This window comes from Varanus komodoensis, unplaced genomic scaffold (assembly GCF_004798865.1).
Source record: "Varanus komodoensis strain SLA01 unplaced genomic scaffold, ASM479886v1 scaffold8, whole genome shotgun sequence".
Lineage (NCBI taxonomy): Eukaryota > Metazoa > Chordata > Lepidosauria > Squamata > Varanidae > Varanus > Varanus komodoensis.
Genome location: NW_025336481.1, coordinates 19,741,388 through 19,813,476, shown reverse-complemented (window position 1 = coordinate 19,813,476; position 72,089 = coordinate 19,741,388). Strand labels below are relative to the sequence as shown.

The 72,089-nt window shown below is 39.9% G+C and overlaps 2 protein-coding genes across 7 annotated transcripts in view; one reads left to right on the top strand and one right to left on the bottom strand.

The window, feature by feature from the left end:
* Positions 1-23,152, top strand: part of LOC123036218 (activating transcription factor 7 interacting protein) — a 97,679-nt gene extending 74,527 nt beyond the window's left edge. For all 6 annotated transcript variants that reach the window (XM_044455287.1, XM_044455289.1, XM_044455288.1 and 3 more), the window contains exons 8-15: positions 295-371; positions 2,411-3,061; positions 3,380-3,465; positions 12,308-12,386; positions 13,789-13,944; positions 14,578-14,763; positions 16,919-17,031; positions 17,470-23,152. In XM_044455287.1, the coding sequence (XP_044311222.1) occupies positions 295-371; positions 2,411-3,061; positions 3,380-3,465; positions 12,308-12,386; positions 13,789-13,944; positions 14,578-14,763; positions 16,919-17,031; positions 17,470-17,886 (1,765 nt within the window). In that variant the 3' untranslated portion in view covers positions 17,887-23,152. The remainder of the gene's footprint in view (positions 1-294; positions 372-2,410; positions 3,062-3,379; positions 3,466-12,307; positions 12,387-13,788; positions 13,945-14,577; positions 14,764-16,918; positions 17,032-17,469) is intronic.
* A 9,214-nt stretch (positions 23,153-32,366) lies between these two features.
* PLBD1 (phospholipase B domain containing 1) lies at positions 32,367-69,331 on the bottom strand. The gene is made up of 11 exons (XM_044455735.1): positions 68,915-69,331; positions 58,485-58,704; positions 53,692-53,775; positions 52,323-52,461; positions 48,059-48,214; positions 44,220-44,364; positions 38,651-38,851; positions 38,417-38,557; positions 37,580-37,765; positions 36,334-36,440; positions 32,367-34,954 (listed from the first exon to the last, which is right to left on the bottom strand). Exons 1-11 carry the CDS (start codon positions 69,027-69,029, stop codon positions 34,787-34,789), a joined length of 1,662 nt encoding a protein of 553 aa, XP_044311670.1. The 5' UTR covers positions 69,030-69,331; the 3' UTR covers positions 32,367-34,786.
* Positions 69,332-72,089: the final 2,758 nt, after the last annotated feature.

Here is a 72,089-nt window from a genome sequence, read left to right as displayed (position 1 = left end):
TTAACTATTGTGTCCTGCTCTCTCCTATTGTTGAAGAATTTTATCAGTTCCTATGCAATCAGCAAAAGAAAATCCTCCTTGGAAATAAGAGTTATTAGAGCCATTAATAGTTTTCTTTTGTATTTTTTCAGAAATTTAGCTTTTATCATATATAATTATGGAAAACCTATTGCTACTGTGAATGGGACACCCTAGAATAAGTGGATAATAATAAATAATTTAGATATAAAATAGTTTTTCTCTGGGATACACCTCATTTGATTGGTATAGCTAACACGAATCTTTATTTGATAGAAATGCTGGCACAGTAAGACAAATGCTGGAGTCCAAGAGAAATGTAGGAGACACTTTTCAGTCTCCTGTGACTACAGGTAAATTCCTTTTTCTGTCTTAGCTACATATTCAATTTTTGTCTTGTATACTCTGTTGAAAGAGAAAATGCTAAAGTGTTAGTATAATTCTACCAGATTCAAACCATATATCAAAGTGTACTGCTTTCCTCTTGAAGTCCAATGTTGGCACAAATGTCACATTTTACACCAGGGTGGGCACTTGTGGGACTAGGAATTCCCATCAATCCCAAGTTAGCATAGCCACTGTTAGGGATCATGGGAACTATAGGACAAAACATCTGGAGAGTTTCAAGTTACCCCTATTTTATGAAAATATCTTTCCATAGAAGCACTTGTAAGAGAACCAGAACACTTCCTGCCCTGCAGTGAAATGCTTCACTACAGGTTACCTTTGCTACTACCACTTCTCTCTTCAGGTGAGGAGGACTCTTAGATCAGTAGGTTTTATGTGGAAGAACGGCACTTGTGGTAAACTCACCCTATTACTTGTTGTTTCCTTATCTCCTCTAATCAAAGTTTGTAGCAATCGGGCAACCAGAGAGGATGAGTCTTGGGATATTAGAATATACGGTCAAAAACAGGTTCCAGAGAAGTTTGATTAAAACTTAGGGATAAGGAAAGAGGAAAAAGTGGGTAGTTTTTAAAAACAAAAAACTACTCTCCACATAACTTTTACACTAGTGTTACAGAGAGGTAGGTTCTAAATCAGGGATGAGCAGAATCAGGCTCATAGGATCTATTTGTTTAGTACCAGAATTCCAAGGTACCCCAACAAGACTTTAGTGCAAAATGCATACACATAGAATTAAAAGAATTTGAAGTCCAGGAATTGGGTTTGAATATCAGAATTGAACAGCACTCACAGTCTTTGTTACTCTAGGCTTTCTTCATTAAGTTGCTGAAAGAGAAAAAAGAGAACCCTAAGAAACCCTAAGTACCTCTTTATAGATTGTGGTATCAAGAAAAGAAGTAGAACTATACACTATTTGGTGTCTCTAGTCCCCAAACCCAAAAGGCAGTCCAGAAGGATAGGTCCAGATGAATGAACAGGTTACACTCCTCATCTCACTCTCAGCGTAGTCATAATTCAGGACCCAGATAACCAGCTTCAACCAAGCTTAAATTAAAGGAATACATTACTAGGATCTCTAGAAGTAGAATTCTATACAAACTGGGAGGGATGTTATTTTAGGGATACTATTTTATTTTATTTTATTTTATTTTATTTTATTTTATTAAATAAGCAACAGTTCACAAGTCTTTATCTTTGCAAAATAGATAGATAGATAGATAGATAGATAGATAAACTTGCAATAATATTTTATATGCTCCCTGTCTGCAAGATAAGTTGCTGTACAATTTATTTATTCATTACTATGTCTCAGTTCCCTACCAGAAAATAGCATTCAGTGCATATCCAGAAGCCTTGGTATTTCTGCATAGTTGATTCATCCATATTTTAAATGCCAAGCATTAATAGCTTCTGTTCCCTTCACCACCTATTCAAAATAATGCCTTAACAAATGAGTGTTTTCAAGAGTCAGTTCCAAAGAGTATGGTATTTTTGTTTTAAACACTGTCTCTAATCTATATTCTATAAAGTCTTGACATAGAAAACCATAGTGTGATTTATAAGGCTGGCCCTGTCATTAGGCATATTGAGATACCTGCCTCAAGCAACAAATTTTAACTACCCTGAAAAAACTATTAATGGTTCTTTTATTAGTGTATTTTCATTGCAAGGGAGGGGAGAGGTGCCTGTAGAGTTTTCTACATTCCATGCTAAAACAGCTAGGATGATGTTGGGTACTGTGTATGTTGATTGGGGAGCTGGAGATTAGTGCCGTAGCTGCTGCCATTCGCTTGGAATAAAACGTATTGAACTAGCCCTATTGATTGAAGCCTGATAGAGCTTATTTTATGAATAAAAGATTAATAAAAAGTGGTGTTGGTCTCCATGACAAATAATACCAGATGTTATTTTGTTGCCACTGCATTTACTGGAAAAATTGCTCATTCAGTGCAGATTTTAAAACATTTATTTTTTACATTTTTAGTGTCTGCTACTACTCTTACAACTCCTCAGACACCAGTCAGTGGACATCCCAAACCACAAACACCAGTCACGTCTGCACCATTGACTTCGGGCACCTTGACATCTGTTCTTCCTACAGCTAATACAGCAACAGTAGTTGGCACTAGCCAAGTGGCTGGTGGGAACACACAGCCAATGTCTGTTTCACTGCAGTCCTTGCCAGTAATACTGCATGTACCCGTTGCGATGTCTTCCCAGCCTCAGCTTCTACAAGGACATACTGGTACCTTGGTTACTAACCAGCAATCAGGAAGTGTTGAATTTATACCTGTACAAAGCCAGTCTAATGTTGGTAACCTAACTAAAACCCCACTGTCTTTGTCATCAGCTAATTCAGTGAAACCAAACAGCAGCCCTTCTGTACCCAGCTCTAGCATTCAGAGGAACTCTCCAGCCAGTGTTGGCTGTTCAATAGGGACAACTCTAGCTGTGCAGGCTGTCTCAACAGCACATCCTGTTGCACAAGCCACAAGGACTACTTTAGCTACTGTAAATACTTCAGGGGTATATACTCCTACTACCAATAGGAATTCTATACAGATGAAGATCCCTTTGTCAGCCTTCAGCAATACAGCTCCTTCCGAAGCAAACTCCACAGTTGTACCTAGAGTTGGTAAGTTATATATGTCACTGTACATAAATTGAATATATAAAGAATTACTCTCTACTACCAGAGGAACATGTTGACGGGAACAAGTTGTTTTTAACAGAACCGGAACGTGAGCATTTCATGCTACAGTTATCTTTATTATAAGTAGTTAACACTTACCAACTGATATTACTTGGAATATTCTAGCTCTAAAATACTGTATTTGAACTAGAAAACCTCCAGTTTGAAGCTCTGAAGAGGTTAGCACACATTTATCTTAAATGGGCTGGAAACCATTGTCTAATTAGACAATAGAATGATGCTGTTCCTTGCTTCTGTTAGAGAGTCAGACATCAAGATTGCTTCCACCTCCATTGCCACCAACAGATATTTCAGCAAACAAGAAAGCATCTGAGATTCCATCACAGGTAGGTTGGCTTTTAATTTTCTTTGTATAGATCCAAAGTCTTGTTCCAAAATTGTAGAAAGACAAATATGATTTAGTATGTCATTTTTCCTTGGTTTAGCCAGTCAGTGTGTCTGTTCTTATTATACTTGTAGTGAGTTCATAAAGTAACTTTTTAAAAATGCTAAACAGAAAATAAATAAGCAATCATTTCACACAGCTTTGGGGGTATTGCTAAAACAGCATCTGCCAAGTAGTAGCACAAAATCAGTTCTTTTCTTCATCACTTCTTGGGAGCAAGCAGAGGATTATCCTAGAAATTCAAAGGGGTGGATCTGGCCCCTGTTAAACTCATTTGTAAATGTGCACAGATCTTTATCTAAAGCTTGGGAAATACTAACTCCTCCCCTTCTAAGAAATTTTCCTATGTTATTCACATTTTATTCATCATAAGTTAGCCCTATGATTTTCAGTTACCATAGTGTTTTGAGAGTTAGTTATCTTAGAGTGTTGGGTGGTGGTCATGCATTGAAAAGCTATGGCCCGTTATGACTTCCATGTTTTACCATTTGTTTTCAAGTATCTTACAACAATAAGAATTTGGAAACAGTGTCTTGTCATCACACTTAAAGTGTCCAGAACAAAGACCAGTCATGCTTATGTACAACTATATACTTACTACAGAAAATGTGAATCAGCCTTTTATTAAGAAAAGCTTTCAGCTTTCACTGACAGCCAGTGTGATATAGTAGCGCAGGACTGGGACTCAGGCCGAGCTGGGTTCTAGTCACGCTTGGCCATGGAAGCCAACTGGGTGACTTCAGCCAATCACACACTCAGCCCAAACTACCTCACAAAGTTATGGGGATAATCTTGAGAGCAGCAGGAGGAGAATAATATAAGCCACTTTGAGTTCATTCCAAGAAAAAAGTAGACTATAAATCTAATAAATTCTGTTGCTAGCCTTATATCTAGAAACAATGCACCAGGAGAGTTTAATCTGCTGTTGATTAGATTCTTCCATTTCCCACATCTTGAGATGATGTTTTTAAGAAAATCACTGGCAGAGTGAGTTTGAAACATCCATGTGATGGGATCAAAGTTATATAGATGGTTTGAGAAACATAAGATTCACAGACATATTGGTACAATTTTGGTGAGAAATGTAAAAGCCTCTCAAAACAGCTTCATGAAAATTATGCAGGTTTTTTTAAGTACCATTGACTTCAGGAAACATTTAGTCATAATAACTCTCTAATTAAGATCAGTGCAATGTAAAGGTCCTTAATTTAATTGGATTGTGTTATTTCAAGTGTTGCAATTCAGCAGTGTTCCATTCAGAGTTAGAAATACCAAAGACTTCAGATCAAGAAAAGGAAATATAACTAAAGCTATCTAGGTCGATTTATTTCAAATTATCATGCAGTGTTTTGGAATATTCATCCTAAATAGTGGAAAGAGGCAATATGGTGCTTAATTTATAAAGAAGCACAACAGACTGTTGAAATTAAAATTGGACTGTCTTCATTATATTAATTGTTAAGTCATCAGTGGAAATTTTGTCAGAGAGATAAGTTAATTTAGCAGGAGAGATCCTGCTAAATTGTATCGAATGTTGTCAAGCCAGATTTGTTGAAAACAAAATTTTCTGCTATCATCATCTTCATCTTCATTTCTGTAGTTGAAGCTTTCTAAACTAAAACACAAACAAGCATTGCATATTGAAAGGAGAAATCTTGTTTCATCTTTCTAGGTGCAGAGAATGCTTTTAAGTAGATAGAATAGCCCTTCTTAAAACATAAAGGTTTAGTTTTACAATTATCAATATAAACTATATTTTACATGTTGCATTTAAAATACATTTATGGTAAAAATATTAATGGCAAATTTATAGGGAAAATAAGGAATTGGGTTGTCACTATATTAGTAATAGCATTATAAGCCTGCACTTAGATTATGTACAGATAAATTGTGTCTTTAGATATCAATGAATCACAAATCAATTGAAATTATTGAGTATTAAAATAGGAGAAATAATGAAACAGAAAAGTACAGTAAGATTCAAATTTTAATGTCATTAAAGTAGTGGAAATATAGTTTACATCTCCAGTGTCGTTTATGTACATGACTGTCCTTCCCCAAGCTCATAGGTATTGTAATCTGCATAATATTAAACAATATCCCAGAATTTCTGTTACCCGACATTAAGGTTTCCTTTTTACGTATCAAAACGTGCCTGGAACATAAAATACTCTGCATTCTGTTGCTTTTGCTATTGGGATTATTTTGGCACACCACATAATGTAATATATTGGGGCAGAGAATGTCCTGTGCACTATGACTTAACCATATATGATTTTGAGCACCAGGAAGAGGAACTAGTCCCTGTCTCGCCCCAGAACTAAAAAAATAGAAACCTAAAATCTATGGTATGTAATCTGATGAGCGGGGGCAGAATTCAGTCTCCATTGAAGAGATTCAGCGACTTCTATTTGTGACAGAAAGCACAAACAGCACAGAGAATTCTCCTGGGATGAACAGAGAGACTCTATGCTTTACCAATTTTGTGCCTGCACTGGATCAAAAAACAGTAAGTGGCGTATTCAGCTGTATCCATGAAAGTGCATGTTGTTCTTTGTGGTCCCTGTGCATCACACAAATGGGCTCTGTGTCTGCGTGGAGCCCATTGCTGGGGAGTGTGGCAGATGTTTTCTGTACCTGTGAAGATTCGGCAGGCTGTTCCAAAAAGAAAAATAGAAACATGTCTGGGCACAACTTGATAGAAGGGATGGACAACATGGAGATTTATTGGCATCTCGTTCACCTGTTACCATGCAAGAAGAATAACAGCGATGAAGGAACATTGAAAGGCAGGAATGGGAGAACAGGGCACACAACTCAACAGCCAGTGTAGCAAAGTTCAGCAAGAGACACGCATGCATACAGATCCAGGACCAATGAGGGGTGCCAGAAATGACACTTCCAGAATCTTTTGAGCTGCTTCTCACAGAACCCATTCCTTGCCTCTTAATCTGTGACACAAGCAAAATGTCATAGTGTGAAATCAAAGAATAGAATGAGAACAACCCTACCAAAATACTTTATCGACACCACCTTGGTATTGCTGGGTTGAAGATGTACATTGAACTGTTACTTTGGGTAGTGGTATCCTCTGCATCATACAACCTTCACTTTTTGAATACACCTTCAGAAGAACTACAAGCCTTAAAAAATCAGAATATTACATGGTTTATGAAGGGAACAAAAGAAACTTGTAGCACTGTTGACAAGCTTGCTGCCTTTTCGGATGTTTATGGAACAGAGCACCAAATAGTATATAACGGGCATAACTGACTGTTGATAAGCAACTGGTGGAGATCGGCAGCACTGTCCATTCAGATAATATGTATCAAGCAAGTTATACAGAGGTGGTAATAATGTGATCCTGGACAGCAAATCCTTCCAAGGCAGACACCCTGGAACACCACGGGAAATCCAGCTTGAGTTCAACAAGGTGGCAAAAGCTGTGAGATCTTATTTCCACATAGCAGAAAATGTGGTGGGATGCAAGTTCTTGAGAAGTATTGAACTGGCTGAAACATTAATAAGGAAAGGCTTAACAATACATCTGCCCTGAGATAAAGCTGCACCCATGCGCATTTTTGGTAACTATACTTGGATATAATATATTTCCAAAAAAGGGGAAAGCTGTCATTACCTAGTCTATGCATCATTATGTGGTTGTCCATGGAGAATCCAAGTCCAAAAAGCTTAATATAATGTAGGAGCACTACATTGCTTAAGTTATTTGCTGTTTGTGCCCAGCAGGCTGGCAGAAATAATGGCCTTTCATAGGAGACATTTTTCCTCACCAAAGACAGTTTTATGAATAGGGCAAAAAAAAAAAAAAAAAAGGACAAACGGTGCTAGTTTTCAGAAATTACATGTTTGTTCCCATTTCATGACAGTTAGCATTGATGTTCTGCCATCTTTGTTTCAGAAACATTTTTTATTGTTTGTAATTGAAAATAACTATCATTGATGTTTTTAAGATTCAGAGTAGTCAATTCAAAAATGTGTTGAAGTGTATTCTGAATAACAGTTCATCTAATGTAATTGTGTTTTCTGGATTTGTATGTTTTGGTATTATTTTTTTAAAATAAATTTTATTTTCGCTACAATCTAACATTAAAAATATCAATTATTTAAGACATTGGATATACTGGGTTGACATCTTACTCTTTTTAACAGTCAATAACCATATTCAAATCTACGCATAGTCCCGTTTCTCTAACCAATAATAGAAAGAGTTCCAAGTTTGGTAGAAATATGCATCCTCTTTCTCCTTCAGAGACAAAGTCAATCTGTCCATTTCCGCGCAGTCCAAATCTTTTTTAAGATCCACTCTTCAGTAAGTGGCTCTTCATTCCTCCAATGTTGAGCAAATACAATCCTTGCCACAGTAATTATATGTAATATATATATAGCTTGTTTATCAAAGTCATCAAGAATAATGCCTAATTTTAAAAAAACTTCAGATTTTAGTATTATTAATGACACACCTTTAGGGTCATTAGCAAGCATGGTGGTGTTGCAGGACATTTTATACTCCCAAATATATTGGATTTTGGGTTGGGGTCCAAAAAGACCCCAAATATGATATTTGATAGATTTTTCTAGATACAGTAAGGAAAGTCAAGATAAAGTTGCGCCTATCTTGATTAATGAAAATATTGACTACTAAGATGACAATACTCCCAAAGATTATTTTCCCTGTTAAATGAGTAAACCTAGTATTTTAAATATCAACATGGTATGAAGTATTCAGCAGAGACTGCTAAAAAAAGTGTAATTGTTTTACATGCCAGGTCATGGTGATCCTGTGACTGAAAGCCCTGTGGAACATCCTGTCCATGACATCCCTGTTTAGCCATGCTAAATTCAAGTCTGTGGCCTCCTTTATGGAGTCAATTCTTTGATCATTCTTTTCTTCTTTGCCTTCAATATTTCTTTGCATGATTGTCTTCTCTAATGAATCTTGCCTTTACATGATGTGTTCACAGTATGACAAACTAAGTTTTGTCCATTTTGCTTCTAGGGAAATCTTGACTTGATTTGATCTAGGACCTGCTTGTTCACACTTTTTCAATCCAGGATATTCGCAAAGCTCTCCTCCAGCACCACATTTCAAATGCATCAATTTTAATCAATTTTCTTCCTATCAGTTTTCTTCACTGTTTCGCTTGCGCTCCCATATATAGTGATTGGAAATGCAAAAGTGTGGATGGTCATGGCCACATTCTTATGCATGATTATCTTTTCCATTTCTTTAATTCCTGCTCTTCCAGGTCTGTCCTGTTCTAATTTTGGCTGCAGTCTCTTTTAAAATTGATGACTGAGCCAAAATACAGTGGTACCTTGGCTCACAAACTTAATCCATTCCAGGACTCTGGTCATGACCCAAATTGGTCTTGAGCCAAGTCAAATTTCCCCATAAGGTTCAATGCAAATAAGGTTAATTGGTTCTGTAACTTTTTTTTTTTTAACCACAAAAATTTGACACAACATGACAAAGATCAACAAAGATCATGGCCATCTCCCCCCCACCACCACCACCACCCTGAGCATGAGCACAGCTATCCCCCCACACACACAACCACGATTGCGCCGTCATCCATGCACAAGCACGACCATGAAGAGTGTGAGTGTGTTTGTCTGACTGAAATGTGAGTGTTTGTCTGACTGAAAATGTCCCATTCCTGACACTGTAGTTCACTCATTCCATGTACCGTCACTTAACCATTAATTTCCTGCTTTAAAGTGTCCAGTTTGCCTTTATCCATATTCTCATGTTCCATGTTCCAGTTGTATGTAGTGTGCAGCATTAAGAGTTTCCTTTCACCTCTGCGGATCTCAGATTTGATCTAGTCGTGTCAGCAGCAGCAGCAGCAGCAGCAGCAGCAGTATTTGTACTTGTCCTTTGTTCTTCCCAATAGCTCATTGAGTTCTTTCCAACCTGGGGGTTTCATTTTCTGGCACTGTTTCTTGTTTCAGTTTAGTTCATATCATCATCAGTTTTTCAAGGTAAGAAGATCCAGATATAGTTTAACAGTGCCTTCTTCTGATGCACTAATCAGAGTTAGCTTCAACGTCACTGCTGCTGTCTGTGAAAGATCCTTTGCCAGTTTTACCTTCAGCTTCAGCTGCTGCTCTTCAGAAGTTTTCGTGCCTCCATCATCTTTAGAAGGATCCAATCTTTTCTGCTGATGTGACCATCACTCCTGATGAGTGCGGATAGTGTCTTCAGTTTGACCATTCTGCCCTTGGGTGACCCTGCTAGGAGACCAGCCTAGTGAGAGAGGCTGGCCTCCTGGGGGCATTGCTCTCAGATTTTCAAACCCCCTTACTATTTTAAGGTGTTCATCCAAGAGGGCGTAGTTTAAATTACAAGTTTTCTAATCCATCAGTTTGCTTGGCTAATTGAGCAATTAGCCAGCTCAGTGCAAGAAAATGAGTATAGGGAAGTAATAATTGCACACTAGATATACAGAATTTTCTTGTATGCAACTGTACTGTACTTGTTAGTCTTCAGTATACTATAACTTATAAGGTAAGGGTGCAGTCTTGTGGGTGTGCCCATAACCCTCCAAATTAAGAGGATTATGTGCATCCTATGCAGAATGTGAGAACTACATAAAGAGATAAAGGGTCTTCCTCCTGGTCTATGGAACAGGTAGTTGGCCAATTTCCAGCAATCTGGTCACACTTTGGTTGTGCAGGGGCGGGGGGTGAGGTGAGGGGCTGGCAAGATATGTCATCTCTTCTGACACACACATCCAAAACACCCCATGAACCCTTACAAGGGAAGGGAAAGGATCCCCTCTGAGCAAGGAAGGGTCCACTGCAATATGAAACACACACACACACAAATAAAAATGCATTGTGTGTTGCCTTTAGCAAAACATGGAAGAACAAAGTAATTCAAGAAAAGAAGTGGCATATGAACTCAATTCTCACTACAAAAAGTTGCAGTTGTGTCCTCTGCCACTGCTTGTATGGAATCCTGAAGATAACCATTTTAGCTTGAAGAATGGAGATGAAGAAAATAGCACCCAAAATCTACCTAAGCAGACAGGGTCATGGTGGTTGTGACCCAGGCCATCTGGTGCCTAATCAATGACATGTCCCCTGTTCCCATCCCAGCCCTTTATGCTTCCCAGTCATATATTCCAGAACTTAAAGGATTATTATGAGAATATGACAGTACGGATTGTCCATAGAACAAGTCCCAGGTTCAATCTATGTTTTTGTTCTTGGTTCTCTCCCAAGAGAAGTTGCTCTTTCATTGACCATAGTAATTATTTAGATTAGTACAACATTGAACAATCTAGAACCATTGAAAACAGGAGAAGATTTCTACTGTATGTGGTGCCTTGTTATGGAATTAAAAGATTTGGAAGTTGACACATGTGGAAATACAAAAAACCTTTAAATTCAGCTTTGCTATGAGTCCTAAGAATATGCCTCTGAACATAATGCCAGAGACTTTCTCAATGAGCATGTCAAAGTTATTCAAATATATGACAACTCCAGCAAGAATTACAATTGTTTCTGAATGGAAAACAGCAGAATATCCAACAATTGAAGACTGGAAAAATAAGTTGACTGAGTATGCAGTAATGGCAAAACTAATTATGTAAACAGAAGACCAACTGAAGAATTTAATGATAAATGGAAATTTTATTGTACACAGTTTAATATAGAACAAAAGGAAGCGTGTTAAAATACTGCTAATAATTTATAATTTATTTAAAGTGATTGGATTTTTTATTTTGGTTTAGAGAACTATAATTTTTTTTCTGTGAGCTTCAACAATACTAATTGACAAAAATAAATTTTTAGCTTTTTGGGAATCTGCAGGTTATGAATATATATGTTACATTTGTGTAAGATCCCTTGGCATTCTTATTTTTCTTTTACATTTTTCTTCCTTTCTGTACTTATATCTTTTAAGAAAACAATAAAAAAGAAAACAGGAGAAGAGAACCTAATGCAGCCTAAGGAACAGATTCAGTGTTTGAGATGCTGTTAGCAGGGCCCAAAGCAAAAAAAAAAAAGTTAGCATATTGCAGCTTAAAGCTCTTACTGTAAGTAACTAAACCTTAAGAAAATCATTTTAACCTTTTAGAATGAAGAAAAACTGCCCAGAAGTAAGGACACCCCCCAATGAAATGGTGGTGGGGGAAAGGAGGTTACGTTATTGAAAGTAGAATGCCTATCTGGAGAACTCAGGAAGACTAAATAATGAATAGGAGCTATTCTTAATTGTGAGACTAAATCAGCTGATTCTGCAGTTATTGAACATGTACTACATGACCAATACTTTTAGACTGCTACTGAAATGTTCAATAAATAATCATATTTGGAGAAAACAAATAGCTTTCTCCAAATATGAACTCATTTCATTACTATAAGCATGATTTCAGAATGATTAGTGCTTTCCTCTGTTGTTTTTTGTTCCCACCTACCCAATGACCAGAGTCTCAGGCACCAACCAGGCACTAAACAAACTTGTTCGTGCTCGAACCTTTCTCTGTACACCCTTAAAATATGTTTCAGCCATTTGGGGACTCACTGGAGCAGATTTGGGAGGGATCAAGGCAGGAGTGGAGGAACTGGCTCAGTGCTTATAGCAATATCTGACTTAACCTTAAGTTCATTAAAACTAATGTGATTGAAGGATGACTGACCTAGTTTGTATCCCGACCGCAGCATATCATAGTTAGCACTCTGTTAGGAAGGAGACAGAAAAATGTGATGAATAAAAGAAAAAAAATATAAGGGTGTGTTTTTTGGTCTTCCAGAGTGGAAAGGTTGCAGGCAGTGCTGCCGGAGGAGTAATTGATCTCACATTAGATGATGAAGATGATGGCACTTCTCAAGGTGAGAATATATGCTTGAGCCACAATGGCTAGTTGGAGCTGCTGAACAGATTATATTGGAAAGAGTCAACTGCCAAAGTTGATAAAAATTTGCTAAGTAAAATAATTCCACCAGAAAATACTATTAAAGTAAGTTAATTTTTAACTGTCAAATATCTACCGAGGATAACAATTCATCTGACGAAGGGGAATCTAGTTTATAAAACTATATATATGTCATAATATTTTCTGAGCATTGAAGGTACTACATGACCCTTTGTTGTATTTGTGGTATGAGTAGCCCTCTAAAATACTTAGGTAAGAGAAATCTATAAATAGAACTAGTAGTTTACACAGATCCTGATTTTTAGACTTGTGTTTTGGGAGCTGAGCAAAATGGGATAAAGACATAGTACTGTCAAAAACATAGATATTATTTAGAAATGGGCGAGAACAATAATCAGTCAAACACTTCATGTTTTTCTCTTTCTGGTGTAATGTTTTAAAGCAGGAATTGGTGTATCTGCTTGTGGACAGAAGTGTTTTCTTGCAGCCCAGTATGTGTTTCTGCTTCATTCTTGCTTAGGCGTTACATTGGAAGTGGAAAATGATTACTTAAGTCACTTAGTCACTGACCAGTTACAGCTTGCTCTCTGGATCAAAAACCAGTTGGCATATTCAAGAGTTCTGCTGTGTCTGATAACCTCTTTGTCCTTCCCCCTGCTATTCTTTCCTCTTCTGGTTGATAATGATGGTATCCTATGTTGGCAATCATAGTTTTCGCATATGTCCCTGGAGTTCCCCATCAATCATAACCTTTGTTAAAATTGGCTTTGTTAAAAAAAATTTGGTGGTATTCAATGAAAGATAAAGGTAGATACTAATAATATACTAAACCCACTATACAGCATAATGACAATCCTATAATTATTTAGAAGATCAAAAGTTCAAAAAGCAAACAAACAGATGCGAGAAACTTGTACCTGTACCCAAGAAGATAGGAATTGTTTAATACTTACAGTCTTTAAACAATGTACATTTCGGTCCCACTGAAATCAGATAGCTTAAGTATGTGTAATTAGATGTGGAACTGTAGCCAAAAATATCTTGCATTATCAAATATCTTGTATTATTATTCTAGTTTGGGTATATTCTTGGACTGTGCTCATAACTCTTAGTCCATAATAGATCGTCTCTACAATGAAACTGGTAAACTGGTGAGGACATGGTTGTTTTTTCATTTAAGCATAGACACCCCCCCCCCCCAAAAAAAAAAGACAAGAGCTTGCATCACAGTAGACTGTTATTTCATTGAGTCATTTGGAGCGGAAAGGCAGAAGAGTGTGATGAAATTACTTGTTTACCTGATTCTCATTTCTCTCATTCAGAACTTCTTACTGATTTTTGGTTGTTGTTGTAAGCAGATGGCAAGAAACAGAACCAGTCTAACATGTCTGGAATGGGCCTGTCAACTCAGTCTGTAGCTCGTCCCCTGCAGCCAGTACAGACAAACCCGCTCCAACAAGCAGGTGTGCCGACAAGTGGCCTTTCACAGACCACCATACACGTTCTCCCCACAGGTAATATCAGTTTGAGCTGGTAAAACATTTTTGAATTTTGCTTTTGAGCACCATTGCTGTAGAAAAGGGGTGATTCAAGAGAACATTCCAATCTCGGGCCAGATAGACCTAGAAATCTAGGATTTTTCATGGTATAATACAGGACTATAACTTGAACTTGGATGTTGTCCAGAAAAAATAATAGCAAAATTATTTGGTGAGCAACTCTAGAAATGTATGCTTATATCTGAAGAGTTTCTATACATTCCTTATAAAAGTGACAGGTTAGTTGCAAGTCAAGTTTCCAAAGCCTCTCTCTGTGTGTGTGTGTGTGTGTGTGTGTGTGTGTGTTCACTCAGAATTATAGCTAGAATCTATATTCTACTCCTGATGGAAGTTGATAGGACACTAGGTTTTCTTTACTGAGAATATTTCTATATCAAATTGACCTATATGGTATAAATTCAATACTGAATTTCCTGTAGATACAGAATAATTTGAATGCCACGTGTTATGTGTGTTTGTTTTTCTCAGTAAATTCTAAAAGATAAATTATATAAAACACTTGAATTATATATCAGTTTTCTTCACTGTATGCTCTCTGGACTGAGAGCAACAATTATCCTGGTTATTCTAACTTTATGTTTCTTCTAGCCCAGACAACTGTGAATGTAACCCATCGTCCGATGACTCAGGCTTCAGCCAGACTCCCAGTACCAAGAGCACCCGCTAACCATCAAGTGGTTTATACTACTCTTCCTGCACCATCAGGACAGAATCCTGTGCGGACCACTGTCATGCAGAGCCCTAATTTAAGACAGGTCACCCCACAGAGTTCAGGTAAGCAGCCTTTCTCATTAACAGTTTTGTACTTTGTGGGCTGAATCTAGTAGGGGTTTTATTTTATATACTCTTGAATATTGGAGAACCTTGAGACAAATACCAGGACTTTGTTAAGATAATAGGTATTTTAAAACCATTGTTAATAGTGATCTAAAACTTAGTGGGGAGAGCTGTTGTTTTGCAAGATATATATATTTCTGGATGTTCTGTGGTGACACAAATACCAGATCATGGGTGAAATTTAACATGCATGTGACTGTAGAAAAAATGATCTGCCTAGAATGTGGTCACAGTGCAGCCATAACTCTATATGTTCCTCTGTATGTTTGTAGTTAAATAATTTCATTATGTCTTTGCACTGTTGAACATTCTTTCTGGTTTCATTCTTGTCTGACTCCTTAAAGGGTATTTCAACTGGAGTTCAGTGTATTGGTCTGTTTGACTTGGATGTGTTGCTTAAGCTCTCTGCTAAGGGTTTCTGGTCCTCTGTTCTTGTTTTTACAAGGTACACATCTTATTTAAATATTAATTCCTTAAGCAGTTGACACATCAGAGACTACACCTTATTGACCTAGTGTCTTTATTTTCTTTGTTTAAATGGCTGTTCTATGTCCCCATCAACTTGGGACACCACAAATCACCTGCAGAAGTATACCTGCCTGTTGGAAGTAATGGGTGACCTTGCACATCCTCAGATATGGCTGATAGTTTACGGCAGTGATTCACAAGCACAGAAGCTAAGATTTTCTATCAGCACCTGGAGTGTTAGCTGTATCTGTTGATGTGTTGGGTCACATACTTCCTCCATGTGATAGTGTCCTTGGTGATACTTTTGTGTAGAGCAATTAGAAATGTATGAGCAAACTCAAGAACTTCAGTAACAAATATGAATTAGTTTTGTATCATTTTATTGAAACTTTTTGTAATACAAAACCACACAATTCATTATGAACATACAATAACCAAATACAAGTTAGTTCAGTGATCTGAATGCTTTCATCTCATCTGTGAAATCTGTAAAGTAGATTCACAAGACCATTGGCAACACTGTTCACTAGCCACATAGCCACATCATGCACCAGTAGATCCACTGCAGTTTGATTATGTTTTGCATATAACTTTCATTATTACGGGATTTTGGGAATCTATACCTTGTAGAATAAAACGTGTAACACAGTGGCTAGTAATGTCTAAAACTGAACACATGGGAGTCGTTAATTGTTCTTTGAATGCTAAATCCCCAGTTGTATTCATGTACCAGGAGGAATAGTGCGTGAATGATAATGAGAGAATTTACAAGGATGCATGTTGCCATCCATGTTGAATTAGAGATAGAAATACAACCCAGCTGACCATGTGCAGTATATATCCCTTGTGCATCTAAATATTACTCATATTGTAATACAGATGGAAACCTGATACATAAATAGCTATGTACCTATGCATATGTATATTTTCCTGGAATGGGGCATAAAGAGCAAATGCTACTGTGTATGTGCATGTGTATGGTGCACCATCACACTGAAGCCAGTGGTACATAGCATTATGGCCACTGATTCCTGGCACTTGAAATAGAGCCATATCTCCACTCCAGACATTATGATGATGTGCATCCTGTGTGCCTGTGGTATATATTCTTAACCTGTTGTGTTTGGAATGACCCTACTAAGCACTAAAGATCACAAATGTGAAAAGAACAAAGTGGTGACCCTGTTATGATACTAATATGTGTGTCGGAAATCCTGTGCCATCCTTGTTCTAAAGTTCTGTTTAGTGTCCACAGTCTGGTCATCTAGAGTGCTTTATTCCCTCATGACAAAAGTGTTCATATTCAGGCAACATGAGAGTTGGCATCAAAGGATTATCTCTCCTTGGAGAGAAAGTGAGTCCAAGAAAACTTCACATGCTGTTCATAGTGGGGAGCTGGTTAGTTTCTGTTCAAAATTCAGTCTTTTCATGGAGAGGAAAGTCAAGTAGATCTGTCTTGTTCTTTTGTCTTTTTAAAAGTGTGCTATCATATTTTGTTAGTAAAGCAGTGACAACCCTTTTCAGGATTAGGCTAGTATGCTCCTTACAACAACATAATTTGCAACAACTACTGCTTAGAAAACAAAGTGCAAACATAAAGATAGATGTTTTTCCCTTCATACAGGTGTGACAGTGCGAATGCCTCAAACAACAGCATATGTTGTGAACAATGGACTAACTTTGGGATCTGGAGGGCCTCAGCTCACAGTGCATCATCGGCCACCTCAAGTGCATTCAGTAAGTACCTTTGTCTGGTTGTTGGGGTTGAGCATTAAGAGAAGGATATATCTGACCACACTTTGACATATATCCTATCATATACCAGTGATATCATTTAGCAATTTAGGACTGACCAGACTGGACACTCTCCACTAATGTGCATTTTATATATATAGTATTCAAGGTGGACAAGTTATATAACACAGCATTATCAAAAAGACCATTAAAAGCAATCAAAGCAGCACAGAGTTGCTTCCCTAATTTGAAACATAGAAGTACATTACTGTCTCACTGGGCCTGCTAGGTTTCAACAATTTAATATTTGTTTAAATCTGGGAATTGTTCTTAGGCTTAGGAATGCACAAATTGTTCAGCTGTTAGAGTACACATTTTGAAAAGATGGTGATAAGACAGCCTTTTCTGCGAGCTTCATTGTGCTGCCTCTTTGTTTCTCAGGAGCCATTGCGGCCTGTGCACCCAGCCCCACTGCCAGAGGCCCCACAGCCATCACGTTTGCCTCCTGAAGCTGCCAACACCTCTTTGCCTCAGAAGCCACACCTGAAGTTAGCACGTGTACAAAGTCAAAATGGTATAGTGCTATCCTGGAGCGTTTTGGAAGTGGACCGAAGCTGTGCCAGCGTTGATAGCTATCATCTGTATGCATACCACGAGGACCCCAGTGCCACTGTGCCCTCTCAATGGAAAAAGATTGGAGAAGTAAAGGCCCTCCCCCTGCCTATGGCATGCACACTTACTCAGTTTGTATCTGGAAGCAAATACTATTTTGCAGTTCGTGCTAAGGACATCTATGGACGGTTTGGACCTTTTTGTGACCCCCAGTCAACAGATGTGATTGCTTCCCAAGGCAGTTAAACATGAGACTTAGAAGACTTCCATTTTTGCCTCACAGTTGTGGCTTACTCTGGTTTTGGGTTTATTCTCTTGCATGAAATTCACTGTAAAATCTCCTCTGCAGGATTATTTTGGACAGCTATGTCATACACTACAGAACTTAAAACCAAAACCAAAATAAATTCCTAGCCTGCAGTAAGAGAGCCTGAATTTCTGATGAAGTCCTGAAGTATGAATCCTCTCTTGTCCCCTCTGAAGCTGCTCCACCTATTAAGTGAGACTCCATGACTTAGGAATTTGGCATCATGTTGATGTGTCTCAGTGGGCTGAACAAGAATTATTAATCACTGACACAAGGGTAGATGAGGAGTGTAAAACGGTCAGGTTAGGAGGGAAGCTAAGATTCAGGGTCTGTCAGTCTTCCTTCCATCCTTCCTTCCTTCTTTCTTTCGGAACAGTGTCCAACCAGTCTTACCTTACAAGTGCTCACCTGCTTTCTAGAGACGAAGGACTGTTTGCATGTCCTTGAGGAATGTATGGGAGTCTACTTATACAAGTGGTAAGGAGGGGGATGAGCAGTCCTCTGGCTAGTTTACGGAGTACTTGCCACCAAAACCAGGTGGCAGTTCTGAAGCCAGACAGAACAGGTTTGTAGAACAACGTCATTTGCATTTCCAGTTGCTTCCTGATCGTCCTCTTAAGAGCCTCCTCTTTTAAACTAATTTAATTTGTGCCTTAAATAATAATTTCACAAATAAATGCAATCATGCTTTGTATGTTCCTCCTTCCTTTGCCCGCTTTCATTTTTTCTGCTCTTCTTCCTAGCTCCAGAATTTCATAACCTTGCCTTGCAAACTTCCAAGAAATACAGTTCCCAACCTTTCTTGAGTTAATTCCCAAAAAATCCAAGTTAGTTTTAAAATTTCTTGTTCTTATTAATCTGTGAAGATGGATTATGGTGACATTATTTGGCTGCATAGTGTTCCTGGGAAGTTCTTAAGAAGTTGGGCTGCACTATAGACCTTCCAGAAGTGATCGTGGTGGCATATGGCACTTCATTCTCCTGCCACAAATAGACGTTTGGGTAGCCACATAAGGCCAGCCTTTGATTAAAGCAATCAATTAAATATTCTAATATAATGTTTCATTTTTTTAATGGCTGAGTCAAGAAAACAGAATAGTACTTCCTGTCATCCCACCAAGAGTTAGTACCCACAACAAACCGCTAAAGTACCCCTGACAATGAAATAGAAGCAAATTTTCCAGAGTAAAGCAGCATATCTATTGTGCTTCTCATCCATCATCTTTCATGGGGAGTGGGTGGCAGTTCTTTCCACTTCATTGTTGCATTTTCTAAAACTTACTTTGAAACTGATAAAGTTGAAACTGAAATGTATGGTGCAGAAGAGGGACAGGCTGGAGCTTGTTGATACTGTGTATTTTGGGAATACAGGGTCTTAATTCTGTTTCTGTGAGAACATAATATGGAGTAAAACTCCTTAATTTTTTGTATATGGTACATCTTGTGTCCTCATCTATGTTACATTCCTTTTGAAACATGATATCCTTCCTGTGGATATTTGGCTTACCTCTCTTAATGGTTCAAATGAAGAATTACCTTTGAGCCAGGTGAATTTTGCCCTTGCTCTTTGTGCAGAATTTTATAGCCTCAAGTAGCAGACAGTTAAACACATAGTTTGTTTGCCACATTTGCTTAGCAGTGGTGCTATCACCTTCAGAAACAAAATTGTTTAGTTTGCTTCTCTGCTAGCATCTTTAAATTTAAGCAAACACAAAGACCTCTCTAGAGGAAGCACTGATAAGACATCTTTCCCTCAGTTTGAAACAGATTTGGGCCACCTGTAATTGAGTTGACTGTAATACTAAAAAGCTAAACACAAACGCTGTCATCGGAAAAACATTAAAATCTGCGTGTGGAGCATTTTGTTATAGAAATATATTTAAAGGCAGGAGATGGAAAACTAGGGGCTTACCACTCTGCTGTTGACCCCTAGTTTATGTAGCCAAAGATGTAGTTTCCTCTTTGCATTGGGTCTTGCTGGAAAAATGGGTCCTTCCTTTCCTGTTTCTTCTTGCATTTGAGTAATAAAGTCAAGCTTGAATACAGGTGGAAAGGATATGTGTGTTTTATAGGGTGTGTTGGCCCTCTTGAATGAAACTAGATTGTTCACATACAGGCAGTCCCTGGGTTACGAATGGCTTAGTTACCAACATCCATACTTGCAAATAACCTGCCATAAAGCTTATCAAGTTAAAAATGAGAGTTGAAGACAAGTGCCTTGTAGAAACAAACATAGGACCTTTTGGAGTTTTATGGAAAATCATCACCATAGAGAAAGAGGAAGTGAAAGAGGAGAGGGGAAGGGCCTCCAGAGCATACCTTCTTGCCGCACCCATCCAGAGAGGGAAATCCCTCTGGCACTTTCTTGGTGCAAAGAGGAGGTGCTGGTGAGTGAAAGGGAGGACAAGGAATAAGAACATAAGAATGTAATAAATGAAGAAGGGGAGCCCTGCTGGATCAGAACAAGGTCAAAGTGAGAGAGGGAAAAGCAATCCAGTACACATATGCTCAACAGTATTAAGAATTAACGTTTAGCAGGGGTAGAATGTAAATGATTTTTCTACTCTTGCAGGGGTCCTGTGCCCCAACCCCTGCGAATGGGGAGGGCCGACTATATGGAAGTGTTTCTTGTGTTTTATGTGCACAGAAAGGTAAAATACATATACCAAGACAAACCTTTGGCTTACTCATGCTAGCTATATATACGATCTGATTTACATACAAATTCAACTTAACAACATTTTTAAAAATGGAACTCATTCATAACCTGGGGACTGCCTGTGTTTTAAACCAGAAATAGTGGACCCATAGTCTTCCAGATGTTGGATTGCAGCTCCAGTCAGCCTCAGCCAGTATGGCTGTCAATTGTGGGAGTTGTAGTCTAGCAACATCAGAAGGGCAACAGATTCATCACTCCTGTTACTTACATGGCAGTAAGATGTCATTCAAAAGTCTTGCACAATGCTGCAGATAAACTTTCCTTAAATATACCCCTCACCCACCTATCTCCCAAAAGTGAATCCTGCTTTGGGAGAACTATGTGCTTCATTCATCTTGTCCCAAGAGAGGGAAAATATTAGCAACTAACATTTTATTGTTCTGTTTCCATGGTTATATGATAATTCCTCATTTGGTCACACAAACTTGTGATAGGTGCTAACTGCAGTTTTTGTTAGGTTAGATCCAACCAGTGTACTTAATGGCATAGTTTCATATTAAGATTTGTGAACTGAAAGTGGTAGTGGAGGACAGAGGGGAACCACACTTAAGGAGCAGACTGGATATGCCTGACTAATCATGTCATTCAACAGAGAAGGGAAGGCAGAAATAAGTGCTTGGAGTGAGTTGTAAGCAGGAAGGAGCTCCCATTTTGGCACCTTATAGCCTTGCATTCCTTTGCTTTTTGCTCCAAAGATCTTAAGTTACAGATTTGAGCATCTGCTTACAACAGATATTTGAAAGTTTCCTTTTAATCAAAGTATTATAAATTAAACTAGATTGCACAATACCCAACTGCAGTAATGTTGGATTTTTACTACTCATTGAGAAATTATGCATCCCACTTAGAACATTATTGATTAGACGGAGAAGATATTTTCTAAAGACCTTAAGACAGAGGGGGCAAGATGGATTTTCATTGTCGGCATTGCATTATGTCAGTATTCTTTTCCCCTTGCTTATTGCAGTATATGGCTGGCCCATCCTCAATTCTAGTTTTCACTGCTATTAAATGTGAAACCGAAGTATCTTTTTTCATATGTATTTCATCAATGATCTGCTTTTTGTCTTTAATACTTGAGAATCCATCTTCAGGTGTAAGGGTAAGCAGCCTGGTGCCCTCTATATGTTTTGGATTGTAGTTCTCATTCTCCTTGACCATTAGCCATGCTGGGCTTAATGAGAATTGTCCAAAATGTCAGGTTACCTACTCCTATATTTGGTTCAGTTTCAGAGGAAAGGCTAAGTGAAAGGTGTTCACTGTATAAAGGGGTAGGACAATAGTGGCTAAATTCCTGTGAACCCCTTAGGGTAACTTGCTCATTATCATCTTTGATCATAGCTAGAAAGCCTTTTCAGGTAAAACCTCAACAGTTGGTGGGTTGGAGACTTGGAAAGGACAGGGGATACAATACACACTTTCTTTACTGGAAACTTGATGACAGAAGATGGTATCCTCAAGTGTGCCAGCAAATGTTCTAAGAATATATAAAAATTGAGATTTTGCTGAAGTTCACCATTTTTGCAGCAGTGCTTCTGAAGGTATCTATTGCAAGAAAAAGGACTCGAGCAAAGTGGTGACAAAGCTATTGATGCCTGTGGGAGTAAAGAGGGAAGCTACCATAATTAAGAATATAAGTTGTAACGCAATAAATCACATTGGTTCACACTTTTGTTTAAGACTCTTTACCTAAATGGTTTGTGACCATATAAGGCCAGTGTGTCAGTAGCTTTGTTCCTTGAACATCCATATCACAGTATTAGCTAGAAGAGCTACAACCACACTACAAAATCAGTTTGTCCTAAGCAATGGTTCAACCTTAGAATTCCCACAGTATTTTCATTCAGTCCATGATAAAAATAACCAGTTTTTGAAAAATGAAAGCTTGATAGATTAATGATCCTTTTTTGCGTTTGGGTTCTGTGAAAACTGGTACCAGTGTTTGGCAATACAGAGGATGGCCATCTGGTTCTTCCACAAACAGGCTATCCCATCCTTCCTATCCAGTATCCAGTTTTGTTGAGGAGAGTAATATGTACAAGTAGATAAGAATACAAATCAAGATGTGTTCTTTTTATCATTGGATCTAATCAATACTTTGAAGCACATAGACTGGTTTCTTACCTTACTGTGCTGGCGTTTCCTGTTTGAAAACATTTTAAGTGCTGTTTAAGTTTTATCTGTAAATAAAATAACTGGACAGCCAAACCTTGGGGTACTTGTTGAACTTCAATAACTTATCCACTGGCAAATAAATTGCTACAAAACCCTTTATATAAACTTGCACTCCTTTTTCTTCTGCAGATAAACGTGTAAATAAGATAATGTAGGGCATACCAAAAAGTCCAATTTAAGCAGGGCAATGGCAAGTTCTCCCTAACTTTTGTATGCATTGTAGATTAGTGTCTGTATACGTGTTAATTGTAGTGGGGTTTTGTCTGACAAGCTTGAGATTTATACTTTGAAATAAACTATTGGGTTTTTCACTTTTGCAGTCTTGCGTGGTTGGTTCTGATAATCAAGAGAATATTGAGGTTAAGCACTTTAAAGTGCATTGCAACAATGCAGACATAATGTATGTCTCACCCTAACCAGATCTCCAGGAATGGATATGGTGGGTGGGTGGGTAGATGAATGGATAGACTGCACCAGACTTAGCAGAAAACAGGCACGCCTTGCTACAGCTAACGCCTGAGCATAAGGGGTTGAGGCCAGCTCCAGAAGAACCCCCAAACTTCAAGCCCATGTTTTCAAGAGGAATGCCACCCCAGCCAATACAGTTTGAAGAATACCTCTTTGTCTGAATTCAATTTGTTAGCCCATTTCTTGTACATTACCATGATCGGGGAACGATTCTTGACATCTTTGCTGGAACAAAAAGAAAGAATGAGTTGGCTGTCATTCATATAATGACAACATCAAAATTTTTAACTTTTCACAATGGATTCATAAATGTTAAACAGTATGAAGAACAAGATAGAACTCTGAGGGACACCATAGGCAAAGGCATCACCAGCATTCATTTCACTTTTAAGTTCAAATGTTTATGGACAGCTTTATCCACAAAATTTCTCTCAAATTGATCAGATCAGACCACCAAGCTGTCCTCCCTTTCACTTTGTGAACTAAGATGTAAAAGGCATCTAACTACAAATAGATGAATCTGTCAGTGGAGAATTTTTTGAACTCTTTGTCCCAGATTTTGAGAATTCTTGTTGCCAAGAGTTCATGTAAACTTGAGTGCATCACTCTTAACATGTGCATTTTTCTATACAATTTTGCCTGATATACATGTCTTTGCAAACAATTTTTCCAATATATTTTAATGTTATTTTCACTATATGCATTCCTTTACACATTCTTTGAAGACTCCAAAATTTGGATAAGTACATATTTCAAATGATAACTGAAAATGCAAAATTAAGAAAATTTAACATTTAACAAATGAACTGCTGCCCCACCCATACTTCTAACTACTTGGAACGCCTCCACTGGCTTTCATTAAGCAGATGGAACAATGGTAAGAAAGGGCAATCACTGTCTACAAAGCCTTTCAACTGTGTTTTATAATACACATCATTCATCTTCACCACTGTTCTAATCATTTTCATGGCTGTTTCCTTGCTGTTAGCTCCTTGGACCACAAACGACCTAGCTGAGCTTCATACTAGGGGAGAGGGCATTCAGGAGCAACTTTGTCAAGTGCCCACACCATTTCCAAAGATCCACCAAGTCTTCAACAAAATTTCCAGCATTTTTGACAGGAAAATCCCTAAGCCCCATCAGAAAACTTCCTTGGATGGACCATACAAATAGGTCACCCTACTCCTATGAAAGTCAGATGCTGCTGGGCATAATACCAACCATAACCACAGGCATTGGTCTATGATAGTGGCACTATCACGCTCTCCCTATTCAGCAGAAAATAGTAGAACCAAAATATGTCCCACAGAAGCACAATGGGGAGCAATGGGGAGAATGAACTCCATTCGCTCTCCGGTGCTGGTTTATGGTGAGTATCCCTTTGTAAATGGCAGTTGAGTGAAGTACATAAAGGTCACTTGTTATACAAACCACCATCACCATGTTTTAAGTCTCGGCATCTGGGGCCACTACTGGAGTAGGCAAGGGAGTGATTGTGTGAGGAGGTGCTGCTGCGGCTGTGGCTGTTGCATAGGCTCTCTCACCTCCCTCAGGCTACTCTGGTGAGATGAAGCAGATAGAGGGGGGAGCGGAGGGACACCAGCTATGCAGTAACAGCTGTACATAACAGTGTGGGGTGGGCACTAGGCAAGGCTGGCTATGTGCAGGAAGCCCTGCTACTGCAGAGTTGTTCTAAGGCACTCTGTTCCTCCCCACCTCTCTGAGTTTTGCATAATTATTCATATGGATTTTTTTATGTGTCTTCAAGTCATCTCTAGCTTACAGTAATCCCATGAATGAAAACCCTCCAATATGTCCTGTCCATGACAGCTCTGCTCAGCTCTTCTAAGTTCAACAATGTAACTTCCTTTATGGATTCAATTCACCACATATTTCGTCTTCCTTTTCTTCTTCTGCCTTTGACTTTCCCTAGCATGATTGTCTCCTTCAAGGAGTGTCAGTCTTGTCCTTTTCACTTCTAGGGAAGTTTCTGGCTTGACACATGGATTTAGTGTGTAGTTTTTCAGAGTTGGCTTTTATTTTAAAGTGAAGCTTGATGCAGGGGAAGTGCATATTCTTTTAGATGCAGAAAATGAACCATCTGATTGAGAAGGTTAAAGAAAATAATTTGCTCGTTATAGTCCAAAGATTCATGATCTGAACAGGGATGCTAAATCTCTTCAGTTTCATCTATGGGTGATATATAAACTTCTGCCATGTCTGTTCTTAGACACCTTTTTTCTAATTTAAAAAGCCCCCAAAGTTACAGCCTTTCATGCCCATGAAAAAGGTACTTTAGCCTCCAGCAAGAAGCCCAGGTGTTTGTCTGTGCATGTCACTTGTTTTTCAATGTTAAGTGTCAGTCGCTGAAATCTAAATTGAAACTCATTCTGTCTGCTAGCAGTATTGCATTCAGATGGACTGATCTGTGATCAGTGCCTATATTTAATAGCATACAATTAAAATATTGTCATCATATCACAATTCAGTGCTTCTGTTGTTCAGAATTTAAGATCTGAAGTGTTGTGTTGGTCACTATACAAAGCTATTTGCACCCAGTACAAAAGATTTACCCATGTAGTTTATACTGAAAAAAGTATAATGATAAATTGAAAGACCCTATTTTAGAAAGTCTTCACTCTTCACTTATTTTGGTACATTATTTTCTGTATGTATTGTGGATGTATTTCTGTAGACTGATACAGATGATTAGTAGGCATGAATTAAAATTACATTTCCTTCAAGCTACATGTCACTTAATCTATTCTTAATGCATTGAAAATATGAATATTATTGTCATTGCAGCATTTTAAAATAAAACTTCAAATGCTAGGTGTGAGTTTATAACCTACTATGGTATTAGTGAGTGTGATGACTCCATCATGTTGGAGATAAATTCTACTTTTGAAAGTTACAGTAGTTCATCTTATACACTGTTTCATTTTTGCTCTCTCAGTAGGAAGATGCAGTTTTTGCAATTTATTTTGCTTTTGGAAATGCTTAAAGAGCCTTACAATGCAGTAACACTAATCAATGCTAAAGAAATTAAAAATAGGGAAATCAATATCCTGGGAAATTGTGTCTTTTCTCTTGTGAACCTATTTTACACTGTTCAGGAACTAACAAGGTGCTGTGAGGGGTTGCCAAAATACCATGAGACAATAAGCAATACCTTGCAATAAGCTCCCAGAAAGAGAAGTAAAATGTTGCTCTTGAGCAAGCCTAAATGCACTTTTGGAAGGATTCTGTATTTAAAGGTGGCCTACTAATAATTTTTCATAAATGTCTTCTGCTGAGTGCTGAGAAAAATAGCTTCATTCAGTGTTTGGCAGTGAAAATGCTTTCCTGAACCGCACCCCTTCCTTATAGCAAAAGATCACATTTGGCCTTTTTAAGGTAAAGAGACAGCAATCTCACAACAGGTTCTCATCAATTTTGAAGTAACTTGAAGTAACATAGGAAAATGGAAGAAACTACAATGATGTGACATTATACACTACTCTGAAAATGCAGGAGGTCTCCTATCTGCAATCAGTTTGAAGAGAGGATCCAGACATGAAGATTCTAAAACTGCCTGGGGGAATCTAGGAGGAGAAAGGCAGAATTACTGCAAATCAACAGAACTCATATACTGTATGGAATTCTATATCCCACCTTGGAAATGCTAGTTTGCTCGCAAGGAGATCCTTTTCTCTGAGCAAGTCCAAAAAGATCTCTGCATGAGCAAGCCGCCACCTTGCCATGCAGTGGCTTGCTCGCAAGGAGATCGTTTTGGACTTGCTTGGAGAAAATGACCCCCGTGTGCATCCGCCCCTGCCTTGCCGTGCAGCCCCCTGTCCCAGCCTGGCCCGTACTCCCTGCCCGCACCACCTTGGCGGCCCGCGCCCATCGCCGGCACCTTTCAACTGGCCCCCTGTGGAAAAAGTTTGTGGACCCCTGCTTTTGAATAAGAAATAATACTCTTTTTCAAAGATATTTGTGGTGAGACAGAACCCCATTAAAATTTACAAAACAAAGTTTTGAAAATATTAGCCAGATATAAAAAGAGGAATCTCATGTAAAACATACACAATTCAGGGTATAATATTAACCTTAAGTGTACAGTGGTACCTCAGCTCACGAACGCCTTGGTTCATGACCAAATCGGGCCACAAACAAAAATTTCATGAAAATTTTGACGTGGGTCGTGAACTCCATATTGGGTGGTGACCAAGATGGCAGCCATCTCCCCCCCCCCCCAAGTGGGGAGATGGACATGATTGCAGTTGCATTCGTGCAGGGAAGATGGGCACAATCTCGGCCATCCCCCTCCCAACCAGCACGATTGCAGCCATCTCCCTACCCCTCTGAGTGGGTAGACGGCCAATATCACACCCATCTCTCCATCCCCCAGCAGGCCCTGTTCACACCCATCTCTCCATCCCCCAGCAGGCCCTGTTCACACCCATCTCTCCATCCCACAGCATGCCCCGTTCGCACCCGTCTCTCTGTTCCCCAGTGCACCCCGTTTGCGCTCATCTCTCCCTCCCCTAGCATGCCCTGTTCACACTCGTCTCTCCCCCCACCCCCAGCATGCCAGGATGACAGGCGCGATCTCGGTAGTGCTGGGGGCAGGGAGATGGCTGCGCTTGTGCTCGGGGTGGGGAGGGGGAGATGGCCATAATCTTCGTTGTTCTTTGTTACTTTCCTTCACATTTTTCTGATTAAAACAATGGTTACAGAACGGATTAACCTTATTTACACTGAACCTTATGGGGAAATTTAACTTGGCTCACAACCAATTTTGGTCACTACCAGAGTCCTGGAATGGATTAAATTCATGAGCCAAGGTACCACTGTGCTTTACCCCACAAACTTAACTTCAGACATGCTGATCTATATTGCATGTGATCACAGTAATCAGTTTGTCAAAGTTTAGTTTAATCATTTGAGATATATCTCTGAAATATCCCAGATATTTGATTGGGCAGCATCAAAACTGCCACCTTGCCAGTACATTATGTGGGATTATATCTTTAATAGAAAACAATTCAGATTTTAGCCAGCTAATTGATTAGTTTAACCATCATAACAAAGCAAGAACTGACAACTGAAGTTTCATAATGGACAATAAGAGATCAGCACAGAAAATTATTTTGAATTCTAGATAGCTATACAGAAATCCGTTAAGTCTGCTTCTGAGTGCACTTCAAAGGATGGCTTTTACCCTTTGAAACTCTAAATGGCACATGGTCATGTAGCTATTTAAAGGACTGCCTAGCCCCACCTGAACCTGCCTGAGTGTTAACACCAGCCTCTCAGACCCTACCTAGATCCCACTATTACCACCACTAGTAAAGGAAAGGAAGGATATGGGTCCTCTCCTGTCTCAAGAACATTCTTTTCAGTAAGGGCCATTTGGCTCTATTCTTTTTTGTTTTGGCACAAGGTGAAAACATTCACATATGTCAGTCCTTTCAGATGTATCTATCTTAATGAATTTAGCCCTGTCTCCTGAGCAACTGCCCACTCAACAATTGACTCATCCAGATTAATCCCCAGTTCCGGGTTTCTTCCGTTCCATGCCTCCTCTCCCTTTGTGCAGGTGTACTCAATATTATTGCCCTAGTTAAGATGAACAACAGCCTACTATTGGTTGATTAATTCTCACAGCACCACAGACTATGTTGTCAACCATAATGAATATGCAAGACCTAGCTAGGGGTAGCTAGGGCTTGTCTGAACTCAGGCAGCAGGGGTTATTAATGGGTGAAAAAGTCCTTGCATATTATGTTGTCAGTTTTAAGGATTTAAAAGGGTTGGCGCAGTGGTTTAAACCTCTGTGCTGCTGGGCTGGTTGATCAAAAGGTTGCCGGTTCGAATCTGCACAACGGGGTGAGTTCCTGTTACCCCGTCCCAGCTCCTGCCAACCTTGCACGCAAATGCAAGTAGATAAAAAGGTACCACTTTGGTGGGCAGGTAGCAGCGTTCCGTGCACTTCGGTGTTTAGTCATGCCGGCCACATGACCACGGAGACTGTGTGGACAAACGCTGGCTCCCTCGGCTAGGAAACAGAGATGAGCACTGCCCCGTAGAGTCAGGCATGACTGGACGTAACGTCAAGGGGAAACCTTTACCTTTACCTTACCTTAATCCCCAGATAACCTCCACTGCCCAGGTTTGGATAAAAGGAACAAGACACAGCAATCCGAGTAAGGCCTTGCATATTTGTAGGAACAGCTGGTATGTACTGCAGCACCTCATGGATAAACTAGCCTACAATAGGCTGTTGCCTCATGTGAACTGGTCCACTCTGAGCTCCCTGCTTCCTCAAACAGGGAGAAGTCCACTGATGGTGCTACGAAGCATTGTTTTCCTTGGAGAGTATTGGAGCCTTTTGCTCAGCTTTATTTATTTTTTAATAAAGCAGATAGTATGAAAATGGCTCAAGAAGGGCTGAGTTGTTGACCTTTCATAAATTTAGTAGCTCTCCCATTCAAAATACAAACAAGGTATTTCTCAACTATTTTGAAATCTCACTGTTAATTACCATTGGAAGAATTTCCTAATCTATGAATAAGCTCATTGTGTAATGGAGAAATGGGTAGCCAACTGTTACAGCAATACTCTCTAGGTACAGTTACTTTTAGAGTACCGCTCCCTTTTTTTATGCAACTACTGGACATTCTTCTGTAACTATGTGCCTGGTACCTCTGTGAGTCACAGGGTTAGGATGGATTCCCCATGGTGAGGCTCTTCACCACATAATATGACTGCTTGTACTTAAGGAACCAAATTTGGAAACACACAGTACAACCTCCATGTTGAATTCACAGTGGGTGTATTTACACATAACAACAAGCCATGGGAAGAATGGCTTGCCATCATGACACCAGAAGCATGGTGAACAGTCTTCAAAGGCAGCACAAAGAAAGGGTGTTGCAGTAATAGAATTTACTACATTAGAACCCTCAGCAATTCAAGGAGCTATTTTTGTGCCGTGCAATGTCCCTTGTGCAATTCTTTGTGGCCACCAATTGGTCTCATCCACTGAATGAACAATACATCTTCAGGCCAGGCATGGGAGCTTCCAGAGGTGGTACTTCATACAGCATGCTGCAGCTCCTACTCACAATTGGACCAAGATGACTGCATGCTACTCCTTTCCTGCAAATGAGTTCGGGAAGAGCTGCTGCTCTTCTACGTAAAGCAACTGGCTGGAATTCTTCCATACAGCAGATGTCCTGAGTAAGTCTTCTTCTGCTCTTTGACTTCAGTGTTACAAGCCCAGAGTGACAGAAATAAAGGGCAAGGAGTTTCTCTCTCCCTTTCCCATGACAAAACAGCTGCTGTGGACACTGCCTGACTGAGCAATGGCTTTAATTCTACAGTCAGGGAGCAGCAAAGCAGAACAATTTTCTCACATGCACACCCAAAATGATTCAGCTTTGAGAATGCTCCAGCTCAATCTCCAGACAGAGTTCAGTAAGCTCTGCCACACAGTGATTGATAGAGGCAAACACAGTAGCCTTCACCAGTTCAGTGAATGTGGTTGGAGATATTTTTGGCACAGTACTGAAGTCCCCAGTGAGGTCGGTTCCTGAGAAAACAGAAATTCGCCTTTAAGTCAAATTGGTACGTAAATCAGATCACATATAGTGCCAGTGCTCCCCCTAGGGGGTTGCAGGACCCCATGAAAGTGGAAAAAACATGAATAGTTGTAGCCAACCCCCCCAACTCACCAGTACATTCTGTTTGCAGCAAGGAATTGCTGAAGAGCTTTCCCTCTCTGGATGGGCAGGACAGGAAGGCCTGGTTTGGAGGTCTCCCTCTCTCTTCTTTTGTTTCCTCTCTTTCTATGGTAGTTTTAAAAAAATTAACAGGTTTATGGTAGTTTGTTCATAAGTACAGGTTGTTCATAACTCAGTCATTCATTCATATCTTGGGGACTGCCTGTATTGCACATGTGCATTTTCTCATGCATTCAAAAACAATAGTAACATAATATTGTAACATCAGTGTGAACAGACACTTCACAGGAATGCAAGGTGACGGATCCTTTGTACCACAAATCCATGCATATTTCAGTACTGAGGTTTTCAAACTTTGTTTTGGGAACTCCCAGGGTTTCATTACAAGCTTAGCAGGCACCTTCAGAAGGAAGGTCAGTGACGATTGAGCAGCTTTCCAGTTTATCTTCTGCAATATACAACCACATTGGAGTGTGTATTCAGATTTTTGTGGGGCAATTGTAAGACAAGAGGCCTGGGCAATACTGAGCATGAAGTGTGTGCACCCTAGGATGGTTTGTTTATTGTGCTACCCAGAGATCTCTTATAATAGATATACAAGATGTTTTTCCAATGGAACAATTGGTGTAGGAAACATTCTTGGATAATTGGATGTTTTGCAAATGTTCAATAGATAATTTCGACATTATAGCAAACTTATTTGCTAAGGGTGGACCCTTAATAAAATGGCACCATGCACAGCAGAAAGTTGTCAGCATGCTTGAGAAACCCCTAGGCTTCAAGCAGTACAAAAATTAATTAGGAAACAACCTCAACAACTTCTGTGGTCACAGAATGAGAACTGACTGCCAGAAGCAAGGAGACGGAAAAGCAGTTTGGAAGGAATGTAACATTTTGAAAGAGAGCCTAGCTAGATTGCTGGAACTCTGAACAGAACGACAACACGCTGCAACATTTTGCTGCAGATTCCACTTGTACAAAATGTACTGCCAAGTGTGGCCCTTTTTGGTTTGACAACTAATCCAGACAGTTAGAAATAAAATACAGAAATACAAATAAGCGTTTTTCAACTCTGTAAAAGAATCAGAAGTGGCTTATCTAAATGTATGTATGTATGTATGTAATAGTTTGAGATAAGAATTTTATCTAATTAGAAAATTGTATTACATCTATGTTAACCTCCAGGAATTCCTTTGTTAGCCTGTTGTATCAAAAACAACCAAGAAATTGTAATCCCGTAAAGACTTAATAGCATAATAAATGTGTTAGTCTTTTAAGATGTTACAAGTAGTTTTTGTACACCATAGGAAGAATTAATAACCCCATGTTTAGAACACAAGTGAATTTATTCACTGTTATATAGTGGAAGGACAAGTTGTAGACTATGTTGAGGCACAGGATGAGCAAATTATGTAAGGGAAATTTTGTATATTAACAGAGTGAATTAATCACATGAATTGAATATGATGATGCTGCCATCTGGTGGCTCCTTTAGAGAATGTAAGAAACAAGATAAATCAGAGTCTCAGTGCCCAGTGGTTTATTTGTTCCACTTCCAACCCTCAGGGGATTTTGAAGATCTGGAACTTCACAGGGATAGCAATAGCAATGTTTGCTGTGTATGTGCAGATATGTTCTCTTGCCTTCATTCAAACAAAACCATTCTGAGACAGCTGCAGGTGTTCAGTCACAATGCATCTACGTAATTTAGTGACTCCTGCTGCCAAATGTCAAAAAGATCATTCCCGTTCTGTGTTGGGGACTGATTACTGTACTCAAGAGCACAAATGAAAATCAGTGAGGCAAGAGAGAGATCTGTCCAGCTGTGTATCAGAAAGAGCCTTCTAATTATACCTGAAAACATATTTTACTGCTTCAGTGTAAGTATTAATTTGGCATAGAATCAATAGCAGCCTTTTAGAGCTGCTCAGCCTGGTTGAAAGTGCAAAATAGAATGTAGATTCAGACATCCTCCACTCACCCAATCATGTTTTCATTTAGAATTATAGTGTTGTGAGACCCTTTATAAAAGTGACTTGTGTAAGAGGGTATAATAAGCACTGTCCAAGCTGCCCCAATCTAGGATGCTGCAAATCAACCTGCAGATGCTGCTGCTCTCCTCTCTGGTCTGTCTCTGCACTGAGAGGGCAAAGAGAGGCCTACAGTTCTAGTGTGTCCCACATATGCTAAGAATCTCAACAGCTGTACCATTGCAAGCATTTGCCCGTTACACTGCTGTGGAGAGGTTATAGAAAATAGGCTTGCTTTGTATTCCAGTGGGAGGATGTGGTGGAGGAGAGGTAGGGGAGTCATTTCATTGGCCAAAGATTGGTTATAAGTGATTGGACTCGCTGCCATGGCATCCCTGCATCTGATGTGTACTCTTTCAAAATCATCTCTCTGCAGGGCATATATAGCAGTTGTTCTCTCCCGGCTCAACCTCAACATTACCAGCAGAATCTTACTTTCTAACTCTAGGCAGGAGTTCAGTGTCTTCATTAATACCTTCAGTAATGATATTTCAGTGTACAAAAGAACAGAAATGTGGCTCTCACAGTATGTGTATGAAAGGCAGACTGCTGGAACAAGAATTCCATAGAGTAAAACACACCAACAAATTAGCCCAGATTATATGCTAAGTAAAGCTGAAATCTGCAACCTGATAAGGTCCAAGGTTTAAGAAACTGAAACTTCTTGTTAGGTTTTGGATTGGTAGGTGCAGGGCACATGACTAAATGAAGGGGCACAAGACTGCTATGGAAAGAGTGGTTACAAATTGTTTTTAGCCTTTAAGCACTTTAGAAGTTAGGACTATCTACTGAAATACTTTTGCAATAAGTCTAACACCAAGGCATATTTAGCACAATATCATTGACCTATATATTGTTGCATGTTGTTACATGTTGTCATAGCTGCATAAGGTACCTAGCCTTCAATGCTAAAAAGAAAGTGTAAGATGTGCTTGCCAATAGCTTTTATTCAGGGTAGCTAAAAATGAGATTTGCATGTGGTTAAGAAGCTTTTCCCTTGTGAGCTACCCAGCGAAGCTCCTTTATACTGATTCCAACCATCAGCCCTGCCTTGGCATCGAGGGCTACTTCAGTCTCCTCTCATCCAGGTGAAAAGGTCACCAACTGCCTAGGGTGTGCGCAGAAAAGGGTTCTTAGCAGAGAGCCCACGGCTGCTGTTTCAAAGCATCTGGAACCCAAGGTCTCTCAGCAGTATTCACTGAGAAAGCATACTGAAGTGAGAGTTCAGGCACCAGTTATATCTACAGAAATCACTAACTGCTGCACTGTATGTGGAAACCTCTCAGCCAGTCTAAAGAAAACAGGCATATGTAACCTGTTCTGGAACTTGAGTCAGGTCAGCCTGTCACTTCCAATTAAACTTGTGATGGTGGTACAGTTGCTGTTGGGAGTATCAGCATTTCCTTCAGAGCCCAGAAAAACATTTAGCGCAGGATAGCAAGTACCTTGTTGTACAGATAAACAAATGCAAGGAGTGCATATGCTTGCTTTGTAGCTAGACATATCGCAGCCTCCACTTTCTGCTGCTGCACTCTCCTTTGCCTGCAAGCATGTAATGTTATTGCATTGCATCTCCACCACTTCCCATCCCACTAAATGCAAATTAGGAAACAAAAAGTGGAATCCCAGGTGGGGACAGGAGTTTATTTTGTATGGCTGTATAAGTGTAAGCAGAGAACTTTCTTTTCTCCTGCTGGTTAAGTTTCTTATTCCAACTTCACAGCATTGGCTTCATAGTGATGAACTCAAAGTTGTAAGAATCTGGCAAGCCCTGGTGTTTAGTCCGGTTGAAATGGTTCCAGCTGAAGACAGGCAGGTCTTCCTCCACTGGTGGGCCACTGATAGCATAGGCTGTAAATTTTGCAGACATATTGATGTCTGCTATCTGGAAAACATTAGAAGAGAAACTATCATTGCAAAGAAAGGAAGGGTGGGTGTTTTCCACAATGAGAATGCCCATAGTGGTTTGAACATTCCTCAGGTTTGAACATTCCTCAAATCAGACCAATGAAACATTTGCTCAATATGTGTATTATTATTATTATTATTATTATTATTATTATTATTATTATTAGAAAACTAATAAATGGCCCATGTTTTCTGTATCCCAGGAACAACATTCAGATACAAAACAGGGCACCATAAAGGATCACAGAATCACTTGCAAATACAACTGACCCATTTATTAGGCAAGGTGGCATGGTCCCTTCACTTACAATGGCAGACTGGGGCCTCTATTGTGCAGATAAACCACTTTCTTTATATATTTCTACATGACCCCCATGTTTAAAAAGCCAGCCCCTGGTGGAGGCAACAGAATATAATTTGGGTTGTAGAAAAGCACTGAGCATGCCTGGGCATCCTCATCTTTGGTCCACTAATACATATGAAACTGTTTGGGTTTTAGTATGTTAGGAGAGGGGTCAGGGTGTCTTTAGATAGGCATTGGGAATAGATGTGTGCCCTCCCAGTTTTGGGAGGGGCTTGAAGGGAGAACACTGTTCTGTTTCAGACCCTCCAGAATATTTTGAGTCAGCCCTTCCTATGAAAATGGCTCAAAAGTTTCTGTGTAATACAATGGAACAGGAGGAAAGTTTCAGGGTTTATTCAAAGGGAAACTTTGAATCAACTTGGCTGATCTGAATGCATTTCCCCAAGATTCTGTACACCTGACAAAGGCAAGTGCCCAACCTCTTAAGAGCATTTGTTTCTACAGTGCAAGCTTGGTAGCAAATCCAGGCACCTTGAAAAAATGCATTCACTGCTTCTGTTGATCTTGTTGCTTAGGCAGGGCAAGGCTCAACTTTCAGGACAGAAATTCTGCAGCCTCCCTCCACCAAGAAAGCTGGGCAGTTCATATGAGGCCATGCTGACTCTTGAATGATCGATACTAATTTCCTAACAGTGAGATTAAGACTGAATTGGTCATCAATCTCGAGCTGTTTTTGCCATGAACAGTATGAGTGAAGTGGCCAAATTTCAGACCGAGTACTGGTGCCCAGCTCTTGCATTACTGTTTGCCATGTATGCCCAGCTTGTGCACAGACACATTTCTGGGAAGCAAATTCTGTAAAAACTGAGTATCATTTAACTGTGAGTTTACAAAGCTGTTGACCCCTGTGATTACAACCAGACATATCACAGTTGCACAGAATGGTATGAAAGAGCAGAAGCAAGCGTGCATGCGGGAGATGAAGAGAATGAATGCCTGCTTTCCCCCTTCCCACAAGCAGGGGGAAAGGGACGTTCATCTGGAGTCTTTACCTTGGAGTCATAGCAGCCAGCAGGAACTGGAGTCTTGGGATTCAAGTCTGCCCGACAGCAAATGGTATTACAAGGATTATGCCTTGCATAGGGATCTTTCTTGTAATCTAGAAAATAAAAGTTGGGGTGGAGGCAAAACCACTCAGTGAGCTTCATGACTGAATGGGAAGGAATTTTAGCTTGGACAGGTCACACATCTAAACACCTGGAGTGAAGAGGAAGGAGAAGACCTTTACTCCAAAATCAAATGGTCTGTGCCAGATATCAAATGCTCTGGGGTTAAACCGTGCAGTTTCAGCTCTATAGAACGCATATACCACTGGCTGATCACAAGGCAGGTATTTGCACAAAGTATTTTAAGAACAGTTCAGAATGAGTCTTACTGGGATCTGTTTTGAAGATATCAAATTTTAGGGAACCTAAGCAATGCAGGTTATTTCCTCAGGTGCAGAAAGCATAGTAAATTAAGGACACAATCCTATACATGTTTAGATAGAAAAGGTCCCTCTAATTCCCATGCTGGCTGGGGAATGCTGAGAGCTGCAAGCCTTTTTTTTCTGTCTAGAATGTATGGGACTGTGCCCCTAAGGGTCTTGGAGGTCACAGCATTTTTTGAGTCCCAGCTCCAAGATCCTACAATCCCACACCTGGGACTCCAAATGCCAAGCCCCACCCACCCTCCCAGCCAATGTGGAAAGAACTGAGCTGGCTGGCCCTCATCTGAGGATACACATGAGCTTTAGAGTGCAGAGGGGCATGCCAGGGGAAGAGGCAGAGACATGGAAAGATGCCAGCTCCAATCAGCACCTCAGCCTTCTCTGCTCCTCTTCTTTGGTGCTAAATCTATACAGTCATAGGTGGCCACTGCCACGTCTCATTCCTGCCATTGGAAGCCTTTGAAACTTGGAGTTCAGAAGCTTACAAATATGGGACCCAGGGACAACAGAATTGTTCCCTAATCTTTCCTGAGAGGGAACTCATTTTAGTCAAAATGTAACTCCCATCCATCTATGCAGATTTACCAAATTGTATCATGCTGTTTTAAATTCAGCAGCCTTTTCTCTGTGTTCCATTTATGTTCAAAAATGTAATAGCCAAGGGACATTGAACTCTTCATACCCCAGGATAGCTTGAAAAGGTTAGCAGGCACTAACTATGGCAGTGGTAAAATGCTTGATAATGGGTATTATCATATTATAGAGGGAAAATGTTTTAAAGATAATCAGAAAAATGTAAAATTGCATACTGTTGTATCTCATTATATACTTCATGCTCTCGATGTCTGTCACATTTCCTTGGTCCCGTCGGAAGATTTTTGCTCTAGGAGCCATTTCATATGAAAAGTCCAGGCCATACTTTTTAACGTACTCTGCATATCCACTCAAATTGTAGATGTTTTCATGGAAAGGAATGTTGTAGGAAGGCCAGTATCCTATAAGAAGAGACAGTACCAGTGAATGGATTCAACTGGAATCAGCCTTCTCCAACATGCTGTCCTCCAGAGGTGCTGGAACGCAGCTCCTGTCATTGTCAACTTTTGACCAAGGTCACTAGGATGGTGACAGTTGCCATCCAACACCTTCTGGAAGGCTCCTGGGTGGGGAAGTCTGAGCCAACATTTGAATGTTCTCAGAAAGTTTGATTCTAAAAGCTGAGCTACAGAAAATGCTACCCTGTTTTCACTCTTTGCTCATAAGCAAATCAAAGAAATATAACTGAACTTGCCTTACTTAGCTCTTACAGCTACCAGTTATAAGTGTCATTTGGACAGAATGAAGTACCAAAGAATCCTCAAATTCAACAGAATGGCACAAACAGCTTTCTCAGTTTTAAGCAGCATCTCTCATCTTTATCAGCTGCAATCTGGAATGACTTTATACCTAGTGTGGAACTGTCATGCAAAATGGCTACCTTTTCTTTTCTGCACAAATATTAATTTGGAATTCCTGATATGTTATGACTTATTCCTAGACCTTTCCTAATTCTTACTAAAAAGCAGCAGCAGGGGGTGGGTATTTTCTTGCTAAGCCCATTGTTTTCACACACAGCCCTTTAATGTTAAAAGTTCTATGAAAGCATTTACCTTTACGAAGAATATTTGTCTGATCAGAATATTCCACAAGTTTGGGAATCTGTTCAATGACATAAAGAGTTCCCTCATCAAGACTCCTCTGCAGTTTGACTTTGTTTGTATCCAAAACCATGTATTGGTTATTATATGTACCTAAGGAACAGTGAAGAAAAAGTTAAACTTCCATTGCTTTTATTCAGCAAAGGGAAAATATATACAAAGTAATTTCACATCAAATATACCAACCAGAGTTTTGCTTTTCAAAAATCTGTGCCCAGACCTTTCCAGAGTCTGCCATCATGTTAGCAATACGGACTCTCTGCCATGCGAACAAGCTCTCGGGTACTACTTGTCTGAGAAGAGAACGGTTGTATACACTGTTTGTAGTCTGCAACAGGATCAAGCCACTGCCAAGTATATAAAAGTCATCTAAGGACTCCAAAAAACCTGAATACAAAATAAAAGAATGCCTTTTAACCATGAACAGACACTCATATCATCCCATTGCACTTTTTAATTGCTGTCATATTGACAACAATTATGACCAAAAGGCTACATAATTTCATACAACTTATTTTAAAACAGACCAAACAAGATTTATGTAAGGAAAATATGTAGCTGATTCTATTCATAGAGTACTGAACATAATACACTACAATTTTACTAACTGGATTCCAGTTGATTTGCTTTCTCTAGATGCCTTTAGGGCTTTAGACTAACTTGAATGGTCTTTCTTAAGCAAGACTCTACAAAAATTAAAATTTGGTTCCAAACTGATAAACCTTATTAGACAACTATTCACAGGCAGAGCAAATGCCATAGACTCCAAGCCCCTTCAAAAACAGAGGCACAAAACAAGAATGTTCAATATTTTCTCCTTTATTATATAGAGTTAATGATGAGAACATTCAGGGAGTCCAAATGAATAAACAAGTCCACACAATAAACTTGTATTCAGATTAAATACTGCAGATGCTATCAAGTCCAAAGAATACTATTACATATTAAAGAATATCAGGAAATAGCAGGATTAAAAATAATTCACCTAAAATCTGAAATGATACATTTGAAAATGGCAGAGGAGGAGCAGAAGGTGCTAGAAATAAAATCTCAAAATTGATTATGCAACCATCTAATTTGAAATATTTAGCTATTCCAAAAAGATTTAAAACTATATAAAGCTTTGACCCACTATATAAACAAGGCTGATGCCAGATCATAGAAGTTGTACATACCTGGAGGGGGACATTGTGCTTAAGTGCTTCCATGCAATTGCTATAAGCGGAAGTGGGAGAGGTATCTGATGATAAAGGTGAAGCTAGATATAGTGCCCATTAACTTAACATCTGTTCTAGGAAAACTATTTGAAAGCATTATAGCATCAGTAAGCACTTGAGGGACAAGCCCTGCTGAAAAAAAATCATCATTCCTTCTGCAGGGGACCTATTGAAGTTCTTTGAGAGTGTCAGAGAACTTAATGGAGAACTCTGAGAATGTTAATAAGCACACAGACAGGGGGGATCCAGTAGACACAGTTTACTTGGACTTGGGTATGTTTAGGCAGGGAAAGAATAGATTTCCTCATTAAATGGAGACATGATAGCAATCTTCAAAAATCTGAGAGGTTATCATGCAGAAGAGGATCCAGACTTGTTCTCTAATACTCCAGAGGGCAGGGCTAGCAGCATTTGCTGAAGCATATTTTGACCGAAACATTAGGAGAAAAGTTCTAACAGTACAAGCTTTTAGACAGTGGAACAAGCTGTCATGGAAGTATTTCACTGGAAGCATTTAAGCAAAGCCTGGATTTTTGTTTTTTAGGGATGCTGTAGTTATAGCCTCCTCTGAAGATCCTATACAAAGTAGAGGATTGGACTAGATTACCTCCAACTCTAAAATTCAATTACCTTATTTAACAAAAGACAAGAGTAAGAAAAGAATTACCAGCAAGGCGACCCCTAAATCAAATATAATTCTTTGCCTTTGCCATCTTCCATACACCCTAAATTTATTCAATGTTTGAATGCTTTACTAGTAGTTATTATAATAATTCATCTCCTGACTTTATTACACAATCTGTATGCATTTTCTAACCCTGTAATAATGCAATGAATGGAGGGATAGTATTTAAAAGTGGCTCAATTGTACTGGCAGGTGTTACTGCTCTCCTTTCTAGCAGTTCCAGCAGGAGACCAGTGCATGAAGCTAAGCTACAATCTGAAGAGAAACCAGCATATAAAGCTTTATTATGCTATCTACCAACCCCTGACTGTTGCAGGGCTAGTAAACAAGCAGTCCCCATCTTGGTGGCATAATGAAAATGGCAAAATACAAGCGATCAGCTATACAATACACACTGTTTTCTTTGTAGAATATTTGACAGGAGTCAGATTCTAGGCAGTTGACAATACCTGTCCAATTAACTGAGTGATGTACAAACAGTATCACAATGTTTGGATGAAACTTCTGAATTGGATGATACAAAAAAACCACTACATGAAATTTTAATGAAAAATGAATGAAATAAGTTCCAGGGTTGCATGTAGAACTGAATTCACTTCCCTTCTAGGCTTTCTTTAACATGCCCTGTTCACTTTAAGCTTCAGATAACTCACCTAGACCAGAAAATACACATAGGACTATTTCCTAAATAGTCACATTCACTAGTTCTACAGTTCACTCATATAAAGTATCACACATAAGCCTGATAAGTAAATGGCATGTACTAGCATAAATTATCTCTAGTACATGGCACTTGCAGGTGCAATGAGTTTCCCAGGCATTGTGCTAGAGATGGATTATGCCTGCGCAACATTCTTTATCTTGGGAGTAATGTTGCACTGAATACAACCCACAAAATACAAGAAAAGACAGTACTTCCAATGCATCCTCCAATGCAAGGTACTGCACAGATTACCTTGTATCAGCTTGTAGATCCCAGTGATAACTTCCTGCCATTCTGTTTTGCATGTTAACTATGATTAGCCAGCTATGGCTGAATGACAACACATGCAATCAATTGCAACATCTTTTGGAATCTAGATTTGGCCCTGCCCCACATGTGTAAACCTGCCTGCATGCATTTCATACTGAAGTAAAATAAATGGGAACACAATGTATGTGCTTGTTTTCAGAGCTTTTTTAGGACCAACCAACATTCATAATGCAGTATGTGAGTATCTGAGGTACAAATGACTCTTTCTCAAATTCAAGGCATGCCAACTTTTTTACTGACTCTGCTTCCATAGCAGTAGCCTAACACACAATGAGCAAGCAAAGCTTTTCTTGGCATTGAGAGAAATGGCAAAGAAACCTCTATTTTGCAGCACCCTGCTTGCTTTTTTTTCCCCCCATCATATCCACTGTGTTGGGACGGTGAGGAACATGAAAAATATCCAGCCAGCCTGACAGATGGTCACGTCTCATCAAATGCATTAATAGGGATGTACTGGGAACACCTCCCATCAGGGGCGGCCTGAGATATTTTGCTTCTTGAGGCAAATATCCCCTCTCCTCCCTTGCAATCCAAACAAAACAAAAAACAGGATGGCAGATGATTCTGTTTCACCATGGATAGAACTGCATCCTCTGCACCTGAACATGGCAGGCTAACTCAGGCAGTGCAGAGTGGGTCTCATCTCCAACAGCTTCCCACTGCCTGAGATGCCTGTTTCACTCAGCAGAAGAGCAGGGCCAGCTGAGCTTCCTGTTAAACACACTGTTTGTATGGGACATCCTTCCACAGAACACGGAAAGCTAAGCAAGTGGACAGCGCAAAAGGCTAGCTCCACTCAGCCAGTCGTTACGTATGACTAAGGTTTTGTTTTCTAAACCCTCCTCTCATAATGGAAAACATGATAAAGTTGAATCTGTCACAATGTGATCGCAGCAGGAACAAGTCCTATGCATTCCTTATAAAGCAGGATGGAATGAGGCCACTAGCTAAAGCACAACACAGGTGATGGTGGCGAGATGCAGTATCATTTGAAACCACCTGTTGTTCTTGATCACTGCTAGGAGAAAGAGAAGCAAAGGTGTAGTCCTGTAGTTAGCATCTGGCCTGCTGATAGCCTATATGAAGTGGTGTAAGTGCTCCTCTGCTGGTGGACTGGAAAGCTACTCATGGCAGCAATTGCTCCACCAGAGAGCCCTTGCACACCCACTGAAAGCTCCATGGGTGCACATGCCTCTGGAGAAGCCTCCACAGAGTACCCTAGAGTTGGTGTAATAAATTCCATCCCATTGTTGTCAATGGGAAGGAAGCATTTAAACATCTTCTCCACCCAGGAGAAGGTCTTTAGATGTCTTTTACCACAGATTCTCACACTGCTGTGGTTAGTTGCAAAGTCATGTCTGACCCGTTGCAATCCCATGGACAACATTCCCCCAGGCCTTCCTGTCCTCCACCATCCGCCGGAGTCCACTTAAGCTCACACCAACTGCCTCAGTGACTCCATCTAGCCACCTCATTCTCTGCCATCCCCTTCTTCTTTTGCTGTCAATTGTTCCCAGCATTAGGCTCTTCTCCAGGGAGTCCTTCCTTCTCATTAGGTGGCCAAAGTATTTGAGTTTCATCTTCACTATCTGGCCTTCTAAAGAGCAGTCAGGGTTGATCTCCTCTAGGACTGACTGGTTTGATCTCCTTGCAGTCCCAGGGACTCACAGGCGTCTTCTCCAGCACCACAATTCAAAGGCTGCAAACTAGGGGAGGCGCTGAGCCCCAAACACTCTTTTTCGGTCTGCCAGCTGCTGGGCCAGACAAGCATCTCTCACCAAGCAGCTGCATGGATCAGCTGCTGTGCACTATGGTCAGAACAGAGGCTTTGGGAGGGGCCAGTGCTGTCCAGCCTGCTCATTAGCTATCCGGGGAAAAGAAGAGCAAGCGCCCGTCAGCAGCCTGGCATCTGCCCAGCAGTGGAAAGAGTCCCAACAGAAAGAAGAGGCTGCCCAGGAAACATCTCTTCAGTGCAGCAGCTTCCCTTGAGGCTTAGGTGGAGGAGAGACCACCAAAAGCCTGCCCAGACCCAGAAAAGGCCTCTGTGTGGCTGCCCCATATGCCACTGCACTTGATTCCAGGGCCGGAGAAGACACCCGAGAAAGGCCTCCATGGGCTGTTCGCTTGAGTGGAGGCAGGGGCAGAAGCGGCACAGCCGGCTTCCAGTCTCTCACCTCATGCCCACTAGTTCTGCCCTGCTTCTCACTGCGCCAAGGCTGTGGTGTTGGCAGGGGAGGCAGTGCATGCTGCTACTGCCATAAGCCAGTTTTCTCTGGGTTATTTACTTCTTACATTTCTGCGCCACACAATAGTCAAAGCCAGCCGGGTGCTTCACAAAAATCAAAACCCTAAAATATAGCATGATTTAAAAATAACATGAAACCTTTAATGGATAAAAACAGAGTAAAGCCAAGGTAAAAGCCTACTTCAGGATAAAGATCTAATAACAGAATAAAAAGTTGTTCTCCCAGTGCTAAAAAGCTTGCAATGCAGGCACCAGGCAACTTCTCTGGAGAGGACATAACAAAAAGTGTGTTGGATTTTGATGTGCCTTTTTTCCCTTTACGACTGTGTTATTAGTGCTGGTGAAGTTTAACCCTTCCTTCTTGCACTTCATTCCTGCTAAAAATCTTAGCTGTTATTACGTCTCAGATGTAAGCTTCCCTGTTTTGGCCTAAAGACAGTAAAATTCTAGGGCAGTTTTTGTGCTGTCCCAAAATACCCTCAGCCTGGTTAACAGAGCAGCTAACTCTGTAAGTGGGACTCTGGTATTCAGTAATGAAAACAATGCACAGCATTGCTTCCACATGGCTGTGTTACCTGGGTAGCTGCTGAATGAGGCACGGCCTGTGCTCGTTTGTGGATCATCAATTCTGAAATCCCAATGCTTATATATTCTCAGAGTAGCTGCATATGTAAACCAGCTAGAATGGGCAAAGTAAATGTTTTCATATCCAGGGAGGACCTAGGAAAAAGAGAGAAAGGATGAAGGATCTATGCGGAGTCTTTCTAACAAACTGCAGCTAAACATGTGGCTTTATTTTCCACTGTGTGAGACCAATAAACTGCTAACACCTGCAGATACATATTTACAAGGCATTTAATAACCTCAATAAAGAAATAAATAGCAACCCAATAATGTTTGTCCTTTAAAAGCAATCAAATTCTGACTTTCATTATTAATTTTTGGTCACAGTTTTCAGTCACTTATCTAAACACAACCAGTACTGAAAGTCTAACATATCCTGACATTTATTTCACACCTGCTTAGGTGCTGTATGAGAAAACCTGAATATATGCAGTCATGTTTTCTATGTCAATAATCATATACAGAAATCCTTATTTAGCTTTCCAAAAATATTCTCCAGATTTAATTTAGGATCTACTGTTTCTGAGAAGATTCACTTCAGTAAAATAAATTTTAAGCATAGAAATATTTAAGTCTGGACTAAATGGATGTTGGTCTGATTGAGCTGGCAGTTTTTTTATACATAAATGAATTTCTAGTATCTTGTTGATATAGAAACAATTCTGGCATTTCTGGCTACTTCCGTCAGAATCAACCAGGGCTATTTTAGTATTGGTAAAGATAGAAAAGGGCAGACATTATCATCTTACGCCATTTCTGCCAAGACAGTTGCTTACTTGCTTTAATTGCTGTGCCAGGAAGTGAGAACTCTAAAATTCCTGCTACAGTATTAATGTATCTGATGCCCCTTGCACAGATCTCTGAAGAGCTGCTATGGGCAACTGTTACTTGGAGAAGGCAGTAAGGGGATGGATACTACGGTGATCAGAGACCTTATTGTTCCGTTTAGCACAAAAATACAACAGAAGTTCTGCTCTCTTCTTCAACAGATCTACCAACAATTTGGAGAAATTTTGAAAAGGCAAAAGACAGCTTTTCAGATGCAAGAAATACCCATTGATGACATCGTTTTGGGAATGCTTTTAAAAACATTTATATCAATTACAACCTGAGGTGGGAAAAGCTTACCACCTGCCAGAGTGCCAGTAGACTTATGAACAATTTATGAACAATCACATGATCAGCCACTACATTCTGATTCGAACAACAATGACCCCCAAAAAGTAAACAATGTTTGAAATTAACACTGAAAACATTATGAGAAATGTATCTCTAAGCCTTTGGGATTCTTACAGCAAGATTATGATTTAAGAGGAAAGCCATGGGGCAAGAGGTTAAGATCCTCTTATGGATATGTAATTGGTTAAAGAAGAGAAAACAGGAATCAGTAGTTAGTTCTTGTAATGAAGAATGCAGGACTATAAGTGTACCTTAAACTTCAAGTGTATCTCAAAACCAGGGAAATGGAAATTAAAATGGCAAATTAGTTCAGCATAAACAAGTGTAAGTGGTGAAATTGCCAATTTCACATACATGCCAGTGACATCTGAGTTGGCCCTGACTGACAAGAAAGCGATCAAGGGACTATAAAGGACAATTTGAAGAAAATCTCAATCCAATGTACAGTTGCTGTGACAAAGGGAAACTCCACATTGGGGAGCATTAGGAAAGGCACTGAAAATTGAACTGCCACTATCATAATGCCTTTATAGAAATCTGTGGTGAGATCACACTTGATTGCTGCACCTCAAAAAGGATATTGTAGCAGTAGAAGAGGAGCAAAAAGGATAACTAGAAAGGATCTGAGGTAGTTTCACTACGAATAGGAAAAGCATGAGTAAGGGGCAGCATTATAACGGTACATAAAATAAGCACAGTGTAAAGAAAATGGACAAGCTTTTCTGTGTCTTGTCTCTCATCATACTAAAATCCAGGGTCACCCCATGAAGCTTTTGGGGGAAGGTTAAGACAGATCTTATTTTATGGTTTTAAAGTTTGTTTTGGGAATAGCATGGAAAGCTTGTGCTAATGAGTATTATGAAATGTAATAAATAAATAAATAAGAATCTAGTGACAAGGTTTTCCTTCCTCCTTCCAAATCCCCTTTCCTTATGTGTTATATATATATTTACTATTGTATCTTTATTTAGGAAAGATATTAAGCAATATTTTTGTAAAGTAACTTGGGAGACATTTTTTGTTGAAGAGCAAGATACAATTATTTTAAAGGAAGTGAATCTTCCCACGACACATAGATAAATTATGCAGTTTACTAACAACAAGATATAGTGTTGGCCACTAATGTTTTTAAAAGAAGAGCAGACATATTCATGGAAGATAATACTATCATTGACTACCAGGCTGTATGTAACTGCCGGCAGAAGAGGCAGTGAGCCCCTGTATACCACCACTGTGGAATGTAAGAGGGAAGGTGCTACTACTGCCACGTGCTGTTCACCAACATTCCACAAATCTGCCACTGTGCAAATGGACTAGAGTATGATGGACTAGAGTAGCCTTCAGTCTGGTCCAGCACAAGTCTTGTTTTCTTATAATTAGGTCTTCCAGCTTAGATCACTATGATCAGGGTCAGTGCAAACCTATAGCCACTTGACAGCATATTGAGAGCCATAGGTTTTTCCAGTGACAAGGTTGGAAGAACATTCCAATCTCATAGATGGATCACTACAATCAGAGATTATCCCCAGCCATGCTGCATCGCCCATATCTCTGAAGTCACAAGGGAGATCTTGGAGATGATTTTAGGGGACATTCTAGCAGGGTCCAATAAGGGGAGGAGACAGGCACTACCAAGATGTAAGGTAGGTGGGTGGCTCCTCAGCTTTCTTCCTCCTGTTCCACGGTGCCCCACTAGACAGTCAAAACTGGCCATCTAAAAGTTTTGTAGGGTGGGAGGAAGGCAGAGGTGACCTTCATATCCATGCTCCCTCTGAATGATGACTATCATCCATATTGGATTGTGCTCAAAATCTATTGTTTAAAGCAAGTCATGTGTTATAAAGGTTGAAATATACAAAATTATGTAAACCACGATTTAACTAATTATTCATCAGTGCAGCATCTTACTATTGTTGTTAGATACAACTTCAACAATAATGCAAAGCTTGCTTGATCAAGATAGATTGTCTGCTGATTATATCACTTGACACACTTCATTTGTCATGCTCCAGATCGCCAATAGATTAGCAGTGAAAACAACTGCAGATGTGAAATTCTCGTTTGCACCACTGTGGTATCTGGGAAGGCACGGCCAGTATGACTACTCAGAGCACTAATCACATTAGTCTGCCTTTAAAATCCAATGCTTATGCAAAAGAGCATTTCCAAACTAGCTTAAGTTAGCAGTTGTTATTTACTTAATACTGATGCTCAACCATCTCAGGATTGCATCCAGGATCAATGTGGCCTCAGACAATGAATATATGCATTCTGTCTCTGCAGCTCTTTTAGTGCATCAGGTGTTGGACTCAGAGACTAAGGTTCCCATTTGGCCACGAAACTTCTGGATCAGTCACTGACTCTCAGTCTAACCAACCTCACTGGGTTGCTGTTGTGAGGATAAAATAGAAAGGAGGAAAAAGATTATCTGGGCACTCTTGGGTTCCTTGCAGGAAAAGGATGGGGGTACAAATATAATATTTCATAATCAGATAAGCATCTGCATGTGATTAAAATATGAAAGTAAAAAAATCACATGTTCAGGTCCACAGGTACAAAGAAAAGTTGGTCACACAAACCCCTGGTGGCATAAGGCATATTGTTGGTTTACCTTGATCAGAGCTGAGCAATGACCCATATCCCATTGGTATCCCCCAGAGCCTCCTGGCATAACACTGGAGTCAGTCTTTGCTGAATCTATGGCAGGAATGAGGTCAAGTAGATCTCCAATTGCATTCAGGAAACTAACCTGAAAGGCACTGAAAGGCTAGAAATAGAAAGAGATGACAAACATCTAAGCTTAGATTCAAATGTATTCATATCATAGTGGCTAACATGCCTGAACAACCCTTTTTTCCCAGGGCAGTAGTCTGAAGAACAAAGTCAAAGAAAATTGAGAAATGATGTACAAATTCTGCATAAATTACAAAAAAGCAAACTATCCAGTCTGGCTACCACATATAAGAGTTCTTAAATAACTCAAAATAACTTTTCACCAAAAATAGGTAATGCCACTAAAATTGGCTCCTCTACTGGAAAACTGAAAAAAGTAGCCAATGTAATGCCATTTTTAAAAGGGATTCAGTCGGGTGCCTCTTTAGCAATTTGGCTGCTATACAAGCCACATGAGGAACAGCAGGTTCTTTGCTTGTGTCAGGGCCTGGGATGTGGGTAGCAGGAATCAAGACAGAGGCACTAGACCAGGATAACAGAACTCAAAGCAAGGCAGAGTTCAAACACAGTCCAAGGTCCCATACTGAAGTCAGAGGCAAAGCTGTTGCCAAGGAACAGGCTGAAGACAGGAACTAGGGCACATATCAGAACATAAAAAGACCAAGGATCAAGAACCAAGAATACAGCAAGAGGAGTGAGCAGGGACCTGAGACAGGATAACAGGATGAGATTCAAGAAACAGTGAAGGTTTGGAAAACAGGGCAGGGTAGGGAGGCAAGGCAAGGCAAGGCAGCAAGGCTCAGCACAAAACTGCAAGCAATGGCAAGGATAAGATCCAACAAGGGTCCAAAGAGATACAGGAGCTGGAAGGTGTTGGAACTAGCAGGAAAACCTGTAATGCAGAGGTGAGACAGGCAGGCAGGATGTAGGAAATGAACCACAGCTAGCAGGAAGACCAGCATTGCTGAGTCAATGCAGCAAGGCAAGGCAGGGTACAGGAAGCAAGCAAAGTAAAATGGGAACCAGTTCAGGTGTGGCTCAAGATCTGGACCACACCACAGCTAGCAGAAAGACCTGTGTTGCTGAGACAGCCAGTGGAGGGAACAGCTTGCTCTTATAAGTTCTTCCCCCAGGTCTCCAAGCTGGTACTCACAAGGGGGCTGAGAACTCCAGCAGGGTCTGGAGCAGAACATGGTGGTTGTTCTCATTCTGGCCAGCAGATGACAGCTTGTTGTGGTTGGGGCTGACAGCTTGATGTGGTTGGTCGACATAACAAAGCCCACAAGACCTTTCAGGGCAAACTAGGTCAGCTATGTTAAGACTCAACTCATTTCTTGCATAATTAGAGAATAAATACTTACCATAAGGTGACACATGTTCCCCCTCAGTTTTCCCTATAACTAGGCCAAGAACCAGTCTTTAGCCAGAGAGAACTTAAGTATTACAGAGAATTTTTTCTCTCTTAAAGTATGCAACTGGTTACAGAATAGGAATAAAGTCTCTCCTTCAGCATCAAAGATGGGCCAGGGCATGGGTTCTGAGAAGAGCTTTTGTCAGCAGAGCAGACCCTAGCTGCTAGCTCTGAGCTCAGCAAAAAGACCTCTCTGCCAACAAAAACTGAAAAGCCAGACTTGACAAGTGTTAACAGAAAGCAGAAAGAGGAAGTGGTACAGAGTGCACAATTTGCTCAATATGTTCTTCCTTTCTTTTTATAATGTTGTTTCCATAAAATATTAATAAACAGGACATTTAAGTTATTGCATAAATATTGCAAAATAATAATGGCACACAAGAAACAGATTTTCTAACCAAAATCACTATAGCAATGAAGTATCCATAAACTTTTTAGTACTTTCCTTCAAAATACAGTAAAGAATAAAATACTTTATAGCCTTCTTAAAAATAGAAAAATAAAAGGAAAAAATAAAATCTATGTATTTGGGAGGACAGAAATTAAATTATATGGTAGCTGGATATAAACTTTTGGCTACTCCTACAAATTGCTAAAAATACTTCTTTGTAAACATATTTGCAGGGGGTGGAATTCAAGATGGTAAATGAAAACATTAGAATCCTTTTTGAGGCCAAACAAAATAACAGCATGCTTAAATTCTCTAATTATACATGTGCTCAGTATTTAAGCTATTTATTTCTTGTGAAAGAAGGAATTCCTTCAGCATATAATGCTCGAATCTGAAATTCCAGACCTAATGCCAAAGCAGCATATGCTTGGCAAAAAATAGGAATGATTTCAAGTTCAGATGAGGTCAGTATTATGCAGTGTTTTAATAGTTGCTTAACTAAATGGTATTTCCTATGTGGAAACCAAGAATTATTGGATCTGGCAAGCATGGGCTGTTGGAACACAAACTGATCTGACAAACAGATAGCTGGGATAAACTTGTTTTGATGGACATATGGGTTCCTGAAAAACAAATACAGGTGATATTGCTCAGAGCAAGTAGTGTAAGAGAGCAAAGGAAAAATGGTCTGAAACAGTTTATGGAGCCCTGCCAGATGCTTCTGATGTTGTTCAGAACAGGTGTACAGCTTACGCTGCATATACAAAGTCATCCAGAATATGGAGAGACAGGTGGACTGTTCTGACAGATTATATTTTATCTGCTGTTACTGAATGCCATAAGTTGGTCTCTCTGCATTGTTTTGCTTAGAATGCTGGAGCAGTAGAGTGAATGACACTCTTTTAAAAGTATTATATTTACAAAGACATTGAAAAGGAGGGTAGGCTACTGACTGGATCAATGCAATGAGTATGCAGGCTCTGAGAAAAAAATGTTGACAGAGCTTGGCACTCATCTGTGTTGCAACCTGTTTTACCTTCACCAAAACTTCTCCTGGTTTTAGTATAGTTATGTTACTGACAAGTGCATCAATAAGGGAGAAGTGGTGTAAGTATTTGTGAGGTGATGACTCAAATGGTGGGGAAAAAATTCATCAGTATATGTCTGTGAACATCAAAGATGAATGGCCAGATTGCAGCTCTTCAATTCCTAGTTCACCTGCACAATTCAAAAAGTTCCCCAGTCAATCATGTAGATGCAGCTCTTGCTATCTTTTGTTTCCATTGAAACCAACAGGACTTGCATCATGTCTCAGCCTTAATTCTATACTTACTTCCTACAAGTAAGCTTCATTGAACTCAAGTGGACTTCTGCATAGACTGCACTGTCATTGCATTTCTTTTCAGTGCAGTCTTAGGTTGACTAACATCATCTGATGTAATCCAGAGGGGAAATAACAGCTACTCCATTACACATTCACAGAAGGAGAAAAAGAGTTCACATTTGGACATAGTCAAAAGATTTTCAAGATGAGATGAACTGCAATCCCACAATTTACATGTAATATTACAAAATAACTGTCATGCCAAAAAGTGACTTCATCTTCCCATATCAGAGCAACTGTTCCTCTGAAACCACTAGACATGGGGTGATTAAAGCAAAATACTTGGGTTTGCATCTCCATTTTCAATGGTTTTTCATTTATTTCCAAGTAAATATGCTTACTAGGATCAAGATATACTTGTGAAATAATTCTGACCCATTTTATGGATCTTTCTTTCTGTAGCTCACTTCAGAGAAGGCTGGAAATAAAATCAAAAGGGATAAATGCTATTTGTTTTAAATGCTGTTGATCCTTTCATAAGCCCCAGGCTCCATGTTTCCTTGCAGTGCTTAGAGAAAGATGAAAAGGTCAGTTAATTATTCATGTCTTTACCCGCACAGTGTGAAATAAAATGGCTGCACTTGACAATAAAGGTGAAAGCTATTTATCTCCAGTCACTTCTCAACTCACTAATTCACAGTGCCACTGCTTCACTGATATCCCAGAGGGTCTCCAGCCCACACAACAATTAGGGCTACAGCTCCATGCAGTGTCACTTTGCTTTCTATTCTGTTTGTGTGATAGATCATGCTCAAATGGACTTTCTTCACTCCATGTAAGTTTCCTAAAAGGCTAGTGTTGCAATTAAGAATTCCTGGGAATAATATTAATACTCCACTATGAAGCCTATGTTACCTGTCCCATTTCATTTAATTTCATTTAATTTCATTTCATATTGTTGCAATATAAATTGATTCTTTACATGTTTGACATAGAGAAGAAAGCAGTGGGAACAATCTAAGTTATCTTTCCTCTTCTGCCTCCAAGTGATTTAAAGACAACCCAATGATTCTTACTGTTCTTTTCTGTTGTTTAGCCCACTCCAGAGTTCCCATGTACAGCCCATCCAACTGGGCAATAATATACCCTGCATGTCTCCAGAATGGGTCGTCCTTGTTGTTTTTTATTTGTTGTCTGGTCCACTGATCTTGTTTCCTGCATAGGAACAAATCTGACTTTAGAGTTTGCTTTTCATTCCAAATCATCTCAGAGATACACTTGGTTTGCTACCAGAGTAAGTTTGACTTGGGCTCAGTGGGATTTTTGCCTGAGTAAACATGACAAAGATCACACTTATCAAGCAATCAAACCTTGTAGCCAGCTGATAAAGTTGTTATGGCTGGCCTACTGTTTCATCTTACCCAGGTCCAGGAGACAGAAACCTCCTTTTCCAACACAGTGCTGTAGACCAAGCAAAGTCCCTTAGTAAACTTATTGATTCCCAAGATAAAGGTGCCTGAACAATATGACTCTTCCAGCCTCTATCTAAGAGCTGCAGATGCACCATTACTAGACACGCAAAAGACAAAACACAAGATATTCCTCTGAAATCTCCACCCAGGCAAGGAGGGAGATACCAGAAGAGATATGTTCCATTGAGAAAGAAAGTGCTGGAGGTGGTGTCTTTCTCTTCCAGCACAGGTGCCAGAATCAAGTCTTCCAGCAAGTAAAGGAGCTGGAGGCAGGCATGTGGAGCTACTCTGGATTGCTTATTGCTTGTGCACTGAAATTGATTTGCCTCTTTAAACAAATTATTGTTGTATCCTCAGAATCTAGGCAACCTTCCCCCATTCTGTATTTTTTTTCCAGCATCCGTAATAAACCTTTTATCCTTTTTTTCACCAAAAGCCAGATGGTCAAAGCACAGTGGCCACACAAGAGACAGCCATTTAATTGGTCATGCTAATGCAGATTTAATACTCAGGTTGCAGGCAACATGCTGAGTACAATCTGCAATCTATCTGTGCTCTCCTGAGGACCCATAAAGGCTTCAAAGAAACTCAATTTAAAGGACTCCTTTATATTGTAATTCTTAGCCAGTTGTCCCCCAAGGACTGAGAGTTTGTTTTAGTGGTGAGAGCCTGTACTAATAGGCAGTACTGAACCAGATCTTAAACCCTACAGGTATCAGATCACCACAAAAGTGCAGGCTACATTAACACATGTTCTTTTTTTCAGAATTAATGACATCAGGTTACAATTCAGCCTGTTTTCCAGATAATTTCATATGGAAATTGTTTAGTCCCTTAGTTTAAAGTAATTAACCTGAATTGCTGTAGAGTAAGTCATATTGATCACTATTGATACTTTGCATTGTCATTTACTGCATACAGAAAAAGCAGTCTTGTGGAACCTCAAACACTTAACAAATAACTCAGTACGTACCTCATAAAATTTTTAACTTTTCTCTCAATGACATAATTCTTAATCAGTTGTGGATACAAGTTTGTAAGATGATCACACATACGTCTGAAAGAAAGAGGAGAGAAATATTATTTTTATCCACTTTCTCTACTTGTCACTATCTGATAAACTAAAGGTCCAATAAACTATAGATCTATTATTACAGCAATAGTTGTATCATTGTGATACAAGAAAAACCAAAACAAATGCAAAACACCAGGCATTTAAAGAAGAATGGCTTTGTTCAATAACTATGAACTATCCTTCAAAACTTTTCAATTAGTCCAGAACACCATGTCCAGGCTACTGAGGGGGGTTGATTATAGAACCATGTGATTTCCTTATTACAGTGACTTCACTGGTGAAAAGACTTTCCAGGTACCATGCAAACATTTTGGTCTTAACATATAAAGCCCTAAAAAACAAGGAAAAAAGCTACTTGAAAGACCACATTCTCAGGTTTTAAGATGTTTAGGGAAGGCTCTCTTCTCCATCCTGCCACTGTCGGAGATCTATTTTATGGGAATACAGAAGGGCCTTCCTGATGGCTGCTCTTAGGCATAGAAGTTAGTTAGGCAGACTTTTGTTTATTAAGCTGATGTGTTTGCTAAAGGTAGGTTTTAATTTTGGGGGTACTGTTTAAATGGGTTGGTTTTTATTAATGTTTTTTATGTGTTAACTATACTTTTGTACTATCTATACATTATTGATAGCCATCATCAGCAACAATTTTGGGTAGAAATTTAATAAATAAATACAATTTAACAGTGAAAAGAGAATATAGCAATTGGGATTATGTCTGTACATTTAAAAGGACTTTACTAGGAAAAGATGCAGACTTCATGATTCCTGAACCCCTGCTTAATGAACTCAAGCTCCCTATCCCCATTTGTTGCAGAAAGACAGAGCTTTCAACAGCTAGCTAGGGAAGAAAAGGTTAGTAAAGAGAATAGTTGAGTATCAGGGTGAAGAAAGTATATATTTTTTTCACTGTTCAAACTTCTAAAGGAACAGATATGCCATCTGGATTGACATATCAACCTTACTTTCTACACATCCAGGAGAGCATACAACACACAATCCAGTAGAGCATTACATCTCACAATTGTGTAGGACACCTTTATCCAACAACACAGCCTAGCATAATCTAAAGCAACCCAGATCAAAATCCCCAGAAGTTCAGCTCAAAGTTAATGATCCAACTATTAAAGTAGAGGACAATGGACACCTCTGAGGAGCCAGCTTATCTTTACAGATCACTGCCATCCCATTCCATTTACTCCATCGAATAGTTCAAAACCAATGGCAACTGAACAAGTGCCAGCTCAAGATGCTTGGTCCAGCCAGATGCCAGCACCGATATTCTGAAATAAATTATGGATAATTTGTGTTTACTTAAAACTAATTAGGGTCAGCTTTAGGCAACCCCATCCTTTACATGTCCAGAGATACTATGATATCATCTATCCTCCTAAAAATATACTACATTCTCCATATGTAATAAACTTGACAGGACCTCCCTTTGACTCTTCCTCAGTCTGTGTATATATCTCTTGGCCCTTAAGAAATATTTCATATTTCCAATAGCCAACCATTACTGATAACTATTCAGAGCCTGGTGTGAATGAATGGATGCAAAAAGCAACCAAGTTTAGGGCCCTGCAGAAGTTATATAGGCCTAAAAGTGACAAGGAAAAGTTCGGCCTCTTCTCACTTCCTTACACGTAACAGTTGTAGACACTGGACCATCTTCTCCCAAACTATAGAATTCTAAGCTGGTTACCTCAGCCCCTGAATCTCAACTAGAAGAAGAATGAGATCATAATTCCTAGCTGAAATCCCAAGGCCAGCAAACTTCAACGTATATTCCAATACATGGTTAGAAAGTGGGTACTTATTTCCATATGCAGTGGGAATGTGAAAATATCATGAATTTTTGGAGAGCAGTTATCAAGGAAATTAGCAAAATATTAAATTTAGATATTGAACCAGAATTGCATTACTCTCATTATTTCATGAAAGAAAATGGAAGTAGAATATTACAGAATAACAAATTTATTAACAGCTGTAAGATTAGTAAACAGCAAAGAATTACAACAAAAATTGTAAATTCCAATTAAGCAAATGGTATAAAGCCATTTAGAACATAGCTGTTAATGATAAATTAACAAGTGGAATTAAGGTGAAAAAGGGGCTGGCTGACAAATAGGAATAATTTTAATGACATTTGGGGGTTGTTGAACACATATTAAGAAAAGGGAAGGATATAATAGTTTGGTATGATTCAATGCAATTTTGGATGGGAAAGTAGGATTCCTGAGAAAGGGGAAGCACAGAAGAAGAAAAGGAGAAGAGTGGTATATATAGATATGAATAAATAATTATCATGTAGACAAAAGTCCTGGTGTCGAGGTACACTTTTTTTTGTTTCATACTAAATAAATAAATTATTGTTTTGATTGATTTATATGATTCAATTTATTTGTATTGTAAGTTTTTCCCCCTTTTAAATTTTTTGTTCTTGTTGATGTATTTTTGTATGGGATGGTACAGTATGGTATTATCAATTTAGTTAATAAGAATTATAATAAAAAAAGAACTTCGGTTTGGCCATGATGGCTCGCATGCTGCTTTTTCTCCCCGACTTTTATACACTGCAGATCCCTGCTTCACTACTTCTTGATTCATTGAAGTCACAGCTTGTCATAAAATTATGGTTATTGTAAGCGACAGTTTTCCTCCAAAGCAGAATGGGAAAACATGGTATTCAATGGATTTCCAGCTGTGCTTCAGAGGCAAAAAGTTTGGATATTATGATAAATTATAATTATAATAAAGAGGAGCAAATTTTGAGCATGTGAATAAAAAGTAAACATGTAGGTCAAAGCATGTTCCATAGTTGGGCTATGACAACCAAGTTTGTGCAGTATGTCAAGAAATATTTCATTTGTTCAGAACCTGCTAGAAGTCAACTAAGAGTGTAACTTTCTGCAAGTTAAGACAGGAAAAAGTCCACTCCTACAGCCCCCAGCTTGTCCCAGCCAGCCTGACTGGCTGGGCTGTCACCAGTAATAGCCTTTATACTGTCTAAATATGCACAAGACTGCATGCAGATTATACAAAATAAGGAACAGTGTTGCTACTTAATACAGTTTAATGACATACGTATCAATGGCATTGTTTAGTTAGTAGTCTGTTTATGTCAGAACACCCTCAGCTATTATCTTCCAGGCTTAATCTCTTGAGTACAGGAAATCCTGTTTAATTTAAACATCTGCAGCATATACAATGTGAGCTTTTCTCAAATGTCTGTTTATACCAACATTGTAAACCATGCACTAAGTGACAGAAATGATCCTAGATTTTATTCTCTCGTTAATACATAACATTCTAAATTTAGATTATGAATGTGCCAGGCTCTGTTTTAAGACAGTGTGGACTTCAACTGGCCCAAAACAGGGTAGCACAACTGCTGGTGCAAGCAGGACCACACGCACGACTCCGGTATTGTATCATCTTCACTGGCTGCCAGTTGAGCTCCTGGCCCAGGTTAAAGTGCTTGCTTTAACATGTCATGCCCTGAACAGCTTGGGACCAGGATATCTGAAGGAATGCCTGCTCCCACATGCACCTGCCCAACCTCTAAAATTGGTTTCAGAGGCCCTTCTGGAAGAGCCATCCTCCAAGGAGGGTGGCAATAATAAGGAAGATGACAAATAAAAGAGTTGCACACCACTTATGGAACAGCCTCCCAAAAGCTGGCGCCTTCATTACAATCTTTTTGGCACCAGGCAAAAACAATTTTCTAGACATGTTAATAACTGGTTTTATCTTAGTAATTTTAAAGGTGGTTTGTTTATACAGCATTTCCACTTTAATCTAGACTGTTTTAGATTATCATTCTCAACTGTATACTTTTTTTCTTCCTGGGTATTATCATGTGTTCTATCAGACAGTTCTTATTGGTATAATGTGTTTTTAGTCTATTATAATCTGCTAAGAGAGCACTTGGGCTTCTACAGCGGAAAGTAAGTACAGGTTGTCCCAAAAATTTGACATTATTTGAAATGTGAATATCTGAGTAACTACATGTCCTAGGCAAACAAAATTAAATAGGCTTCATGTTGAACAATAAAAGATTTATTTATTGAAATTCAAACAAGAGATTCAAAGAGATGTCAATTTTATAACCAATTTCACAAAGCTTCACAAATGTTCAATATACACACTGCCTGTGACACGAAACATGCCAAGTCGGTAGTCCACCTCCTGCCAAACACGCTGTAGCATGTCTTGCGTAACATTGCGTAACTAACATTAGTTAGTTTTTACATGTTTTATTAAAATTTGAGATCATTTGAGCAATAATTGGCTATGTTATTAGAACTACGAAATGATGTCAATTTTTTGGGGACACCCTGTATAATAATAAATAAATAAATACATGATTTTGTTGTATAGCATACATATTAAAATTTCAGAAATTGAAAGTTTGGCTTTGAAATTATAGTTAATACAAAAATTCATCATGTTTTGCTTCTTTTTTGAACAATGAACAAACAGCTGATCCAGAATTGTCAACCTTTCTATCTCATTGGTGATGGAAGAGTCTAAAAATCTTCCTGAATGTAAATATGCCAAAACTGAAAATTATTCCCAAACTCTTGCATGCTGCTGTGTGTGTGTGTGTGTGTGTGTGTGTGTGTGTGTGTGTTTATAAAAAATTGCTAACAGTGCACCATCATTCTCTCAATCACATTTGCAAAGGTACTTACGAAGCAGTGAGATAGCCCTCCAAGAAACCTGCAGCATACATGAGATCTTCATTCTTTATGGTCTGGCCACCATAGCCAGCTTTGATCTCAAGAATCCCCCATCCTGTAGAGTATACACTGTCATTATAATAGCCATAAGCATCACCATTCTTGTCCAATACATCCTTAATCTGGAAGGATTTTGCAGCTTTCGACCAATATACAGTTGCATAGTGAATGTCTGAGAAGATATAAAGGAGAAAATGGGAGAAACAGAGACTGGAGAATTAGAATACCCTGAAAACAGTAAATATAGGAAGTACTAGAGAACTCATTTCAAAATGAAATAGTAGATCCATGGAATTGCTTGTTACTGAAGATGGGTGGGATAAGATTTTCTTCCTAATCACTACTTCCTGCCCATTAAGATGAGCATTAACTATCAGGTGGTGCATATAAAGCAGATTGCCAAGGATTAAAAGAGTCCATCTATCACTGGAAATTGTCCCTCATGACCAAGGCAAAAATAATTTCATAGGCCAATTGATGCTGGCAGTAAGGAGGCCAGCTCTTCTTTTATATTTCCCATAAGATGTTCCTTTCTTTCTATGACTATAATATGTCAACTTTAAGAGTAAATAAATCCCTTTTGAAAAAGGAAAGTGAATTGGATTCTAAGAAATGCAAGCAGATATCTGAAAATGAAATGGGGTTTCCTCCACCTTCCCTCTGTAGCTTGGTAAGCCCCACAGAAAGTATTCCTGAGGACTCAGGGACCCTCCAAAATACCATGTTGTAGACTGTGTGGAGATACTGCTGCACGGAGAAAAATAAGTGGAAATAGGATTACTTGCATGAGTGGAAGCACTTTCTATTCACCTTAGTGGACCATTTGCTTATTATTCATAAACTGCTTTTCTTCTTTCCAAGGAACTCAAGGCAGCTTACATAATTCTCTTCTTCCCCTCAATCTTATCCTCACTACAACCCTGTGAGGTTGGTTGGGCTGAGAGTCTGTCATGGGCCAAAGCCACCGAGTTAGCACCATGGCTGAGTGGGGACTAGAACCCAGATTTCCTGAGTCCCAGTCCTGCACTCTTAACCACTACACCACACTGGCTCTCACACTGTTGAAGCCAAGCCATACATTCCCTAAATGCTAACTCTACTGAAGTCACTCTTTTTTGGAACTATGCGGCCAACTTGCATATCCCTCCTAAAAAACATTTTGTATAAAGAATTACTGTTTATAATCCCCATGCTTAAAAAACAAACAGCTAAACTATTCTAATGGATGATCAAATGTAGAGCCAGGAAATCTTTCCACCATAGGGTATCATCTGTGACTCAACCTTGGAGACTTCAAAAAGATATGGAAAATATATTTTACATCTATTGAACAGCACTATATATTCATATAAAAATATCAAACAGTAAATGCTAAGATTGAAGGATGCATAACCACTACCCAGTTGCTTGCCACACATAAATTTGGCTTTGAATTATTCTTTTTGAACTATTTCAGTGTAATTCAATTCTGCTTCAAGGTATGACCAATCCGTCATACTAATAGCTACAAGAAACCATTTTGCTTGAATACTTTGACATACCTGAGAAAAGGCTCATTACTTTTGCCACTCTGAAAATGACCTTACCTGACAGTAATAAGGAGGATCACCTTCTGAGTTCCCAAGATCTGCCTTTTCCCCTCTCTAGACTTTTATTATGTTGGATTTCTCCATTAGTCTATCATATAGCATATCAGTTTTATACCTTCACATGAAAGAATCATGGAGACCCATGAATTGAACAGTATATGAGCAGAGCCAGCTTGTGCTGGGAGTCAGACTAGATGGCCCAGGAGGACCCTTCTGACTTGCTCTGTTTCTATGCTTCTAATCAGCTACTGAGCCTCAGCTATTGCCAATATAAAAATGAAAGATATATGTATACTATTTACAAGACAAAGCTTTAAAGAATTCTGCTTAAACATGCTGCAATTTATTAACGTAAACAGCCCAATCATAAACATGTACTGCAGACATGAATACATGAACCAAGAAGTTCCATTGATTTCACCTGGACTTATTGCTGAATATCTTCAAGGATACCAGGACACAAGCACCTTTAAGTCGAATGGATCAAGTTTAAAGACAAAAGAATGGACAGATACATCATTAGGGTTCTGAGCCCAGTGTAAGGGGCACAACCATTGTCTTCATACCAGTACAACTACATCGAGTCATGAGTGTAGGACAAGCTTTTAGTACTCCAGTGCCAATATGCACTGTCCACTATTGCTAGGGGAGTGTTGTGGTGCACAAGGGCACACTGCAGAACTTAGGGCAGGATGTATCGCAACCTATGAGCCTTTCTTGCCCTTAAAGACTACAGAAAGTGTTGCTAACCTTCAGCTGTCTTTTCTAATAACAAACTATAGACTCAGCTTGGTCTATGCTACTAACTAGGAACACAATTAGACTTCAGCTGTTGCAGGCAGGACTGCTGATGCAAACCAATGTTTGGTACATCTAGTCACACTTGCACTCCATAGTCTCAGCAGAGAGACATTGAAGAGAGAGATAAAACAGCATTCAATTTAATATGATAAAGACAACAGCCTATCAGAAATAATTTATCTATTTATCTGAAATATTTTACTGTACCTTTTGCATTTTGTCCTCAAAACTTCTTACAAAATTTGAAAAAAACAAAAAGGAAAACTAATACCATAGTCCCAGTGATTTCTTGCATTTTAAAACCAAATTAAAACACATGGAGTGCCAGGTAAACTTTCAGTACAGCAGTGTGATAATCATCAAATTAAATCCTGGAATAAGTCTGGAGGGTGAGATTAGTAAATGAATTTCTACAATATGAGAAACTTTGCCCACAAAAAAACATGTGGGAACAAATGGGCAGAGCTTTGACAAAACCACTGTCAGGGAAGGAAGCTTTGGGAAGGAAATTCAGGAACTCTGGGGCCCTAACACACACCCAGCCCTTGGACAACAATCTGGACCACAGAGTGGTCCTTAAAAATTCAGAAGCTGACCATTCCTATTTTAGAGCAAGTTGGTTACCAGGTAAAACTGCCAAATGTTTTTCAAGCAATGTCCCTGTGTGTTTAACAGCTCCAGGATAGAAAGACATTCTAAATTTTATTTTATTTTTTTTCTAAGGAGACATACTGAGGATGAAAGTTGCACCTGCTTGATTTCTATCTCTCATCCAGCATTCACATGAGTCTCTGCCAGAGAAATACTGGCAAAACTATTAGAAGTGGGTGCCTACTATGTTTGTTTCTGACATTGCCATAGATTTTCTTCTTGCTACTTTTCTTCCTCTGGTGCGAATTACACAAGCAAGCATATATTCTGCACATTTGTATTGTCAATCCTAATACACACACACACACACACACACACACACACACACCACACACCATGTGCAAGTTGATATAATGTTACAAAGTATAAACAAGAAAACAGGAATCAAGAAGAACTGCATAGCTCTCCCTTAATGCTGAAGTGGATGGATAATAAAGATGGAAACTAAGGACGTAACAATAGGTTCCATTGGCAAACTTTGGTTTTGTTTTATTTCCAAATTATTAAAAGGAATCACTTCACTCAAAGCTCTTTGCTCCTAAAACTAATGAGAATATATTCAGAACACATTCTGTTACTAATGATGATCCTGTAAGAACTGTGTCTGTCTCAGTTATGCATGTTTACATGTACTGAGAAGCTCCCATGGGTGAATTTCCCTGCTGGATGCCATTGTGAAAATTTCAGCAATGGGGTGGGGGATACAACATCTTGTCACTACATACAGGCCCAATGCAAGCCGCCCATATGCCTAAACCAGGTCGTAGGTTCTGTGTGGATTGTTAACCACCCCAACAACCTATCCCAGCCAGATTCACATATACTGATTGTGAGCCATCCCACAATGCCATGCATAAGGAACAGCATATAAAAGTTTTAAATAAATATAAAAATAAGCTGCAGCATGCCCCTATTACAGCTGCATTTTTAAAATGCAAAAAAGGGGGAAAAAGCAAGGACCACAAGAAAAGTAACCCATGGTAGTTTGCTGTTCTGTGCAAACAAGATCTTCGCTTTCATGAGATTACCAGAGATAGGGATCTGCACAATTTACCTGGAGGGCACCAAGCTGGGGAAGGCTACTCTAGAACCTAGGAGGCCAACACAAGAAAATGCAGCTATGCTGGCTAGGGGTTTCTGGGTTTTGTAGTCTAACACACCTGGAGGGTACTTGATTGGCGAGGGCTTGTCTAGTCACTGGAGCTGTAAGAAGGAAGAGCTTGCAGTGTTCCTGACTCCAAATATAAAAGACAGTTACTGCTAAGTGTGAGAACTTATACAGGTGAGCTGAATGGGGTGAATCAGGAGCGTGGGAAAGATGGATCAAAGGGTCTGCTGAAAAAATAACCAGCAGACACTACTAGCCAGCCAAGAGTCACAGGGAAGGCAATACTGGGAGTGATAAGAAGGGAACAGAGTAACATGAGCAACTGCCTGAGTGAGACAACTGGTTCTTGCCCCACTTATCTACTGCTTTTCTGACAACTAGGCTACAGTTTCAGTTGTACATCCTTCTGCATACGTTAATATACATAAGATACAAGAAATGCATAAGGTTCCTTCCAGCACTTTGAATGTTGGATCTTTTTCCAACTCCCTATGCATTGTCAGCACTTTCATGCTTAGCACACTGTTGTTACATTTTTTTCCTCGTTGCTTCCTATGATCTCATGTTGATTTTGTTTGCAAGTGATTCTTAAACTTATACATAACTGTGAACATGCCAACATAGAATTTCTTGTCATCTGATCTGATTCTCCAAAGTTTCATGTCTCAATGAAACTGGTAAACCTTAAAACCAGTTTTAAAACCTTAAAAACCATCACCCTATATTGTGAACTACTGCAGCAGCAATAGTTTAGAAAGAAGTCCAACATGTACATCACCATTTGACATTACTGCCTGTGGTACTATGTTTGGTAACATCCTCCTACAGGAACATTCATTACCATCACACCAAGATAGTAGTGTAGTGCTGAAGGAGGGCAGGATAGTAGCAAGTTAAGCAGTAAACATCTACAATCTACTGTTCTCACAAATTAAACTTTATGTGCCTGCACTTTCTCTTGGTCTTTCAGTTCCAAGTACAGCATGTAGTTAAACTATGGAATTTACTGCCCCATGATATAGTAATGGCCACCAACTTAGATGGCTTTAAAGAGGGATTATTCAACACATTTATAGAGGGTAACGCTTTCAATGGTTACTACAGATTCATAGAATAGTAGAGTTGGAAGGGACCAGGAAGGTCACTGGGTCCAACCCCCTGCTGTTGTGGGCACCAATTTACACCATCCCACTCAGATGACTGTCCAGTTTCTTTTTGAATTTCTCTAGTGTGAGAGAGACCATGAGACCTCTCTAGGCAACTGACTCCACTGTTGAGCTGCTCTGACAGTGAGGAAACTTTTCCTGATATCTAGCCTGAATCTGGCTTGTCACAACTTGAGCTGATTATTCTCTGATTATTATGCTCTGATTTGAGCAAGAAGAGATCTTTTCCTTCCTCTCTGTGACAGCCTTGCAGGTACTTATAAACTGATATCATCCCCACCACCAACCCCCAGTCTTCTCAAGACTGAACATACCCAGTTATCTCAGTCTCTCCTTATACGGCAATGTTTCCAAATCCTGAATCATTTTTGTTGCCCTCCTTTTGTGCCTAGAACTGGACATAGTCTAGATGAAGTCTGACTAGTGAAGAGTATAGGGAAACTATTACTTCTTGTGATTTGGAAGTAATACTTTCATTAATGTATCCCAAAATAGTATTTGCCCTTTTTGTGGCTGCATAGCATTGTTAGTTCATATTATGTATGTTGTCCACAATAACTCCAAGGTCTTTTTCTTTTTCAGTTCTGTTGAGCCACATATTCCCCATCTCCTATCGATGCATTTGGTTTCTTTTTCCTGGGTGGAGAACTTAGCATTTGTCCCTATTGAACCTCATTTTGTTCCTTTCAGCCCAAAGTTCAAACTTATTAAGATCACCCTGGATCTTCATTCTGTCTTCCAGGGTGTTCTCTACTCCACCCAGTTTTGTATCATCTGCAAATTTGATTATCGTTCCTTGTACTTCCTTATCTAAATCATTAAAAAAGATGTTGAAGAGCACTGGACCTAGGACTGAACCCTGTGGCACCCCACTAATTACCTTTCTTCAGTTTGAGGAGGGGACATTGATGAGCACTCTTTGTGTCTGATTTAACAGTCAATTTTGGATCCAGCTAATAGTTTTTCTATCTAGTCCACTTTTTGCTGGTTGGTTATCACAATGTCATGGGGCACTATGTCGAAAGCTTTGCTAAAGTCAAGATAGATTATGTCCGCAGCGGTTCCACTGTCCATTTGGGAGGTTAGTCTGACAGGATTAATTCTTGATAAACACGTCTTGGCTTTTATTAATCACTGCATTTTCTGCAAGGTGCTTGAAGACTGATTTTTTAAAATAACTTGCTCCAGATTTTTTTCCAGGGATTGATACCAGACTAAGTAGTCTATAGTTCCCAGATTTGTCTTTTCCCCGCTTTTTTTGAAGATGGGGACAACATCAGCCCTTCTCCAGTCATCTGGCACTTCTCTTGTTTTCCATGATGATTTATCAAAGATAATAGATAATGGTTTTGAGAGTTACTCTGCTAGCTCTTTTATGACTCTGAGTTGGAGTTCATCAGGCACTGGAGATCTGAACATGCTTATTCCATCTAGATCTTCCTTGACCATTTGTTTGTTGATCTTGGGCTTCCATCTCTCACTTTCAGCTTGTACTTCCTCTTTGTTGTAGATCTTCTTGTGGAAGATGATACCTGATGACTACATGTTGCCTGGGGACAACAGCAGGAAAAGGCTACTGTCCTTGAATCCAGTTTATGAGTTTCCCACAGGCATATGTTGCCCACAATAGGAAAGAAAATGCTGGATTAAATATGGTTTGATCTAACAGGCCTTTTCTTGGGGCAATGCTGAAGCTTAGATCAGTGTGGTATCAGTCAAGATATATCTTTACAAATTCTATACCTTTATCAGTCTCTTATAATACGTTATGTTGTAGAGTGCAATCTTCTCCATATTTGACCAAAAGTTAAGGCAGCATCTGATACATCAGACTTGAAGACTTATTCTGCTCTTCTACATTTTAAATCTTTAGTCAACCTCTTCCAAAAAAAAGTGCTGTCATGTATTCTACACAGGGGTTGCCTCATGTCACAATAAGCCATGATGATTTCCCCTGTGATATGGTCTGTCATAGCATGAACCCTGTCATGGACTTCCACATAGTACATACATGTGGTTGTAGAGGAACCAAGGAGAGAAACAACAGTCAGCAGCTTCTCATTCTGGCTCCCACCACTCCTGTCTTGTTCTTTACATTTGCTGGGAGTGTCAACAAGCCCCACGGTTGTCTGTTCTCTGCCCTCTGAACATGTCAACATCCACCATTGCCAGGCTTGTGGTGCAGGAGATCCATACCATAATCTCCCATTGGATCTGGGAGAACCACTCATGGAAGTTCCTCCATTAGTCCAAAGGCTCCATCCTGGCATAGTGAATGATAGAAGTAGGAAGTAAGATGTGCTAGCATGGAGTGGAAAGCTCTGGATTCTGGTGAATAACATGTGGACACAACTGTAGGGCAGCAGAGCTCACACACCAGCAGAAGAGACTGCTAGCTTGTATTGACACATCACGTGGCATGATTTTCTTTCTAGCATATGCCTCCTGTGTGCATGACTGCAGTGGGGAGCTGGCACATGGCAGCATGAGTACTGCGCACAAGGAAGCCTCCGATAATCTGCAACAAGGGAGTGGTGGGAGTGTGGTTGAGTAGGCCTACATATTTGCATCAAGTGTAACAGCACAGGAGAGACAGAAGTACTACTACTGTGAGCAAGTTACACCACATACAGGTATGTGTGCCCCAGCAGTTGGAGAGTTGCTGTTGAACTTTAGAGGCTTGCATTCAAGTCCTACACCTCTAATGAAGTCATAAAAGCAGTCCTGGAAACTTGCTCTCTCCCTGTTCCTCATGTCTAAAAACAGAAATTTTAAGAACCTGAATGCAAATACCCTCCAGGTGTATACTGGGACCTGTCCCAATACCCATACCTTAAAGTACACTCAGTTGGTGAATACAAAGGCACACATATAAATATTGCCTCCTTTCATTACTGGGGAAAGGGGGAAGAATCCATTCTGATAACAATAGGATTTATACTTCACACTCCCATCCACATTAATGGGATCTTTCAGATTTCTCAAGGCAGTTAGACTACTAGCAATACTGGCTAGAAGTTGTCAAGAAAGCCAACTTTTTGATTTGGCATTCACCTTTGTTCACAAGAATAGCATCTCATCTAGAAAATTCAAATACGGGCACTGGAATAATATGCAAGTATAAATATGCTAATGTACCAAACAGGTACATTAATTAAGCTTACTCACAGGTAAATGTGTATAGGTGTACAGTCCAAGACTATAAGAATCAAAACAGAAATAATGGCAATGATGAGTAATACATCTGAGTGTATAAACACTCCACAGGAAGCCCATCACATATCAATGAACTCACCAGGAACACTGACCTGTGTCAATGCAGAATTGGCACACGTATAGAAATCTACTACTTTGCCCAGTGATTGATGGCATCGTAACTCTACGCACAAATGGTCCAACTCACATGGTGTATTTACGCATGTATACATGTTGGACATGGACATGGACAAGGGCTTTTCTTGTGGCTATTGTCACATCTCTTTAAGTTCTTATTAAACCTGAACATAATGCAGGTTTAAGCTATACAATGTATAGCTTTAATAAATTTATACTCACTTTAATTCTAAATTATATCCCATGACTACTATTATGAAGCCACATGGTAGTTATAGAATATGCTATTTTAAAAAATTGTGGTGCTGGAGGAGACTCCTGTGAGTCCCTTGGACGGCAAGGCAATCAAACCAGTCAGTCCTAGAGGAGATCAACCCTGACTGCTCTTTAGAAGGCCAGATACGGAAGATGAAACTCAAATACTTTGGCCATCTAATGAGAAGGAAGGACTCCCTGGAGAAGAGCCTAATGCTGGGAACAATTGAGGGCAAAAGAAGAAGGGGATGGCAGAGAATGAGGTGGCTAGATGGAGTCACTGAGGCAGTTGGCGTGAGCTTAAGTGGACTCCGGCGGATGGTGGAGGACAGGAAGGCCTGGAGGAGTGTTGTCCATGGAGTCGCGATGGGTCGGACACGACTTCGCAACAACACATTTTTAAAAATCCATTCTAACAACAGGCTTCATCACTTTTGTATTGTTTCTCTTTAAAACTACTTGAAACAAATGTTCAGTTAGAAGGCAACAGCTCTTTGGATGTGGTCTTAAGGTTTGTTCAGAACTCACCACAGCTGTTTCACATCCCTCACTTTGTCCATTGACAATGATTGCTTCCCGCAGAACTAATACATGTGCAGGATGGAAGACTTTTTGCAAGTTCTGTGGACAGCTTGCAGCATATGCCCAAACTTTGCATCTGACTCCTCTCAGTTCCTCATGACTGATACTGTTTCTCAGTAGAGCTGGTGAACTAATTTTTAAAAGTCAGGACAGCAAGTGCAAGGCCTATGTAGTATCTCTTTCAATATAATTACAAAGAGGTGGGCATGTCTCTTTTTAAGATAGTCAGAAATTCCTTATGTTAAGAGATTCATCCTTGCTTTGGAATAAAAGCCTCCCAGACCGTATTGAGTTTTGGAACAGTGCAGTCCCAGTGCACTCTCCCAGGAAAGAAAACTGCCCCACAGCTCCAGAACATGCTTATAAATTTGACATTTAGAACCTGGCAGCCTTAACCTATCAACGTGCAGCACCGTTTCCAAACGAAGGATGTTCTTCTGGACATCTCCCCAGGCTATGAGAAAGTCTGAAAAGAAGGCAGGGGGTAGTTTTAAGACCACCGCCCCCAACGCAAGAACATCCGAGTAGAGTCCATCTAATCCAGCGTGTCGCCCTCGCAGTGGCCAACCAGATGCCCACAGGCTCCCCCCTGCCCCTTCCCCCGCAACTCCCAAGGCCTTGACCAGGAGTGGAAAGCGAGAAAGTAACGAGCGAAACGTGACGCGTGCGTGTGCGACGAGGGGGGTTGATGGCAGGACGTTGTGCAAGACCTTCCAGACCTCGTTGCTCTCTCCCGCGGGCCCTTCAGTACGGTCCAGCCACCGGGGCTCCCGCCCCCAGCCGAGGGCGGCCGGGCGGCGAAGTGGCCGGGTAGGCGCCCGGCGACCTTCGATGCGACCCCCGCCCCGCCCCGGCCCTCCCCTCCCCTCGCGCGCTCCCCCTCGCGCGCGCCCGTACCTGCTCGCGTTTCCGCCGCGATCCAGAGCAGAGAAAGCCCGCACAAGCCGGCCCACCAGCAGCAGCCGTTGCTGGAGGAGCGGGCGAACGAGGCCCCGCCGCCGAACCGGCCCATGCCGAGCTGCGCCCCGTTTGCTGGTGCGTGACAAGCCGGGCCCGCGACTTGGCAAAGTTTGCTCTCCTCGCTCAGGACGCGATCCGCCCTTTCGCAGCCCTGCTGCTGCCCCGGGGCAGCGCGGCAGGCCCGCCCCAGCCTCGTCGGGGTGGGATCAGAAAGCAGGGAGGCTCCCCACCCACCCCCGCCCGGGCTGTGGGCAGAATCCCTGCTGTTGTTGCATTACTTTTTGCGCCGCGGACCGGAGGGCGGCATGGGGCTCTTGGGGGCAAGGATGTTCCCGCCCGCGAACACACTTCTGGTGTTCCCGAGCTCGCTAGGCACGATGCTGCCGTCGGATGCTGTTTAGCCGCCGGAGATAACACCTAAAGGGGGGGGGGGGCGTTCCAGCGCAGAGATCCCTACCGCCGCCACCGCGTGCTCACAAAGTCAATGAATGGTGGATGTTCACTAGTTCTACAAAAAAGTGGGGAGGGGTCGACTTCTACAGTACCCTGCTTCAAAGTAGGCGTTCAGTTAAAAGAACACTATCTCTTCTAATTTTAGTAAACCACCCTTCAGATGCTTTGGCGCTGGTTTACAGAACTTTAATAAAATACGAAAACGAAAAAAAGATGGATTAAGAGAATATAATGGTTCCTATTAAGATGAAAAAGGCCCATAATCTGAATTTGTAACTTGGAATGAAGAGGAGTTATGCAGACTTAATTCCGTTAGCTACTACTTGAGGGAAAATAAGAAATAAATGTGTTTTTCTGCTAGCAAAGTAGAAGTCACAGTTGGTGATGAACCAATAGAAGCCAAAGAGGGAAGCTGAACTCCATCCCCACACTAGGTTCACCATGGATAGTGACTATAAAAACCAAAATAAAGGCTGAAATGGACTCAGATCTCCCCTGCATGTGGACAGAGAAAGCAGTCTCTTCCAGATACTATCCATTAGAAGTGTTGATGTTTTCTTGTTCTATGCTGTTGCTGTTAAGTACCATCAGGTCATCTCCAACTTATGGCAACCCACAAATGAATGCTGTTCAGCTAGAAAAGACCATCAAGTGTAAGGACATTTCCCCAGAGACCAAAATGGGGAGCCTCAGGTGTCACCCTTAGAACATCAGCACAAGGGTTGGTTTACTCCACAGCAGAATAGTGTGCCCACATATGGCTCAACAGCTGCCATACTAGCAAGATTAACACCAGACTCTATGGCACCATAAGGATTATAAGCGGATGTATCAAACCTACTCCTACTTGTTGACTTCCTCTTCTAAGCTAAATAGCACCACCAGCTTTACGAAGGTAAGTGAGAGAATATAGAAAAATTGGCAATCCACTTCTACCAGGGCATGATGACTTTCCTTATTTATCAGACTCAAATCCAGAAAGCCCTCACAAGCACTCGCACAACATCTGCATAATAACGTTAACATCAGTTCCGAATGTTAAGCTAAATGTTAAGAAGTTGAACGCTCAGAAACAGGTAGACATTTAGATAATTCCACACAAAAGGTGCCAGGTTTTGACTTACCTTGCCAGTATTGACAACTCTGAACAGGATTTGCACTTCACATTGTGTCTTCCAGGACTCTGCATAAATGGGCTATAGCACCTACCCCTTAGTGTGGCTGTGGGTTTCCACATCAAACTGTAAACCATATGATGACCATTGTGAACTGAGGGCATATACCAGCCCAGTGTCTGACTTTTTTCATACAAACCATGTTGTGCTTTAATGGTTAGGTGGTCAAGTCATTGATGTTTGAACAGAAATCTTTTTAACATTTATATTTTAAATGTGTTTTAACTTGTTTAAGTGCTAACTTATATCACAAGCCCATGTATGAAATGCCATATGCTAAATAAATAAATAAACCAGAGACCAAGGCCAATATCATCCATATTTTTGTATTTCTGATCACTGTATATAGGTATGAAAGCTGAGAGGAAGAAAACCGATGCATGTGAAACATGGTGCTGGAGGAGAGCTTTGCAAATACCCTGGACTGTCAGAAAGATGAACAAGTGAGTCCTAGATCAAAGCGAGGCAAGCTTTCTCCAGAAGCAAAAATAACAGTGCAGAGGCCTTCAGGCACACCATGAGAAGGCAAGACTCACTGGAGAAGACAATCATGCTAGGGAACATTAAAGACAGAAGAAGAAAGGAAGAAGTTATTTAATCACACTCTTCCAAGACATGACTAATTGTCATGTAAATATAAATAAGCACCATAAACTTAAGGATAATATGCATTTTTTTATTTTGTGGATTTATACTTCTAATTTCATGGTGCTCCCACCTTTGTTTTCTCTTTCATTTCTTTCTCTCTCCTCACTTTCTCCCTGGTTATTCATACTACTATTTATTACCCAATATTTTCAAGAGTTTTATCTTTCAATTTTATCTTTTTATATTTCAAGAAGGCAGTTTGTTCGATAACATAAGCCGAAAGATGTCATGAAACATTTTAAAGAGAAGCATAGGAGGGACAGCAGTATTTCAGCAAGAGTGGAAACTGGCATACTGCATCCCTGTTAAGATGGGTCTCTGCAAGAATATTATGCCAGTGCTCTGGTGTGTGCCCTGTGTTCTAATGCCGTGTGGGTAGGGATGGCAGCAGCCAGTGGAGGTCACTGCCATTTTATTTTCCCAGAATGTCTTGTAACACAGCAGCTTTTGGCATTCTGGGGTGGCTGATGAGAGGACCTCTGTTGCCACACCACTGCAAGGAGAGGCCAAATGTAAAAGAAAGAACATGCACAAAAAAGGAATGTGAATAGTAGAAAAGGAATGTGTTCAACACAAATTAATAAAATCATGTGATTTTAACTATGGAATAATGGAATATATTTTAACCAGGAAAATGGATGGAATAAAACATTAAAAATATTTGCACATTCATGTTAACAGTTCCCCTCATGCATTTAATTATGAAGAGTAGGGTAATTTTTCTCCATTGCTTAAAATGGAGGGGGATTCCTTCCACGCTCCCTTCTGACCTTGCTAGCACGAGCCAACAGAACTACGGATGAGGCAGCAGATTGACCTTGCAGTTTCTCTCACAT

What these genes read in the sequence shown, in the direction of transcription:
- PLBD1 (XM_044455735.1), bottom strand. Translation starts at nt 69,029, where the DNA reads ATGGGCCGGTTCGGCGGCGGGGCCTCGTTCGCCCGCTCCTCCAGCAAC. An exon ending in GAGGGCTATCTCACTGCTTC is followed by an intron (nt 53,776 to 58,484) that starts GTAAGTACCTTT and finishes TCTTTCTTTCAG; the next exon opens with ACGTATGTGTGATCATCTTA. An exon ending in GTATATAATGAGATACAACA is followed by an intron (nt 36,441 to 37,579) that starts GTATGCAATTTT and finishes TTTATTTTCTAG; the next exon opens with ATTACAAGAAAGATCCCTAT.